Source organism: Bos indicus x Bos taurus, chromosome 12 (genome assembly GCF_003369695.1).
Source record: "Bos indicus x Bos taurus breed Angus x Brahman F1 hybrid chromosome 12, Bos_hybrid_MaternalHap_v2.0, whole genome shotgun sequence".
NCBI lineage: Eukaryota > Metazoa > Chordata > Mammalia > Artiodactyla > Bovidae > Bos > Bos indicus x Bos taurus.
Window position 1 is genome coordinate 53394333 of NC_040087.1, and position 72089 is coordinate 53466421.

General features: G+C 42.1%; 2 protein-coding genes across 2 annotated transcripts; both read right to left on the reverse strand.

Moving 5' to 3' along the window:
* Nucleotides 1-1517: 1517 nt before the first annotated feature.
* POU4F1 (POU class 4 homeobox 1) lies at nt 1518-6006 on the reverse strand. Its single transcript, XM_027557759.1, has 2 exons — nt 5603-6006; nt 1518-4911 (listed from the first exon to the last, which is right to left on the reverse strand). The coding sequence occupies exons 1-2, from the start codon at nt 5723-5725 to the stop codon at nt 3769-3771; spliced, it is 1266 nt and encodes a 421-aa protein (XP_027413560.1). The 5' UTR covers nt 5726-6006; the 3' UTR covers nt 1518-3768.
* A 9521-nt stretch (nt 6007-15527) lies between these two features.
* On the reverse strand, nt 15528-60474 carry RNF219 (ring finger protein 219). The gene is made up of 6 exons (XM_027557760.1): nt 60334-60474; nt 44463-44598; nt 42277-42368; nt 39624-39872; nt 36005-36093; nt 15528-18282 (listed from the first exon to the last, which is right to left on the reverse strand). The coding sequence occupies exons 1-6, from the start codon at nt 60403-60405 to the stop codon at nt 16767-16769; spliced, it is 2154 nt and encodes a 717-aa protein (XP_027413561.1). The 5' UTR covers nt 60406-60474; the 3' UTR covers nt 15528-16766.
* Nucleotides 60475-72089: the final 11615 nt, after the last annotated feature.

The following is a 72089-nucleotide window of genomic DNA, read 5'->3' on the forward strand; positions in this document are numbered from 1 at the left end:
TTCCTGAGAGGCTGAAATGCAAACACAGCACAATTTTCCCACTCTCTCCAACTTATTTTGAGATTATTTAAAAGAACCACCCACTATTTCCACTCAACGACTGGTGCAGGAATTCGCTTGAAGTTCTCTTCAGAACCAGAAAACTTTGAAAGGTTAACTACCACTGAGTAGCAAGCCATAGCACTCTCTCCAGGAGGACATTTGTTTGCTTGTTTGTTTCTTAATGGATTGACAGTTAAAGGTATCTTAGAATAGTCTTATTATTCCTTGGGACAGTACACAGATTCACTTAATAGAGAGCAAGACATTTCTTGTTTTGCACAGTTTCCTACTATGTAAAATAGGAAACTCTGCAAAGCCTGTATTTTCATGATCTGTTTTATTAACATAATATTGTCTTCTCTTTATTTGGTAAAGATTTTACTTAATACAGAACAATCTCAGGTTCTTATTACATACATTGATCATCATTATATAATACAAATATATCTGTCTGCAACATTTCTGTTTGGGGCAGACTGATTAAAAAAACAGCCTTTGTAAATCTGTTTATTTGTTCATTCCTGGTTTTCCAACAATGAGATCTGGTTATATTTTTCTATAAAATAACATTAAAAAAAACAAATGCATTTTATTTAAAACTGATGACATTTCAAGTTAATAACAACAGAAACAAATCAATTTTGATGGAAGAGATCTATTTTTAAAAATACCTCTGCTTTTTTAAAAAAACATTAACAACTGTTTAAAATCACAGCTTTTAAAATGTACTCTTCTTTTTTTTGAACATCAAGCATTTTGTTTCACAGATTTGCCAGTGAAATTAAAAAGATTTGGCTAAAGTGGGATGACTTCAGAAGATATAAGCGTAGCTATTAAGACACTTGATACATTTGGCATCTGATCTAGTCCCAGGTCACCAATAGGGAATCTCTAATCCCTCTGGAGCAGTAGGTGGCACACTAAAGTTCCAAATGAACAGAGGCATTTGACACCATGGCTGGACAGATCAGTGGATGGTTTTTATTTATGTTAACCTCCAAAGAAAAGTTATTTAGTTACAACATCTTCTTAGAAACTTTTTTTTTTTTTAGGCTAGAACAATACATATAAACCTCCAAATGCCTCTGCCCCTGAATCCTGATTCAAATATTTTGAAGGTGCCTGGCTATTTATTACCTTCCACCACTCTGAAGTGAGGGCTGTGCTTGAAGAGATTCTGCAGTTAGAAGAGGGAAAAAAAAAAAAAAAAAAACTTTGATAAACACAGACAACTAATATAGAATTCATTTTATTCAAGAGCACCACTTTCACATGAGTTATCTGAAAGTGAATTCTGATTCAGCAGAAAAATACATCATTCTCATCCTTTCCCCTCTTTTCGCACCCGCCCCCCCAACTTAAACATCCTCCCCTTCCCTGTATTTTTGGTTGAGTTGAGTCTTATTTGTTGACCGGCTCTACTGGGACTTGGCCCAGTATAAACACAAAAATGCACCCAAATCATAAAACTGTTCTTCTTTCAGTTATGTTTTATTTGTAAGTGTACTGGGACATATCTCTCTGTTGTATTTTGGTGCACAAAAGTGGTTCTGATAAGGGAGGAGGGAAAGATAATAGAGCAAAGACATAACCAAGGAAAAAGCTCAGCAGACATCCATGGACAGGTAGATCAATCCGTGAGACATTTCAGGATTAACACTGGCAGTTTGTAACCACTGTGTGAGTGTGTGCGTTCAAGAAAATATTTACAGTAATCTTCCTTTTTTCCTTTTCCTCTAAATACAAGAATATGACAAGAATGTTGTGTTTTCGGTGAAAACAGGCAGTCGACTGTGAAATCACACTATCCACAAAACGGTCTATCAGAAAGCTAGCCCAGTTTAGTGCTCAGTTTCAAATGCATAGAATGTTTGCGCTGCAAACAATGATATACAACGTAATTAAATAAATAATGCCTAACCAGAGTGAGATCTAGTTGTGTTTCTTCCTGCACCTTTCAGATCATGCATGGTTTCAGTCTTGTTTCTTATCTGTTCTCAGTTTTTTAGTTCTTATTAAAGGATGGTAATAAACCATCTCCACCCAGTCAAGATCAAGGGTGTCTTGTGCACCAAGCAGGCATTTTACCTAACCACCTTCAATTGTTTTCTCTCTTTTTAATCCATCAGCAATTCATAAAGTACCTTGATTATTACTATGAAATACTATACATGATTTTCTATTTGGGAGACTGATAGTGCAAATTAAAGTTCTTGCTACCCAACATTTATCCCCAGCAATAAATTACTTTTGGATAGTAATAATAATGAAACAGTTGTTCTGCTTCCCCCCTCCCAACATGCAGACCCTTTTGAAAGAAATGGAGGGCTTTAAACCTGTCTTTCTCTCATCTGGGATTTAGCTGATTTTCTCACAGCCAAGTCCTGCTCCAAGTGAAAGCAGAAACTTCTCACTATTTCAATGATTTCATGTTCTCCAAAAGAGAAGGGGACCTAGAAGAGTAAGATGGGTCTTGATCTGTGGAGAAAACGGGTCAGAGTATCTCTCCTACTGTCTGCTACCCCATCAATCTATTTGAATCAATAGAGAGAAAAAAACAAACAGCAGTTTAAAATAAGCCACTTAGAAAAATAAATGAAAGGGCAAGCACGTTCTATGAGTGGAGGGAAAAGCTTATTTTGAAATGGTCTGTTTTCTAGATCTTAGCAATAAGAGCACATATGGAAAGAGAAAAACCTGGCTTCAATTGTTTTATTTTCCTAAATAAATATTTATTTCAGAGCCTCTAAAATCCTGCTTCTTAGTCAGCTCTCTCCCTAAAGACCCTCACCGACCAATCAGGCCACAGGAGTATATAGGCTGGGTCACTGGAAAACTTGGACTTCACCTAAACAAGCAGCCACTACCCCCACCCACCTCCTTCCTTTCAGCTGGCCTCCCACTTCCTTTCTGGCAATGGACAGCAGTCATCGGAGGAGTCTTATTGAAAAAGAAAAAATAAATCAAAGAGGGTTTGGATGGGGTGTAAGATTTAGAGAGAACATTAAACACAGAGACAGAACAACTAGCTTTGCTACCCAGAATTTCACCTTCGGGTTCGTTTGGTTTTTTTTGGTCTTTGACTCAGTTCATGTGCGTAAGGTTGGGGCGGTGGTGGTGCTCTTTTTTTCTCTTCCTTAGGGTTGGGGGGGGGGGGGGGATGGAATGAAGCTGCAGAATACGGCTCTCTGGAGTTACATTTCTAAAGTATTTTTTTCTTTGCTTTTGTTGTTTTGTTTTAGTTTGTCTTTATTTGTCTAGTTTTTGGTGGTTGGTAGGTTTTTTGTACATTGTTCCTTGGTCCCCAGGAGATTCTGGTAAGTGTCTCTGGTCAAAAACAGTCCATTTCCCTACCCTTCCCGTCTCCCCCCACCCTCACCCCAAGAACCATCCTGCTCCTCAAAACCCCTTCTCCAGTCTCCTCTTTCCTTCCCCCCACTCCTCCTCCCCCAAGTGCTCCCCCTTCACCTCCACCCTACTCTCCCGCATACACACTGGGCACCCAGTCCTTTAGGCTGGGGAGGGTAAGGACGGGGAGAGCAGAGGGGAGGTGGAGAAGGAGCGCTCGAGGAGGGACTCCTCAAATGCAAGCAGGATAACGGCCGCTCTAAATCCGGGGGAGGCGGGGGGGGGGGGGGGTGATGGTGGTAAGCAGGCTCGGGGAAGGCCCCCCTCCCGGCGAAATGCCCCCAGCTCTGCCCCGCCCGGTCCCTCCCATCTCCCCCCTCAGTAAGTGGCGGAGAATTTCATCCGCTTCTGCTTCTGTCTCTGGTTGCAAAACCACACCCGCACCACGTTCTTTTTGAGGTCCAGTTTCTCGGCGATGGCGGCGATCTTCTCGGACGAGGGCCGGGGCTGCACGGCGAAGTAGGCCTCAAGGGAGCGCTTCTCGGGCGCGGCGATGGAAGTCCGCTTGCGCTTCTTCTCGCCGCCGTTGAAGAGCTCGGGCTTGTTCATTTTCTCGCGCTGCGCGCCCTCGGCCTCCTCCAGCCACGCCTGCAGGATGGGCTTGAGCGCGATCATGTTGTTGTGCGAGAGCGTGAGAGACTCGAACCTGCAGATGGTGCTCTGGCTGAGTGAGCCCACGCCGGGGATCTTGAGGTTGGCCAACGCCGAGCCCACGTCGGCCTGCGTCACGCCCAGCTTGATACGCCGCTGCTTGAAGCGCTCGGCGAACGCCTCGAGCTCGCGCGGGTCCGTGTCCGAGTCGCAGATGGACGCCAGGCCCGCCGCGCCCACCACGGCAGCCGCCGCCGACGCCGCCGCCACCTGCCCGGCCGCTGCAGCCGCCGCCGCCGCCGCCGCGCCGTGGTGGGCCGCCGCCGCCACCAGCCCCGGGTGCGGCAGCCCCGACGGCATGTTCATGGCGGCCGCCGCCGCCGGGTGCGACAGGTGGCCCAGGCCGTGCATGTGCGGGTGCGGGTGCGCCGAGCCGCCCAGCAGCCCGCCGCCCGGGCCCCCGCCGCCGCCCCCCGGGCCGCCGCCGCCGCCGCCCCCGGGGCCGCCACCGCCGCCTCCAGGGCCACCGCCGCCGCCGCCCCCCGGGCCGCCGCCCCCCGGGCCGTCGTGGGCGCCGCCGCCCGCCGCGCTGGCGCCGCCCGCGCCGGCCATGAGCGCGAGCGAGGGCGAGGAGATGTGATCCAGCAGGTCGCCGGGCTCGAGCGCCTGGTGGTGGTGGTGGTGGTGGTGGTGGTGCGCGAGCGGCACGGTGGACGTGGACGTACAGGGCACGCTGTTCATCGTGTGGTACGTGGCGTCCGGCTTGAACGGGTGGCTCTTGCCTTGGGACACGGCGATGTCCACAGCCGCCAGCGCCTCGGCCCGCGCCAGCAGCGTTTCGTCTAGGCTGGCGAAGAGGTTGCTCTGCAGCTGCAGGCGACACAAACCAAACCAAAAAAAACAAAACAAAACACACACACACACACAAAACAAACCAAAAAAAAAAAAGCAAAAACACGAAACAAAACCACACAAGCCAGAAAGCACAGCGAGCCAAAGGCAACACACAAAGCAACCAAAATAATAACAACGGGAGTGGGGATAGTGGAGACCGGGAAAGACAGAATAGGGACACATTGGGGACGAGATAGGGGGTCAGATGAGAAGGGACAGGAGTGTGAGGAGAGGGGGGCAGATGCAGAGGAGAGAGGGACATGGGGACACATTCCGGGGACGGGCGTGAAAGACGAAAAAGGAGGGGGAAAGAAGAAGAAATGAAGATGTAACTCGCAGCCGGGGACCCGTGTCACGCACCCGAACACGAACAGAGACCGCCTTTCCAAGGCATGAAATCAACAGAGAAAGTGGAGGGAAGTCGAGAGACCTGGCCCCAGCGCTCCCCACTCCGATCGCCGGCGCCCGACACGGAGGCGGAGGCGACGGGAACCCGACATTAAGCGCCACGGTACAAAGCCTGCCTCGCAGCGGGATTCTTCTAAAAATCCCCGCCCGCGCATCCCCGCACTGGGATCTGTGCACACATCAGCACCCGACATGCAGCGTCTCGGAGACGGGAAGGGGGCGGGCGCGCGGGCCGGGTCCGCGGGCTTGGGGCGCTTACCGGCGGCGTGGGCAGGCAGGCCCGCCGGATGGCCTCGGAGCTGGAGTGCAGCGACGGGTACTTGTGCTCAGGGAGCGTGGGGTGCATGGCAAAGTGAGGCTGCTTGCTGTTCATGGACATCATCTTGATGGCTTAGCATGTAAATCCACAAACACTCCGAAAGTCCGCGGGAAAGTGCGCACGCCGGCTCCCCCGGCCTCCCTTCGGAGGCTGCAGCCGCGGCGACTGGCGGCGCGGAGGCGGCGCAAGCGCCGGGGGCCGCTGATGCTTCTGCCGCCGCCGCTCTCGCCCTGCGCTCCTTTTGACCGCGCAGATCGCTGCGCGCCGGCCTCGCGATCCCACTTCTCCGCGAGCTCTAGCCCCGTGCGCCGACGGGATGCACTCCTCTTACACCTGAGCCCCAATTCTCGCGGCCGGTCCGGGGAGCTCTCGCGAGAGCTCGCGGGCCAGCCGCGCTGACAGGCATCAGCTGTCTCCGTCTGTCTGACGCGCGCTCTCCCTCTCGGCGGCGCCGTGCGTCTGCGCGCGCGCGCGCGCTCGCCGGGCCGCGACCGGCGCGTGGGAGCCTCTCTTATAGTGACCACCAGCTAGGACAGCGCAGGTGATGCACCTGTAGCTACCCGGACATGCGCACTGCACGCCTCACCTTTCCCATCGCGGGTCTGGAGAAGATCAAAAGGGCCAGCTATTGTCTGAGGGTAGGCACCTTTCAAGGCGGAGAAAGACGAGATGCTCGCTGGCCCCTAGGTGGTTTCCCTCCCTCCTCCACGCCCGGACCCAGATTGCTAGCCCTGAATATATGCGCATCACTCGGGAACACCTCCTCTCGGGGACGTCTAACAAGCTGTTATATAATGTATACAACTGAGCATTTGTATGTTAAATTATGCCCGCGCGTTCCTCTGTATACAGTATAAATAACACAGAAATGCAGAAGGTGCTGTCTTTTGCTGCAAGAACCTGTTTCTTTTCATGGTTTATAAATAGGTTCCTGGAGAATAATCGCGGTGACAGACATTTGTTTGAAGCAGTCAGCTGGTATTGATTTCCATATAATTTAATTTCCTCCGCACACTTCGTTGTTGTTGCGAATATAACTGTATCAGGCACCGACAGTGACAGCCACTTAGGAGCCACAAGGAGCGTGTGCTTTCTACCAGGCAACGGCTGTTGAAATGAAATTGTGCATTTCTCTTATTGTTTGTCTGCTGTAACCGTGTACAAACCCACATTTCAAACGAGCTCCGGGTGATCTGAGGCTTCTTGTAATCAAAAGGAAAAATAGTTTACAGGGTGTAGTTGGGATCCTTACCTCGCTTCAGCGTACACACACACACACTCACACACACACTTCATGTTGGAAACTCCAGGAAAAGGAAATTGCTTCAGAGAAAAGGGGATAAGGTATTGAAGAGAACTTTATTTTCCCTTACATCGTGTTGGATTGTTTGCCTCTTTCTCTATGCATCTATCTATAAATAGATGTATATACAAACACATTTTTTTTTCTTCAATAGGAGACAGAATCAAGCCAGTTTATAGAAAAGCATGACTAAAAAATTAATTCAAATAACTTTAAAAGAACCGGACTCAAGCTCTGTTCCAACCTTTAATTATTTTTATTTTATTATTGTGAAATCAAAATGTAAGAGGAATAAATCAATTAGCCAACCTGCTATATGGCCCTTATGTGGCAGACAGATCAAGGGGCTCCCGGGGAACCCAGTTCAGGTGCCCGAGTCCCCAGGGACTCAGCGCTTGCCCTGGGTGATAATAACAGCCCAGATGTTATCGCATCTGCGGCGAGAGAGCTGGATAGTGGCAAGGGGCTGCTTGTGGGAGGCAGAGATCGGATAGATAATCTTTCCAGTCTGTCTCACACCAAGGAGATCTGTATTTCCACCAAAGATTAGATTCATTTCTATAAGCCTAATTTGCATTCGCGTGGATCTCTTTGGATAAACGCGAGCGTGTTTAGCGGACCCATTCACTACTCACTACCCAAGAACAGCCCACAGGCGTCACCAGGGCTTTTTTCCTCTCTTTCTTTTCTTTTCCCTCTACCTTTCCCTCTCCCCAACCCCCTTGCAGCTCGAGAGGGGAGTAAGAAGGATGCTCTCTTGCTAGTGTGAGAAAGAACCTTGTTTTCATCCATTACGCGGTCCCCTGGGACTGCTAAATGCAACTTTATCTCTACGGGGAATGGACGGCGAGCAGGACATCGCTGGAGGGAGCGAGTGAGTCTACGGTAGTCGTCGCACCGGGTGTCCAGGTGCTTAACTTAATCCTTCCTGACACCTACGGCGGCGGTTCCCTGAGCTATCCTTCGGGGGTGGGGGCGGGAAGGTGGGGTGGAGGAAGGGCCTCGCAGAAGAGGAGCGCCTAGATCCTGTCTCCCCACCCCCCAACCCCCGCACCGCCCCCCCCCGCCCCCCGCCCAGGGAAACAGTGGCTTTTAGGGACCCCGAAGAGTGCAGGGGAAACAGAAATTCAAATAGCACTGGTTTGGGGCTACGTGACATGGATCCTGCGTTGGTGGAGGGGAGGGGCAGTGGTGGCACCTGAGTCCCCGAAGCCCATCTCAGTTTACCTTCCAACTCTTGAGAGGGTACCAACTAACCCACTAGTAAGTCCCTGGCCTGAGGGCAAGAGTTCACCATCTTGTTGAGACTCTGTTCCTAGTTCACTTGAGTGAACTGGCCCAGTTGGGGGTGGGGGGCAGATCTTTGCCCAGAGTATCTCACTTTTCTCCAGGGTTGGGTACAATTACCAACTCACTACCCACCCCTCCCAGTAACGGATTGGAAGCCCATTTAGAGCACATCTGTGTGTACCCTGGCACTTAGGAAAATACCCCATAGAACAATACATGTCTGTAAGAAGGAAGAGAAGGCAGATGGGAAGGGCCAGGAGCAAAAGGGAGTTCAGCAAGCCAGGGTCATGGGGGTGGGGGGCGGTGAGGAGGGGGGCCAAAGGGAAGATCACTGAAGGGGTCTCCTCTCTACCTAAAAAGGAATGCAGATTCGAACAGAAGGGCCTGTTGTCCTCAGGTAGAGCTGGATATCTTGATTCCAGACAGCTGTTTCTCTGAAATCATTTATTTCATCCCTCCCTCATTTACTTTCTACCCTACCTTCCTTCCTCAAATACTTGCTGAGTACCCATCTTGGCCAGGGCAAGACATTGGAGATTAAATGAAGTACAATATTCAGGTATCTGCCCTCTAGGCAGCCTATGAGAGTGGGGTAGCCACAGGTGAATGGAGTGTTTTTTGTGGTCCAGGGCAAGACCAAGGTGCAAAGACAGGGAGCTGGTGGGGGATGATGCTTGGGAGAATTAACCTGCCACTTCCCTGCCGGGCCTCAGTTCCAGGCTAGAGAGTGGGAGATGGTGGTGGATCTGCAGGCAGTTCCTTGGATCTTATCAAGCTTTTCCCTACTTTCCCCAGGGCAGTGAAAAGAAAGGGTGGCCAACTGGGGCTCAGTCCATCCACGTCACTGCTTTGTTTTCCAGGTTTGGCGAGTGCAGTAACTGGATGGCCCGTGCCTGAACTAGTGATATCCACATGGGGTCAGAGCCCTGGCATAGAATTCTGGGCAGGGTTTTTTTTTTTTTCCTGTTTAATGACCAGCACAGATTCCCTCCTCCCCCATCTCATAGCTTTGCATTTTATCAAGAGGGAGGTAATGAATGCACAGCTATTGATTTCCAAGGAATTTCTGCCCCCAGGGACAGGGAGTCTATCATCTGGATCAGAGACACATTTCTTTCCCTCATTAATTAATTTTCTCCTCCTTCTTTGGCAGGCCCCACTTCACGTTTCCTTTGGCAGCGCCTCTTTCTCCAGCTCAGGGAGCAGACGTTGGTAGGTGGGAGTGAAGACCGGCGGGAGAGAAGCAGCGCAACGGGCCGGGGGGTGAATGCCCCCCGCCTTTGACCACCCCCTCCCCACACACTCCACAGCTGCCACCCGCGAGGCAGCCTTTCTCTCTCCAGAGGAGCGCGGGGACAATCTGCCCCTACCTCCCCCCACCTCCCCCCCCGCCCCCCGCCCCGGGGTTAAACCCGATTTATTAATCCACGTCCAGGGACGGGGATGGGGGTGGGGGCGGTCCTGAGGGATGTCCACTGGAGTGGAGATTGTGTGTGTACAAGGGGAGGAGGTCGGACCCCACGTTCTTGCCCAAACCCGGGGAGCTGGGCCAACCTGCAAGCCCGGGCGCCCCCAGAGGGAGCTCTGCTCCTCGCAGATCAGGGGCGCCCCGTTTCCGCTGGGCTCCTGCCCAGAAACTCGGCCCATTCACCGCGCAGCCAGCGCCCTGCGCGGGGGGAAGTCGCCAGAACCCGGAGTTGGCCGGCTTCCGAGGCCTCACTGGCTTGTCTTCAGCGATGAGGCTGAACTGGTCAGCAGGGAAGTGGCAGGCCTAGAACTGGGGGGTCGGGATCGGTCCTTGGAGGAGGGAATGCACTTGGGCCTCAGACCCCCTCCCCCTCCGACACCGTCTGTTCGAAGGGTGGGACAGAGGAGGGACTCTTGCCGGACTTTTGCTTCCCCTCCGGGCGGCGGTGCGAGCGCCAAGCCTGGGCTGCTCTGACCCAGGGCCTCTCTACCCCTCGCGCATCCCGGCCCAGCCTTCTGGCCCGCCCGGCCCGCTCTGCCAGCCAGGCGGTCCTGGGTGGTTGCCCAGTCCTGTGCCACCCCCGAGGCCCAGCCCAGCTCAAGGCGCAAGTCCATAGCCAGGCTCTCGTTGCGAGAGCATGTAGATTTCCCGAAGGCCTCTTCCTTCCTTTTCTACCTCCTCTCCCACCTGCACCCAGGCCGCTTGTCTCGCTCGGTCCCAAAAGGCCGTGGGTGAGTTATTGAGGCCGGTGATGATCAACTCCTGTAAAGCTCCGGGCTAGGACCCGCGGCGGAGGTTCTCGAGGAAGCCGATGGATAACCCACTGCTTTCATTCCTCTGGCCGTTTAATTCAAAGGCAACGTCCGTTGGGAACATTGCGACCACCCCACTCTCTTGATACACTTGCGACCTGGGTGATGAGGCAGTAAAGTTCACTGCTGGTCATTATTACTCTTAGCCGTTACATTTGTAGATATCCATGTATATATACCTCCACCCTAACCCCTCGGTGGACTTAAACCCACCTACCTTGTGAAAGCCCTAAGGATGATGCATGACCGCGTCTCCGTCCTGACAGGGGCCGGCCTTCCCCTCCCGCTAGTTGCCAGAACCAGTTTCGCTCTCCGAGTGACAAGGGTGGGACCACTAAGCTTGGTCACAGGGCCCCTGGGGTTTAGGTCCCAAGGGAAGCAGACCTCCCCCGCCCCGGCCCCTTCCGAAAAGGGAGATCGCGCTGGTCAGAGAAGGGGCTTCGAGGTCTCCTGGTTAAGAACAGCAACGAACCCATCAGCTCTACAGTAGACACCCGCTTCCCTGACCCCACGCGACGAGATGGAAGTTGTGTCGCCTTCCTGTCCCCGGAGAGCCGCCGGCGCAGCGCTCCTACCCGAACGCGCGCTCGCGCGAGCTAAACAAAACCGGAGGACCCCAGCCCCCGGCGAGTGCAGTTCCGGGGACGGAGAGACGAGCGCCCATCGCACTCCGCAGGCTCGGCTCTGATTGCAGGAGCGGGATTCCCAGGAGGGTCCCAACGCCGCGGAGCAGAGCGCTAAGCCGAGTGCGCACGCCGAGGTGCGGAGCTGGGTCCTGCCGCCCGGCTCCAACTCTCGCCCGCGCCGTCGTCAGCCGCCCCTCCTCCCGGCTGCCTGCACAAATCAAAGCCCCTTGCGAGGGACTGGGAAATAGTTGCCTTGTCATGTAACACATTGCCCTGATTTATTATAAAATTTTAACGAAATCATGCATATTTTAACAGTCTTTAATCACTGCATGAAAATTTAATTCATGGACTGTAGCGCGTTTAAATAAATGAAGTGTTAATTCATTAGGATTAATTAATTTGTTAAAGGATTGTGTGCAAGGTTAAGGTGGAAAGAAAACTCTTTGTTGGTTTCGCGTCTTAATCGCCAGGTTTCGCGAGTAGTAATAAAATGAAAGGAATCCTCAGCGCGTGTCCCTTCTTTGGGTGGATCCTGAACGGGAGCCTCTGAGAGCGCCCTCAAGAGCGCGGGAAACTCGAGCTGGAGGGGCGCGGGCAGGTCTGTAGTCCCGAGAACCTGGGGGAGGTGGGGGAGCGTCACTGGCTTCGAGAATCCGGGAAGGAGGGGTTCGCCGGAACCAGAGGAAAGAAAGCGGGATCGCAGCCCAGACAGACGGGCCAGACCTCACCTCCCCACCCCCAGCACAAAGATGACCCGGTGAGTGAAGCGAGGTCGCGCCTTGCGGCCCTCGGAGCGCCAAGCCTCGGCTTAATGGACAGATGATGGCCCAGCCCTGCCACCTCCTGAGCCTTCCAGTGCCCAGGGAGTCACAGTCTCGCCGGCAGGCCGCCGGTTCTGGCGGCGAGGGCGAGCCTGGAGTCCCAGGGGACGCGCAGAGGAGGCGGACCAAAGCCAAACTTGACAGCGCAGGCTGAAGCAATCGGGAAGCCTTTGTCCATCAGGAGCCCTATTAGGGTTTCTTCAGCACCTCTTTTGAGACGTCTGAGAAATAGGCGCCCACTTGCAGGATAGTGGATACACACGCAGAAGTAGATGTTCTCTTCTGCATCAAACTCTCATCCATCCTTAAAAGACCCAATACAAACAGCACTTCGGAAGCCACCAGGTTTCCTCTCTGCTCCAGGCTATCCCCGGCGCAGACACTTTTGTACTCACCAATGTTATATAAGAATTAGAGTGAGCCAGACCTAGGTTCTCTTTGGTATATTCCTATGTGAAATCCTTTCCTTGGGGTATTGGATCTTTACATCCTCAAATTATGTGTCACACTAGGCGCACACTTCTACACATTTGGGTAATCCAACTAACATTAGAGAGGATCTACTTCCTGTTACGGAGAAGGCAATGGCAACCCACTCCAGTACTCTTGCCTGGAAAATCCCATGGATGGAGGGGCCTGGTAGGCTGCAGTCCATGGGGTCGCTAGGAGTCGGATATGACTGAGCGACTTCACTTTCACTTTTCACTTTCGTGCATTGGAGAAGGAAATGGCAACCCACTCCAGTGTTCTTGCCTGGAGAATCCCAGGGACGGGGAGCCTGGTGAGCTGCCGTCTGTGGGGTCCCACAGAGTCGGATACAACTCAAGCGACTTAGCAGCAGCAGCAGCAACTCCCTGTTAAGACAAAGCAGACCTAGGAATGTACTTAGTTTCAAGAAGTGGAGCTTCAAAGGCATTCTAGACTGCCTCTGTCATAGCAGACTGATCAACCAAGCCTAAGCTTCAGATGGGTTCTTAAAAGAAAACTGCAACTTAATAGATGCTTCCTCTCTGAGTGGGGTTCCGAGAATTAGGCAATAAATGTTCACTATGCACTCTGACATCATTGCTTAAAAGGTTTTCTCTCTGCCAAGTATTATTAAAAGGATCGGGTTACATCATGATAGGCAAAGACTGTGGTAGGACTCCCTAGAATAGGAACAGAGACCTTCTTATGAGGCCTCAGGAAACCCTTCTAATCTAAAAGGCCAAACTCCATGAAATAAAACTGTTCTCTACTTACGTCATTCACAGGTACAAAAATGAGGGGGGAAAATTCTAGTGCATGAATTACACTTTGAATAATTGAATACCATTCAAGTATATAGAAAAAAGTTCCTGAAACAGCTTAAGAATCAAGACCAAATTTCTTCCCTTGTTCAGCGGTACCATTAGAGGTTTCAAACCAGTGTAAATATGAGTTTATAAGAACACACAGCAGATTTGATATTAAGGGGCTATATATCTTAATGTCTGCCATTTTAGGTCTCAGTTGATCCATTAAAACAGGAAAAAGACATATAATTTTGGATGGGATGGAGATTTTAAAAATTAAAAGATAAACACTAAAGGTCATGTCAAAAAAATACCTAGCATCTTGCCACATTTGCTTAGCCATAGCATTTTAAAGAGATGAGCAGTCAAAAGGTACTGTTTTTATAAGGACATGAAGTGATGTGTCTTTTCCCTTTACCACTTGCACATCTTTTTCAAACATAGCCTTAGTGCTATTTTGAAATTCATCTAAATGTCAGAGTTAATGTGAATCTTTATAAACTTAAAAGTGGCACACACACAATCCCCATCACTGAGCTTCCATTTAGGAGCAGCCTTAGATCCAGGGCACAGGCAGGAATTAAATGCTACTTGAAAAGAAACATGCTAATACTTCCAAAATACTACTTTAAAAAGAATCCTTGGAAATTTCAAATCCACTCATCCTTTGGCCTGCAAATGTGAGCTCCCGTGCATCTGATGCTTGAGGGATGAAGACTATAAGCTCTGGAGTCTGAGGCCCAGCTCCAGGACAGGGTTCTAAGCCCATTCTAGCTGTGTGATCACTAATTCTCAATTCACTTATTGGTAAACTGGAGAAAATTCTTGGCTCACAGAGTTTGAAAAGATTACAGAAGACAGAGGCTAGCAGAGTACTTGGTATCAGTAAAAGGTAGGTTTTGTTTGTTTTGAGTGTGTATATACAATAGGTATATTTTAAAATGGGACTGGGCCTCCCTGGCGGCTCAGTGGTACAGAATCCGTCTGTCAACGCAGGAGGCTCGGGTTCAATCTGTGGGTCAGGAAGTTCCCTTGGAGAAGAAATGGCAACCCACTCCCGTATTCTTGCCTGAAAAATCCCATGGACAGAGGAGCCTGGTGGGCTACAGTCCATGGGGTTGTAAAAGAGTTGGACGTGACTGAGTGACTAAACAACAAAATGAGACTACCATATCTGTCATGACATTTGAAATTATGGTAAAGAGGTTAGGAGTACAAAAGTGTCATTAAAATCAAATCCTTCCAATTATTTCCTTTAATTGAGTAATGTCAGGTTATTTTAATATGATACTTGAGATAGTGTTTTGGAGAGGATGAAGCAGTGTTTCTGAAGCAGCTGGGAAACACTCCAGCCCAAGAGAGACACCCTCACCCCCATTAGGCATTAGTCAATTAGGCTACACACTCTGCATTTCCATGACACAGTGTCAGTTTGTATTAAAAACTAACACACTCATGGTGAAAAATAAAAAAATTACAGACAGAATTAGACTGAGGTTTACCCCCAAGTTTACTCTATTCAGAAAGATTTTAGATTTCTACATTTAATATAATTTCAAATGCATATCCACATTGTCAAAGATATTTAAATGGCAGTATCTATGAAAGTTTATCCATTAACGTGAAGATTATCAGAAAGACAAAGTCATGCACAAATACTTATTAGAAAAAATATGATAGAACAAAAATTATACTTTACAGTAAGCCTTTTGTGTGTGGGGGGAGGGGCGGTTCTTATTACTTCTAAAAGCAAAGGTCATGATTTTCCAACTCATAAAAATGATTTTTTTATACTTCTATGGTTTCATTGAATCCTGAGTCAATTATAACAAAGGTCAGCAAATTTCTCTGTAAAAGGCCAAATAGTAAATATTTTAGGCTTTGTGGGCCATAAGGTCTCTGCTGCAACTATTCAGCTCTGCTCTACCAGTGCTAAAGCAGTCCTATCAGATAAAATGTAAAACGTGTAGCTGTGTTCTAACAAGACTTTGTCTAGAAATATTGAGATTTAAACCTCATATCATTTTCCTGTGTTATGAAATATTCTTTGGATTTTTTTTATTTCCAAAGTTCTTTTATTAAAAAAAAAAACATTAAAAATGTATAAAACATTTTTGGTTCACAGGCCTTTCACAAAAACAGGCACAGGCCAGAACTGGGACCACTGGCCACAGTTTGCCAACCCCTGTATAATAAGAGCAATACAATAAAAAATGCTAAGTTGTACTGGTCTTTGTAGGCTAATTCAACATGGGACAACATCAAGGATTACAGTGTTTATGACATCCTTTATTCAGTTCACATAGAAAAGCATGCAGTATTAATGTAAAACAGTACAGTATTAATGTAAAATGTTCAGTGCACATTAGATAAACAAGTCATTAACATACAAACCATTTTTAAAGGCCTATCCGGGCATACCAAACATGTTTAGAATATACCTTTTAAGAACCTAAATTAAAAATTGTGCTTAGCTCACCTATTCTCACACTCCTCTCAACACTCTTCATGAAAAACCATCTTTTTTCTGTCCTACATAAAAGATAATCTTTTAGCCAACTGCAACTTCTTTTTCTTAAGTAAGTAAAACAGTGCAAGCAAGACTGCTACCATGCATACAGAGTTTCCATAAAGAACAGTAACATGCAAACAAGAACTTTACCACGCCAAAGAAAGCTCCCCTGGGACATAAGTGGATCAAGAACTTGGCAATGAGTGCTTTTGCACCTGTGTATCTGAAATAATGAAAAGCTACCATGTTTAATCTTCTCCAAACCCAACTGTTCCCTAACTTCTTGCTAAAGTAGGCAAATTTCTGACTTTCAACACACACAAAAAGATAAAAGAATGAAAGCTACCAGACATAAAACAAAATGCATTCTCTCTTACTAGCAACACATTTTCACAAAAACTGGACAAAACACATTGTTAAAAATGCAAACATTTATGTAAAACCTAAAAAAAAAAAAAAGCCAGTGAGTACTGGACTAAGGTTTGAGTGCTGTTTCTCCATCGTGGCCTTGAACAGGGGTGCCATCTCCTTCTCCGTGAATAAAAGTTAGACTATCACTAAACATAAATAAAAAGGGGCAGGAAAAATAATTTCCACCCTAGGAAGCTTTAAAGAAAACTGTCTTATGAACAGTATTTAGACTGCACCAAAGCTTTTATTTAAGAAATCCAAATTCTGAAGATAACTGAGGCTTACTAATAGGTCATTGTATCCGAATAGATGAATCAAGATTCAAGAAAACAAAATATACCCAAACCAGACACAAAAGGAACCCTCTCCCTAACTTTTCTGGTCAAAAAGATCCCTAAATGAAAATGAAAGACTAAACTCTTCAAAATGAACAAAAGTATCCAGGGTACAGGCTAATCCACCATTCTGACTTGACACCTGACTAAAGATTATCAATTCAAAATTGTACAGAGCTTTTATGAGGGGGAAAAAAAGTAACTTTAAAACCTTATATTCCTCTCAGGACAAAAACATAAATGACATTGTCAACTTTTAGTTGCTTTTGATGGGCTGGCATTGGAAAGGCTGCTCTGGATTTTTCTTTTTGCTGATTGATTCACATTTTTATTCCTTTTTTCAGGCACAAAAGAAGTAGACCAAGGAGATTGAAGGTGGGTATGAAGACCAGGCATCTCTGAGGACATCTTAAACAAAGATGACCCAAACCTCTGATCTTCAAATAGCCGGTTTGTACTGCTTAACAAAACACCCTGGGAAAACTCAGTTTGAAACAAACAACTTGGTGGTTTGATTTCATTGGTTCCTGGGTTCGAACTGGAATGGAGTGAAAAATCTTCATTCATTTCTTGGTCAGATGGAGAGAGGAGAAAAAAAGAATTGGGTTTCCATTCATTTCCATTTTCCAACTGATCAGTAGTTAGAGAACCTTTAGAAAGGTTTGGTTTAGTTCTTTCTTCCAACTTATCTGTTTCCTCAAGGAATTCACTGCACTGAGATGACTTTGATAACCCATCCAAGTCCAGCGACTTAAAACCGTTATTACAGGGGCTCTTGCTGTTGTCTGACTCTGACATCATTGAATCCAGCTCCGAGATTTTGTCAAGGTAAGCTGCATCCATTGATGCTTCGCTGGATGTTCTTGTCCGATTCATTTCAAAAGAGCGGAGGGAATTCAACCTCTTGGATAAACACGAACCTGGTTTCTCACTCAATTTTGAAGAAATTTCTCCAACACAATTTGCTATTGTGTTCTCCTCTGAGTTTTCAAAGTCCAAGCTGGGGGCATAGCTTGTGGAACAACAATCCCAAAACCCTGTCTTCGGGGAAGTAAAACACTCTGATTTCTTTTCACTCTCACTTCTATCATCTTCTGAAGAATCTTTATTACACACATTTGGAGAATCACAGAACTCATCAAACATCAATTTTCTGAGATGGTTTGACTGCTTTTTAGAACCTCCTGCTTTGACTACAGAGCTCTCTCTATTATCTGGCGTATTGAGCTGAAGACAGCTAAGGGACAAAGGAGCACAGGAAGCTGGTAGATCGTAGAGTTCTTCATCTTTGTAGGGCATGCAGTCACTTGGCTTATTTCCCCATTCTCTTTCCAGATAGGTATCCATACTTGTATCTGTCACAGTGAGCATTGTTTCCACTCGCTTCTGATACAGGTCTTGGTTCTTAGAACAATTTGGTTCTGTTTTGCTGGTGCCTTCCTGCCTGACAGAACTGCTAGAAGGTTTTGCCAGGTGAGAACTCGAAGTGGCTGAGCCAAGCTGCTTTCTGGCACCATCACCTTGGTTCTTGGATGCCATATCCTCCTCGGTGCCTTTGCTCCCCTTGCCGTCTGTAGAAAGTGCTCTCTGACAAATGGCATTCATCGCTTCCTTCTCGTCACTTGAATTCTTCAGCTGTGTAATTTGAGACTCCAGTTCCTCTATATATTTATCGCTTCGTTCCAGCGCTTTCTTGAGACGATTGGTTTCACGTTCATACTGCTCTACTTTGGACTGCAGAGCAGCTACTGTAAACCTTCCAAACCTGCAAGGAATGGAAGGATAGTTAACTTTACAGTTTAAGCTTTCTTCTTTCTAAAGTTTAAGAATGCAAACTGTCCCCACCCATCCTAATTTCATGTAACAGTGACATTTCAGACTGCTCAATGAAGAGGATAAGAGCAAGGACAGATATAGTATCTTCAAAAGAGGGTTCCCCCATTGATGTAATTACAAGCATATGATAATAACAGGAAAGACCTAATAGGATACTTCTGTGGTCAAATCACGCTAGTGCTGACAGTGAGGCGGAAACTTGCTGATGATTTCCCTCCCCAAGTGCTGGCACTGTCAATTCAGCTCATATATGCATGAAGAGTTATACCCTAAAACAATGGCAAAGATTTATGATAACATTTGAACAGTGGTCCACATCTTGAAATATTTACATTCAATCATTTTCCTATCGTACAGCAGTGTTTTACAATACATTTCTTATACAATGTCACCTTGTCAAACATAAAATACCAATTTGAAATTCAGAAATCTTAGCAGTTCCAGCAGGGAGTGGTTTTAAATACTTATTTGGACCCTTTCAATTACATCTACCCTTGATCTGAAGTTTTCACTTGGCCTTTCTGAATACTGGGCTTTAACTCATTTCAGCTCTACTTATTTTTGGCATTTTACAACCGTGTGGGACATCAATCTCATTTCTTCTAACTTTGAGATACAAAGTCAGTGCTTGAGGTTCCAATGTAATACACAATAAACATTTTCAGATTTTCTGAAAAGTATAAGAAAAAGAACACAACAATAATTCACTCCTCTCACTTGGGATTATCTTGTGTTCACTATTTCCTTAAGAATGAGTACTGGGTTTGGCTCAGAAAGCAGTTTTTGAGTACCAAATGTATGGCTGGTGGTATATTTGGAGCTGATGATAAAATCATTGGTAGGACTGTCCAGCTCCAAGGGACATAAAATATCTACCATAAATTCTATCTGATCTGGCCACCAACCAAGGAAAATCCCATCTTTCAGGAAACTGCTTCATAGGAGTCAATAAACATAGGTTTTATATTCTAATCCCATGAAAAATAACTTCTCTCCACAAAAGCGTTTTAAAAGGCTTTTTATTAATCATTTTTTCCAACGACTTAAATAGAGATACATCTTAAAGAATTCAGGGATTGTCTGTTTGGAGCAAGGTACTTGAGAAGGTGATTTTTAAAACTTGTTTTAATCTATGGGTTTATATTTTTCTTTCTTTTTTCCCTAATTACAAAAATAATTAAAATTAATACAATGTACTAAGTATTAAAAAAAAAAAAAAGGAGAGGGAGTCAACAGTAACTGAGCGACTTCACTTTCACTTTTCACTTTCCTGCATTGGAGAAGGAAATGGCAACCCACTCCAGTGTTCTTGCCTGGAGAATCCCAGGGACAGGGGAGCCTGGTGGGCTGCCGTGTATGGGGTCGCACAGAGTCGGACACGACTGAAGTGACTTAGCAGCAGCAGCAGCAGTACCTCTTTGAGTCAACCACTGTATGTTCTATGACTCCCACTCAGCACCCATCAACTCCTCCTAAACTAAAGCCCAATTCATTCCCCAATTCTCCCCTAACATGATTCCTGCTCTTATACTAAGGGATAAGAATAAGGGCAAAGGTAAATATAGACTCATAAAATCTCAGGATTAGAAAGGGCCTTAAAAGACAGGTTGCTGAATATTCATCTATTCCCTGCAATTAACTGAACTCCTAAAAAAGAGCATATTCCCTTCAACTTCTAAAAATCAAGCAGGCACCATAACAAAAATAAAAGCAACTACAATAAGTAGCCTCCTTGTTTTAAAGACAAAGTTTACGATTACGAGTATTTGGTTAAATCAATGATGGGTGGTTTTCCTTCTTAGCCAAAGAAAAATAATTTTGGTTTGTAAAGGTGGTATTTGACAGAGAGGCAGTTTCTGTAAGAGAATTTTAAAAGGTGAATAAAGATCTTTAAGTTCATTCAGCAAAAATATTTGTGGGGTTTGGGGACTTGCCTGGCTGTCTAGTGGTTAATTAAGACTATACTTTCAATGCAGGAGGTATGGGTTCAATCCCTGGTCAGGGTCCAAATACCCTGCACAGCTTAGTCAAAGAGCTAAAAAAACAAAACAAAACTGTGAGTTCCTGACTGTAACTACTCTGGCATAATCAAACCCACATATTTTTTAACAGATAAACTGTGCAGCATGTTTAGTTAATGCAAACAGCAAAAGTGACAGTCTTAAATTTGCTTACCGAGATAAAACTTTTTTCTTATGCAACTTTAATAATAAAACTATCCTCAGATGAAATATCAATAACCTCAGACATGCAGATGACACCACACTTACAGCAGAAAGCGAAGAACTAAAGAGCCTCTTGATGAAAGTGAAACAGGAGAGTAAAAAAGTTGGCTTAAAACTCAACATTCAGAAAACTAAGATCATGGCATCCAGTCCCATCACTTCATGGCAAATAGACAGGGAAACAATGGAAACAGTGACGGACTTTATTTTTTGGGGCTCCAAAATCACTGCAGCCATGAAACTAAAAGACGCTTGCTCCCTGAAAGGAAAGTTATGCCCAACCTAGAAAGCATGTTAAGAAGCAGAGACATAACTTTGCCAACAAAGGACCATGTAGTCAAAGGTATGGTTTTTCCAACAGTCATGTATGGATCTGAGAGTTGGACTATAAAGAAAGCTGAGCGCTGAAGAATTGATGCTTTTGAACCATGGTGTTAGAGAAGACTCTTGAAAGTCCCTTGGACAGTAAGGAGATCCAACCAGTTCATCCTAAAGGAAATTAGTGCTGAATATTCATTGGAAGGACTGAAGCTGAAACTCCAATACTTTGGCCACCTGATGCAAAGAACTGAGTCATTTGAAAAGACCTTGATGCTGGGAAAGAATGAAGGTGGGAGGAGAAGGGGGCAAAAGAGGATGAGATGGTTGGATGGCATCACTGACTCAATGGACATGAGTTTGAGTAAGCTCCGAGAGTTGGTGATGGACAGGGAAGCCTGGTGTGCTGCAGTCCATGGGGTCACATTGGACACAACTGAGCAACTGCACTGATCCTCAGATGAGGAAAAAAAATCAAATCAAAATTATTTGATTTTAAATCATTATTTGATTTAAAATCAAATAATTTTACTAGATAGTAAATCAGCTATTCCCATAGGATGTCCTTGGGGACTCAGTAGTGACAAATAAGGAATGTTTCCCAAAATATTAGCAGCTTCTTATTCTAACTTCAGGAGTTGGTGAGGGACAGGGAGGCCTGGCGTGCTGCGATTCATGGGGTCGCAAAGAGTCAGACACGACTGAGTGACTGATCTGATCTGATCTGATTCTAGGTTTTAGCCTGAAATTCAGATATAATGTCATTTTATGATGCTATATTTGATGATGCCCCTCATTTGTTATTATTATGTTTTTTTAAAAAGTTAGTTAACAAATGTTCTGAGTTGAAGTCAAAATGATAGCCTAAGTGTATTTTTTGTATTACTTTGGAGAGAAAGCCAAAGTGCATGAGAACTAACAACAGAGGCCAGCAACAAAGCACATCTGAGAGGGACAAGCAACCAGGAGTCACTGATGGAGCTGCTGTTTTCTAAAAGGTCACTGCCCTCAATTCTCCAAAGTTCTACTTCAATACTTCATAATACTTTGAATAGTCAGACCTTTTTTCCATGTTAATAAAGACCCTGGGCTGGTGGGCAAACCAAAAGATATATATAGTGAAAGTCAATGAACTGATCAACTAAATTAATTGATCCATGTAGTTTATCTGTTTTCTGTCTCTCTTTCTCATTAGAATATAAGCCCCAGGAAAGCAGGAATCATGGTTAGCTCCCTAGAACACTCCTTGGTCACAGTAGTTTCTCATTAAATATTTCTTGAATAAATGTTATTTTCTTACTTTAAGATACATCAATGCTTTACATCAAGACAGAGCCAACACCATAGGTCCTTGGGCCTCTTTTACATGTATTGTGAGTCACTGTATTAGTAAACTAAATGTTCCATATATCTGACTGTTTATTCCCTTTTTTTTCTACTGACACCAAGGAAAGCAAGAGAATGAAATACCAGTAGGGTTCTTATTATACAGGCTTGCTGTTCTATACTCCATTTAAAATAACTTTCCACTTTCACCTTAGGAAAAGAATGAAAACACATGAGACTTCTGACATATTTTTAGCTTACCCTGCTGCTGCTGCTGCTGCTAAGTTGCTTCAGTCGTGTCCGACTCTGTGCGACCCCATACACAGCAGCCCACCAGGCTCCCCTGTCCCTGGGATTCTCCAGGCAAGAACACTGGAGTGGGGTGCCATCGCCTTCTCCTTAGCTTACCCTAGATACTGATATTAAATTTGGCAAAAGACAGTTTACTTGCTCATAGAGAATAACAATTAGAGATGCATAACTGATGCTATACTTCCATGGAAGAAAACAATGAGGATAAGAGCTTATTTAACTTGGGTTTTAATACTTCCTTATTCTCTAATTCCAGATATTTCCAGAGTACATAACATTAAATGAATCAATGCCAAGGCAAGCTAGAGGGATTTCTAAAAGGGATTTCTAAAATCATTTACCATACTTCCTTTTCCTGAGCAAATTTCAAAATAGAGTATTTTTATAAACATTCCATTAGAGACCAAAGGCTTTGATTTTCAAAGCAGCGGTGATGGCCAAAGGCTTCATTACGTCAGAGAAAACAGAAAGCAGTTTGGGAGCTGTATCTGATATCAGAAGTATGTTTTGCTAGAATCTAAGTAGTTTAAGGGATTTTCCCTCTTGCAGCGTTAACTGATGTACACATTCTGGCTGAGGGCTCTCCTCTCCAAAAAACAACAGAGGTACAAGAGTGTTCCTGTCCCTACTAGAAGTAAGAGAAACGAAAGTCCTACTGGTTTGACCTCCGCGGTATTATAACTAGAATAAGGGCATCTCTAATAATGAAAAAGTCCCAAGACCAAATTTTCTCATAGCTCATCACAAAGGAGGAAAAGAATGTGTTTGAAGGGGTGAGAAGAAGTAAATATGGTAAAAGAATAAATGCCAGAACCAGGTGTGAAATGAATGAACCTCTAGAGCTCTGTGGCCATTAACGAGCTGTGAAACTTGAGTGAGTGACTTTGCCTCTCTAGTTCTCCATGGTAGTCTGAACAAAACGGATTAATGCAGCAAGCCCAGTAGGTTGCCAAGACCACCAAATTTCAGAAACATCTTCTTGAGGAACAAGAGGGGCTCTGGGGAAGTGAGCCCCTCTGCCTCAGGTACCTTTGATTTTATATCTTTTCCTAACTTGGCACCTGAGCTAAGAGTGAAACAAAGTAAAAGCAATCTTTGGATCTGGGCCAGCGTTTGTGATCCAGCCAATCTGTGACCAATCGGGTCATTTCTCTCCAAGTTTGAAAGTGACTGTGCACGTGTTACCCACTTCACACACAGACAATAAAACATAGAGCTGTGCTGTGACATGACATTTTTACAGAAATGGAAACTCAAAACACAAAACTGGCCAACAAAGATGAGATGTAGCAAACAAATCGTAAAGTGATTAATGCTAGTAGTCAGTCAGTCAGTCAATTGAGCTGCTCAGCTGTGTCTGACTCTTTGCGACCCCATGGACTTCAGCACACCAGGCTTCCCTGTCCATCACCAACTCCTGGAACTTGCTCAAACTCATGTCCATTGAGTTGGTGATGCTAGTAGTAAAGTTAGAATCAAACGGAAATATAGAGAAGAATAGCTGACCGTAGGAATGCTGAAACTGTTGCTATTGAAGAAAACCTAGGTAAGCCAGAGGAACTGGGAAAGGCGAACTTACTGACGCAAACTTAGGAATATGACCATTTGTTGAAGTGTCAGAAAAATTACTGCCTTTATTATCATAAGCTATATGATAAGAAGGCAAGCACAATTCAAATTATTGTCCATAAGTTTTCAATAAAGAAATGACATTCCAATTCTCAATGCTTCTATATATAATTCATTGTACTATATAAATATTAAGTACTAAATAGATATCAGTTTTACTATTTTTTCATCTTTATATACATTTATAGAGATTCAATGTTTTGATAAAAGTATTAAAGTTTATAGAACAATGTGATTTTTCTCACTGATTATTAAGATTGCTTTGCATGGTTTTAGGTTCAGTGGTCATTTTTATGGTTCTATACAACATGGAAAGTGAGGATTACCTGTACTAAAGTAATGCTTGGTATGTGGGAAAACCAAGTAAACTTAAGTGAGTCTCAGCAATTGGTTTTTAGAGAACTATTACACATACCTAAGAAAAAATGACCCAGTCATAGAGCAAATTTTATTGTAGTGCTGCCTGGCTACATAGCTGCAGTTGCATACCTTCTCATCCCCTGACTTGCAGAGATATCAGGCAAGTATCTTCTTCACTTTAAACATGGAGGAAAGGTAGAGCTTCAGGAGAACAAAACTTTCTATTGTTCCCTTCCCTCAGTATATTCTCATAAAGCATGATGTGTGAGCTGGAGATTCCTTAAGTCTGCAAATGCCTCTCTTTGATTCAGTTCAGTTCAGTCGCTCAATCGTGTGACTCTTTGTGACCCCAAGGACTGCAGCATACCAGACTTCCCTGTCCATCACCAACTCCTGGAGCTTACTCAAACTCATGTCCGTCCATAGAGTTGGTAATGGCATCCAACTATCTCATCCTCTGTCGTCCCCTTCTCCTCCTGCCTTCAATCTTTCCCAGCATCTGGGTGTTTTACAATGAGACAGTTCTTCACATCAGGTGGCCAAAATATTGGAGTTTCTCTTTGATTAGATGTAACTTAAGTGAGTAGTGTGTAATAGGAGCTCCTTGGGACCTGAGTTTGGCTAGAAGCAGGAAGGAAAGGAGAGGTCCCAGCATGTGCTTTGCCATGCGCATGTGTGGAGAGGATGGGGAGGGGTGTATTCCAGGGAAGGCGCACAGGGAGGGCCAGCACTGAGGCAGCTCCAGACTGTATCTGCTGGTGGGGGCCTTTCTCTCACCCGCTCCCAAAGACCTGTCTGTGTGTGACCCACATCTATTCTCATCCTTCTGGGTGTAACGGCAGGACTGGGGAGAGTGTTCTGTCTTTAAACTACAAGAGAAGCTTTGGGAAGTGCCCTAGACATTTTCAGCCACTGCTGAACCCAATGACTTGCCAGGGTTTCCTCAAGAGAGTTTTCTCTGTTTAAAATGAAAGACTCAGTTATGAAAATGCTACATTCCTTGAGACTTTGGTAATCATAAAAGTTACTATCTATGGACAATCCTGTCACAATAGTTGAGTCCACAAAAATTTATTAAGCCACATGAAGCCTACTAAGAGAGAACTGGGAAAAAACCTTCCCTCCTGAGGACTCCAAACAATGTTTCTATTCCCTGGCCCAACATCCAAATAAATAAATACAAGTGAACTCTGGGGATGGACATTACCAAAAGTGTAACAGGTAAATCTACAGTAGTGTAAGTGACGATTAATGACAATGATGGTGACAGTAACAGCAGCAGTCACAATTTACTAAAGTTTACTTGTGTCAAGTACATTGCTATATACTTGATATATATTGTCATGTCACCTTTATGAAGCAAGATCTATGTTTCTTATTTTAAGGATGAAAAAACGAGACACTTAAAGCACTCGTCTCTTGTCCCAGGTAATATAGAAAGGAAGCAGCAGGAAGCCAAGTCTTTCGAAGTCCAAATACCATGTATGAAACCAAGAGATGCCTGAACGTGAGATCCCTGCTTAAGTAATATCAGCACCTCTTTATACTATGAGGTAGTAAAAATGCTAGCATGTCTACTGAGTGCCAAGTCTAGCTCTGTTGTAATATTTATTAATACATACATTTGCTAATAGAAATATGGAGAGGAAATAACAAGATGTAGGAAGACATTCAGATCTGAATGCACAAAGCCAATAAACATTTATCAAACATCTATCATGTTCTAGACATAAGTTCAAGAGAATTTTCAAGCTGCCAAAGATCCTTTATTAAAATGGCCTTCCAGGAAACTGTAGCACAGATCAACCTGGCAAATGCCAACCCAAAAAGGGTGACTATTTTAACCAGAGATATATAAACTAAATCTGAACTAGAATCATAAACTGGAAGCTCCATCTTTAATTGTTCTATGTATAAAAAACATACATGATCTTCTTGTCTACCTCATGCACAATCAGCAGGCATTTTCAACTACAAAGAAACAAAGCTACCGATGAAATGAGCAAAATTTTAAATGCAAAAATTTTAGGACCTAAACATCACATAGTACTTACTTACACAGGGGTATAATAGGAATAAAAAACATAAGCTATGCTATACTGCATCTTAGTTTTATCCCCAAACAGAATGTGCTCCAATATTTGCAAGAATTAAAAAAAAAAAAAAGCCACAGTTCCTCCCTAAAGACAGAGGTCAGCCCTTGCAGCCATTCCTTTTTCCTCCACCTCTCAAAAAATAAAGGCAGTGTCTGGATTTGCAAGTTTACAAACACAGAACCGAATTTAAAATAATAGCTCATATTACTAACACGACTTTAAAGAAAGCTTTTTTGTGTATGTTTATTAAACTAATCATGCATCCGCCACTTCAATTCTACCTAGAAATTCTTAATAGAGAACACGCAAGTGTTGGGCAGTATATGCAAATTGAAAAGGAATAAGTTCCTTTTGTGGTAAGTCTCTAAAAAGGGCCATCCCACATCTGTATTTGCTGCCTGTGAAGATGGACTACTCTTTTTACTGTGAAATAAATTCCATTCTATTTGATAAATGTATTTCAGTTCCATACAGGAATGCCCTAATTTTCCATCCTCTAAGAGCAGCCTTGAAGTTGACATGACATAAATGGCGATCCTAATCTTTCATGGAAGGAGAGAATCTTGAGACATGCTATTTCATATCTTTTTACAGTCCTCAGAGGAATAAAGGATTTCATACCTTTCCCCAAAGTATACTAACCTTAACAACAATAAAATCTCAATAGTATAAAAGAATACAACTGTGGTTGGGGGAAAAAAGCATACTTAAAAATCTCTGGACTAATACGATCTATACATTTGTCACTACAGTTAAATCAATCTTTCTCTCTCAGCATGAGGAATAATATGAAACAAAATAAAACAAAAAACTGTGATCCAGCCACTCTGTAATTATTACTCAGATGACAGTTACTGAAGACTAATATATGCTGAGGGGCGATGAGGAAGAAAACAAAAGGACATTATCCTTGTTCTCAAGCAGTTCGTAATCGTTCTGACAACCTTACCGCTTAGTCATTAGCATGCACTGCAGGCTCCTAAAGTATCTTATCAATACAATAAAGACATGGTGACAGAAAACTGCAGTAACTGTCCACCCCCAATTAGCTGAATATCCAGAGAAGGGCCCCTCAGGCGGCTGAGGGGCCTGAGCACACCCAGCTGTCACAGTCTGGCCCCAGGGTATCATCAGGCTCCCCTGACAGTCTACAAGTTCCCCTTCCGGGAAAACCAAAGGGCACAGCAGAATCAGTCAGCGGATCAGGCTGGGGTCAAATACCAGGAATCATTGTGTTTGTCAGAGCAGAATCATGAGAAACAAAAAAGGCCAGAAAAGGTCAGGAAGAGAGAACAGCCGAGGCTAGCAAGAGCAGAGGTGTTGCTGAGGAAGCTGAAAGCCAGGCCTGGTACTGGTGGTAGGTCTTGAGACACAGTTGAGGAGTTTAGACCTGTGAACTAGGAAGGGGCACAGCTCACAGTCAGCATGGAGACGGGTAAGGGCAGGAAAACCTGTTCAACTGAGGAGACTCAGACTCAAAATACAAGCCCTGACACTGTCTCCTCTTTTCCTCTTTCAAACTCTCAATCTCTAGGATGATTTTGGAAGACTTCAGGGAATCTCTCTGCTCTCCTCATTTGGAGAATGCCAGGAAAACTTTCTCTGCCTTCTTAAACCCTATATACCTTAAGCTTCAAGAAAGCTCAAGTCTTAATTCCTGGTCAGTTCCCTCCAAACAGCAGTGTAAAGCATTAGAGTGTGAGAATGCTATGTCCTTTTGCTATGTCCCAGAGGGAAAATACACACACACACACACTTTATATAGATACACACTGAGTTCATCACACACACAAAAAGAGTCTTGGGAATTCCCTGGCAGTCCAGTGGTTAGAACTCTGTACTTCCATTGCAGGGGCATGGGTTCCATCCCTGGCCAGGGAATTAACATCCTGCAAGCCATGTGACATGGTCAAAAAAAAAGTCTTAATTCCAAGGAGTTGGAAGATTAACTGAGCATGACAGTCATGTAACTGATAATCCTTAAAACAATACAATAAAAGAACAATAGGAAATCTTAAGAGAGTCTCATAGACAAAATGACAACTGGGCTCAGTCTCAAAGGATGGGTAGGGATTCACCAAGCTGAATAAAAAATGAAAGGCTAATGGAGAGGACCAGGGGCAAAGGAAAAGACATGAGCAAAGGTACATGTCACCACATGCAAATCCAGGCCCAGTGAGAAATTCATCAGGGCCACAGCAGCGTACATGAAGAGGAAGGTTTGAGAGGAGCTAAGAAGGCTAAGCTAAAGTCCTATTAGTAAAGAGGCTCATGTACTATACTAAGAAATCCAGCCTTCAATTTGTGAAAAATAGAAAATCACTCAAGGTTATTAACAAGAGTGAGATGATCAAATTTATATTCTAGAATTCAGGCAACATACAGCAAATGCTCCAGAGCTGTGACAGGACAAGAGCAATGAGGCAGAGGGCTATTAAAATTGGCTAAGCATGAAATCACGTGGATCGAAACTAGTGGGAACAAGAAGAGGCATTACACAGGAATTTAATAGATAGGATAGAATATACTGGACAATAAGGAATGGGATGAGAAGAAGCGGTGGAAAATGCAGGAAAGGAAGACTGAGGTTTTTATCTTGGGCAACCAGATAAGTAGTAAAGCCATTAACGAGGACAGAAACAAAGCGAGAGGATAAACAGTCTCTAGCGTGGGATGGATAATGGATCCAGTTATTTAGATGCAAACCTCCACCAGTTCTCTGTGCTACGTGGTGTGCCAAGGACATACAATTATTTCATCTTCAAAGTGGTACATTAGGCACATTTTACATTAAAAAGTAATGGCTCCAACAGGTCAAGTAATTTATCGAACGTTATTTATCTGTTTATTTAATTACTCAACAAGTATGTATCAGGTGCCTTTCAGGTGCTGGGGTTTTGCAAGTGAAGGAGATGGGCAGTAAGGCTAGAATCAGCTCATATAGGCTTCATTCAGATTTCATGTCACCTGAAGAGTTATTAGAGAACAAGCCTTCTGTACTTCAAGTTAGTTGATTTGAAATATTTAAGAATTGCTAACAATGTATTTTGGAGAAGGCAATGGCACCCCACTCCAGTACTCTTGCCTGGAAAATCCCATGGATGGAGGAACCTGGTAGGCTGCAGTTCATGGGGTCACTAAGAGTCGAACACAACTGAGCGACTTCACTTTCACTTTTCACTTTCATGCATTGGAGAAGGAAATGGCAACCCACTCCAGTGTTCTTGCCTGGAGAATCCCAGGGACGGGGAAGCCTGGTGGGCTGCCGTCTATGGGGTCGTACAGAGTCGTACAGAGTCGGACTACTGAAGCTACTTAGCAGCAACAATGTATTTGCAAACATTAGTGCAGAGTAAATTAAATTTCCTGTTGAATATTTTCAAGCATTCACCTCATAAAGCCACCGTTAAATGTTAAAGAAAGGGAAGGAACGAAGGGAGGGAAGAAGGGAGGGGAAGCTAGGAAGGAAGCGGCCCTCTGCTTCTGCACCTTCTACTTCCTGACTCAGTCTTAACTGCAGTGATAAAATCATGGCATGGTGAAGCAATACAGCATAAGATTATTAGCAGACTCTGGAGCCAGACTCTCCAGAACTGAACTCTGGCTTTGTCTACCTTCTAGCATTGTGATTTGGGGGAAGATATTTAAACTTTCTGTACTTCAGTGTTTATCTTGTGAAATGGAGCTAGTAGTGGTACCTATCTAGTAGGTGGGTGAGGTTAAATGAGTTAAAGCTTGAGATGTACTTACAATAGAGCCCATAGTTAATGCACAACCAATGTTACAGTATTACCTGTCTTCTTAGCCCTTATTACTGTCTGAAATTACTTGTTTGTTTAGTTGCTTGACCTCTTGTTCTGTCTTCTCCATTCTAAACTCCACAAAGAAAGGTCATGGGGACAACTTCAGAGGACTGCTTTAGATGGAATGATCAGGAAAAGCCTCTCTGAATCTGATAATGGGAGACAGCCATATAAAGATGTGGACATTCTAAGAGAGGGAAAAAATTCTAGCATGTTTTAGAAACAGAAGGCAGCCAGTATGGCTAGAGCAGGATAAGCTGTGGGGATGAGATGGAATAGGCAAGCATCGTGACTAGCTGGCAAAGTGTCCGGATTGTATTTTAGGAAAACACTGGACAGTTTCAGATAAGAGATTTAATAGCGTGATTTACACTTCATAAAAAACCATTTTGAGTATAGCAAAAATTGAATTGGGTAGGGGAAGGAGAGAGTAGAAGAAGGGAAACTTCAATCCAGGTAGTCTGTCTCCAGAATTAGGCATTTATTTCACTCTTGTGCTTTGCAGTGAATTTAAGGTACAGGATCTTGAGTGAAAGTATAAAATAGACAGATGGAAACATGAACCTACAGTTTCGGAGAAAAGGCAAGGCCAATGATTTAGATTTTATTTTGTAATCGTTGACATATTAAGAAAATGATTATTAAAGCCATGGGAGCTGATGAGACGGCTCAAAGAACACACAAACACAGCAAGAGGGGAAGAACGTACAGCTTATGATTTATGAAGTCTATTCTGTCCTCCTAAGAACACTTCTTTTTGCGTCCTAATAGAATACTGATCACCACCCAGGAGTATCTGGAGCATTCATCTTCCTCCAGAAGTTGCTGCTACCTGCTACCTGCTAAGTGGCTTCAGTCGTGTCCGACTCTGTGCGACCCCATAAACAGCAGCCCACCAGGCTCCTCTGTCCCCGGGATTCTCCAGGCAAGAACACTGGAGTGGGTTGCCATTTCCTTCTCCAATGCATGAAAGTGGAAAGTGAAAGGGAAGTTGCTGAGGCATGGGTAAAAACTGGTCCATAATGATAAGTCTTAGGGTTGCTGGGCAGTAAAAATGATGCTTGCAGGGAAACACTATCAAACCCACAGGTCTCACTAAAGACACAATAACATTACCAAATACATAATTATAGAATGGAAAGCCATTATTAATCCAATTATAACCAAGTTTGATTTAAATGACCTATGCAATTCTATGTATACAAAATTTTGTATATGTACATATATATTTCATACCCTACACTATTAACATAAGTTAGAAGCTAAGGGCATGGGCCAGCTGCTGTTTAAGCCTCAAAATAGGTGGCAACATGGCACAAACTCTGCCCAGTGAGACTAGAGCAAAAAGAATGGCACAACTGAACAGAGCAACCTCGGAGACAGGGCGTAATACTTTCAAATGCTTTACAAGTCATTAATAAGCTTCATAATATTTGAAGCTAAAAAATCACTAGGAACTCCTAACTCTATCAAGGACAAATATATCCAGACTTCAGGGCACAGTTTAGGAATATGAGAAACGCAGTTCTACCTTCCTTCAGCTTCTTATTTTTGTTTCTTACTATGTGGAGGTGTGACACTCTTGGGATCCCCCATTAAATGGGAGATGGAGAAGAGGAAGAGGAAAAATGACTAAATTTCTTCATTAAATCTTTGGCAAAATAGAAGGGGAATTCTCTCAGGAGCTACATTTTTATTCATTTACTCAAAAGATACATACTAGGAGCAGAACTCTATAAAATGCACGGCTATAATAGTGAATAAAACTATAGCCCTCACTCAGAAAAATATGAAATAAGTAATAGTTGTTGTTCAGTCACTAAATCATGTCTGACTCTTTGCAACCCCATGGACTGCAGCACTCCAGTTTCCCCGTCCTTTACTATCTCCTTGAGTTTGCTCAGATTCATGTCTATTAAGTTGGTGATGCTATCTAACCATCTCATTCTCTGTCACCCGCTTCTCCTCCTGCCCTCAAATCTTTCCCAGCATCAGGGTCTTTTCTAATGAGTCAGCTCTTCACATCAGATAGCCAAAGTATTGGAGCTTCAGCTTCAGTCCCTCAAATGAATATTCAGGGTTGAATTCACTGGAATAGTTACACACAACTTTAATATTCATCGAAGTAATTACACAAAACACTAATTATTAGTAATTGTGATTATGTGCTAACAAGGGAAAGTACAAGATAGTAAGGGGAACCTAACCAACTTTAAGGGTCAGAAACAGAATGTGCATGGTTCAAAGCATCTAGGATACTGTCAACAAGTAAACTTTCAGTATTTCTGGGCTGGCTGGGAGAATGGCTTTTCTTCACATACCAGTCTTGCAAACTAAAAGACATTATCACCCCCTCTTGAGTTCCAAATATCAAATCTGATTCTCTTAGAAGTCCATGTTAGAGAAAACTGAAAGGGCAGGCAGATGGTTTTCTTCAGGTTAAAACAAATTAGAAGGGAGAGACTAATTCAGGAAGTGGCTACATCAAGTCAAAGAAAAAGTTGCATTTTTCTGGACCACCAGTTTAGCTATCAGGACAATGAAGTTTTGACAAAGAACAGAATGGATATTATTGAAATCCAGAAGAGTATGCTTAGTGAGATAGCTGCCACACTGCACAAAAGGGTTTCTAAGCTAAAGTTGAAAAAGGAAAAATATCCAGGTACACATTGAGATTAAATACAATGGAGGGTAAAAGACTAGAAACACAATAGCAGAGGAGATAAATGATAATCCAGATTTCATTTTAAAGATTATACCACTGTTTTTAAAAATCATAAAATACATTACTTTTATACAATACTATTTACTTGAAATCAGTGTAAATGTCTAAGTCCCCTTTGTTCACACTAGACTGTAGTCTAGTTTTGGGGCAACAGCATGATATTTGCTTGAGTGCTAAAAGGGGGGCTTCTCAGGTGGCGTAGTGATAAAGAACCCGCCTGCCAATGCGGGAGACATGGAGGTGCGGGTTCAATCCCTGGGTCAGGAAGATCCCCTATAGGAGGAAATGGCAATCTGCTCCAGTATTCTTGCCTGAGAATCTCCATAAACAGAGGAGCCTGGTGGGCTACAGTTCATGGGGTCAGAGAGAGTTGGACACAACTAAGCAACAGAGCACCCCGCAAGTCCTTAAAAGAAATACCTTCTGCCATGGACGGAACTGTATTCCCATTCTCCCCCACCCCCCCACCAAATTCATTTGTTGAAGCCCTAACCCTCAGCATGACTATATTTAGAGACAGGGTCTTTAGGAGGTAATTAAAGTTAAATGAGACCATAAAGAGGAGGCCTTAATCTAACAGAACTGCTGCCTCACAAGAAGAGAGACCAGAGTACACACTCTCTCTCTGACATGCAAAGACATAGTGAGAAGGCGGCTGTCTGCAAGTCAAAAAGAGAGCCCTTGCCAGAAACCCAAACTGCTGAACCTTGACCTGGGATTTCTAGTTTCCAGAACTATAAGCAAACAAATTTGCAATGTTTAAGCCACCCTGTCTATGTATTTGTTATGGCAGCCCAAGCTAACAAATACACCTTCCTAATTTTTTTCCCTTTCTAGTATCTAAATTTTAAAGCTCTCTCTTCTGCCTGATTCATAGAGTATGTCTGAACAACCTGAAAGATACATTAGACACTCAGGCCACGTATATAAAAAGTACACCTTGACAACTAACCGAGTAGAGGAGAAAAGTAATTGGTCAAGGCACTTCCTAATCAAGGAAATGAAATGGAATGGATGGCTTCTGTTTGCTTGCATTTACTTTTGAACTCTCGAAATTTCGTACTGTTTTCAATACAAACAGGAGTGCTCCTCAAGTGAACCAGATTTGGGTATTTTCAGCTGTGGTCAGCTTCTCTCTGCCTCCCACTAGGGCTTGGTGATGCAGAGGTAAACAAGGCTATAAATCAAATGCCATACTTTTAATACCTCAACGCATTGCACATTGATCTGGAACAGGGGTCAGTTCAAATCGTTTTTTAAGTGAACCTGTTCCCTTTCCCCTGAAGGGAAGCAATGGAAGCTAAAGACAGTGAATCACAAAGTTATATGAGATTCAGAAGTGTGACTGCTTGTGAAAACAGACAGAGGTGAGGTTTCTTTAGGTGAGATTCTTCAGTTGCTTATCAGGTAGGAATCAAGGATATTTAAAAACACACATCCTGGTGGCTAGTGCTAAATCTGAAATCTGGTGGGCAACTTTTCAAGAAATAAAAGCTACGAACAAAATGGCTTTAGTTCCATTCAGCCTGCTGTGGGAAATGGCTAATGGATAAACATTATTATGACTGGCAAGGCGAGCTGCCAATAAATAAGAAGAGCAGAGATTCAAACCACCATATATTAACGGCAACACTTCCTAAGCTTATTTCACTAATTCATCAAAGTAGGACATTATCTGAAGTGAAAAGAAAAATGAGGTTGGAGAGCACAGGGGAAGGAACTATTTAAAAGTAAAAGCTATGCTTCTTTCTCTATTGGTTAGTGATCTCTGCTTTGAGTAATTATGGTTTACTTCTACCATTTCCTGATACCACAGTTGGTTTTACTGAAGGCAATATTTTCTCCTTTTCAAATGACAAGCAGAGAACTACTTCTGGTAGGATAAATTTCCAATGTTTGTTTATGCCTTTCTTGTCTTTTTCCATTAGGAGAAAATGGCTGGACAGGAAGAAAGTGTGGAGTTCTGATATGCCACTCCTCAGAGGGATGGGGGGTCACATTTTCTTTTCACTTGTCATTTTTTTTTCCCCCTAGAACAATAACAACCTCAAGAGCTCTCTCTCATCTTTTCTTAATCTTCAAATCTTAATTCTCAACTGTTTCTTAGCATTTTAAACTAACTGTTCAAAATTTTGCAATCTTGTATCTTTTGGAATGGAGTGAAAATAACCCCATCATAAAAGAATTCATTTAATTGTACAGTTCAAATCAGTACAAAATTCAACAAATGAAGCCTTAAATTCTATTTCAGATAGGCTTTTTAGGGTAATGGGTAGTGTAACAGCTTTCAGTGTAATGTAACAGAGCACAGCTCTGGGGCTGGACTACCTGGGTTCGAATCCTATTTCCACCACTTACTAGCTGTGAAGATTTAGAAAAATTAATTTGATCTCTATTCCTCCATTTTATCATCTGTAAATGGAGAATAGTAGTTCTATGTCACAGGTTGTTGTACATGGTAAAGACAAAGCAATGGATGAATTTTAACTATCATTAAGATTATTTCAAAAAATATCCAAAAGGCATCATGTTAGTCTCCCTACTCTTTGTTAGGATCATTAAACAGTTATATGTAAAACCAAGTGGAGGCTCACCAGTCTTAGGTCACATAAAACAAACCTCTTGATAATTAGGTAAGGAAAAAGGATAAGAAGGAAATCCTTTCTTCCGACATTAGCATTAACTGAGACTAAGATTTTACCAATAACCTAAGTATACACTTGACATTTACAGGTAAGACACTCTACTTAATCTTCCATGTTTCAACAAAGAATCCAATGAAAAACATAATGTAACAGCAGCTTATTCTAAAACATTGACATAACCTGAAACATTGCACTATGAGCAAAATACATACTTCTGAGGTGATCTGTTATCAACTTCAGCTTTCAGTCGCAAATTCTCCCTCACCAGGCCACCATTTTCCAATTTCAATTTTTTATTTGCCTTAAAAAAAAAGTGTTGAAAATAATTAAGCATATGTTAAAAACAAATGTGTAAAAATTATGACATGAGCCATCTGTATTTTTTAGAGCAACAGTATGAGAAAACTGAATACTAGAGCATGTCTTCAGAAACTTAAAACCACCATTGGGAATGACTTGGGAAACTAAACATGATCACACATTTTAATCCAAATTCCCCAAGCACTTTGCAAATCTTCTATCCAGGGAAATAAACAGAGCTATGTTAGTTAGCTTAGAGTCGTTAAGGGACTAAACTAATGGCAAATTTTTTTTTTCCTTTTTCATATAACTGAATACTCTAAGCATGGTAACAATATACCACATGCAATTATTCACAAAACTAATGGTTAAGTATCTTGCATTATGAGATTGATTTTAAAAGTTTTTAGTGATAACATATCTAATATCATTAAACTACTTGCCTGCTTTCTTCAAAATGGTTTTCCCAAATGCTCTGGCTCACAACTTCTTGGATCAATATTTTCTAATAAGTATGGATTCTCTTTTGATTTTTTTTTAATCGCAAGTATGATTTCCTTCTTTGAGTTGCATGATACCTAAAAACTGCCTGACAAAATATTTATTGCTAGAAAATCTAGAGGGTCAATATTGATCCTGGGTAGCCCCAAAGTAGAGTGTCTGTTGTAGAATCTTCTTAGAAGTGACTTCTTTTAAATCTGCTAGTCACCGTGCTTCTGAATTCCAACAAAAAATAAGACTCCCTAGGCTAGGAACCAATCTCACTAACCTAGCAAGAGAAATTCATTGTCTGACTATTAACATTCAAAGTGTCAGAACAATTGTCAACAAAAAGGTTTAAACTAAGAAAATCTGAAAACAGATTTTAAAAATTGGACCAATAATTTCTAGAATTCTTGACTGTATTACTTGTCCATCCACACACAAATGCCCCAAAAGGGTGACAAGAGAAGCAGGACGGAGGACACTCTTTTCAACACTCAACCTCACTCTCTCAGATGTATCCAGGTTTCTTTTGGAGCCTGAGTACCTGCTTATCTTCATGGATGCAAACCAACCAGGACTGTGGAGAGTTAATTCTTTAAGTGACTGATAAACACCATTACTGCCCCTCTGAAGACACAGGAAAGGTAATATACTTCCTCATACACACACATGCGCGTGTGCACAGGCACACACACACACACACACACACACACAACGAATTAAGCCCTCAAGCATAGCACTGTAAGAGGAGGCACTTAGTGAATGCTTTTTGATGATGAATGACAAGCTTAAATTAGAACCTCATTTGATTTCTTTTCCCCATCCCCCTTGACAAGGTCTCTCACCAGTCCTGAGGCTTTCTAAGATGCTCTTTATGGGCTGGCTAACCCTCAATTATCAGAGATATTTTCAAGTTCAGGAGAACTGGATGGGTCAAGTTACAAAGGGGAGAGTCCTGCCTATTTGTTGCACCTAAAAGAGTAGTAAAGACTTCAGCTAACTATTATACTTTGCAATCTCAACACTGGCTTCATAATGGTTCAAAACTTACTTGTCTTGGAAACATGAGGAAAAAAGTCCATTTCACTCAAACTAGGTAGTCCTTTATTCTGAATCTTCAGCATTCCTATATTTGTTTTATAATATGCTGTTATTTCGTATTTTGCATGCAAGTTTTGCCTCTGAAGTCCATTTTTTTTAGTTTATGTTCCAGTTTATTGCCTGCTGCTGCTAAGTCGCTTCAGTCGTGTCCGACTCTGTGCGACCCCATAGACGGCAGTCCACCAGGCTCCCCCGTCCCTGGGATTCTCCAGGCAAGAACACTGGAGTGGGTTGCCATTTCCTTCTCCAATGCATGAAAGTGAAAAGTGAAAGTGAAGTCACTCAGTCGTGTCCGACTCTTAGCGACCCCATGGACTGCAGCCTACCAGGCTCCTCCATCCATGGGATTTTCCAGGCAAGAGTACTGGAGTCGGGTGCCATTGCCTTCTCCAAGTTTATTGCCTAGTTCTACCTAATTCCTTCACTAGGTATTCAAAATGGGCTTTTCAAGTATCCCAAATAATTGTGAGGTCTCAAGGTAACTTTGGGTATTGAATTTAACATATGATCTTTAAAAGAACAAAGAAAAACTGTATTTTATGTACTTTCCTTTTACATACATCCCTTATACCACTCTCTTTTTTTTCTTATACCACTCTTATAAACTCAGAGTTTTCATACATATCTTCATGCTCTAAGAAGCATTTATTGCCAAATATTTTAATGAAATTCAATAATATAAAAGAAACCATACAGAACTTGCTGATAGTTCAAGAAGGACAGTTAATGAGGACATGGCTGATTGATAAACACTAACTTCTCAGCTACCTTTACTTTCCATGTCCTCTTCTCTTCTCAAACTAACACGGTAATGGTGGCCACTATAAACCAAAGGAACAACACACTTCCCCTAGACTTATAGCAAACTCAGTGCAGTTACATCCATAGTTTCTTTTTCTCTTAAAGCACTATGTTCCCAACTTTGTCTCATCTTGGCCTTCCTGAGCCCAAATGGCATTTATTTTATACGTGGGTATGCAATTTGACTTAGTATTCACACTAAGTTGCAGATAATTCTCTGCTACTTAATCTTATTGAGGATCAGAGAGCTGGTATGTGGCAGCACATCTCTAAAATATGTAGAGCATTAATGATTTCAGGAGGTGGAATTCAGTAGTTCAGCACAGTAACAGTATTTTAAGAGAATGCAGATAGGTTGAATAGGGGGCTATGAACCTGGATACCACAAACCCATCTCTGTTCAGCACAACAGGCCTCCACTGTGGATAAACCTGAAGCCAAGACAAAAGGCTAGTCCCTCTGGCCAGCACAGCTCCACATCACTTCATTACCTCTAATGCTGATGCCATGGATTTCATCTCCTTTCCTAGACTGGCAAATCCTAGAGGTCTGCCCTTTTCACCTATGCTTTCTCTATCTTCTTGCATGGATGAAGAATAACTGAAAGAATTAAATTGTCTCTCAATATTCTTTTGCGTGGAGTAGTCTAAAGCCATCACTCACAGTTCTCTTGGAATTAGTAAGTCTTTAACTATTTACAATATTAAAACTTCAGAGAAAGGGAGTGCTAGAAAAAAGATGGTCCAAACCTTCCATTTTATAGGTAGAGAAATGGACAGGTCTGTCTTTATGCATACATGGCAGTTACTGACATAAGCTTTTTAAAAAAAGGAAGCCAAATCACAAAGAGGGAGAAATAAGAAACATATCCTTTAAACTGATGTCGTTCTTTCACAAGAAGATGTAAACTCATACAGAGGCACTACAAAGTCTCCAATTACAGTCACAAATAGAAGCACCTGATATTTCTTGGCAGCTAATAAGATTTAAGGAGAAAAAGTTTTCTTATTGTTTATAAATGCTCACCCAGGGATTTGTCCTTTCTCCCCAAATCATCTAAAGGATGACTCAAAATAGTATGGCTATTTATTCTTTTGAAGGTACTTAAAATACTACAGAATTTTAAACACAACCACAACTTACCTCTTTGAGCTTATCCACATCATCTTTCACTTTTTCATAGATTTCATTAGCTGTTCTAAGTCTTTTCTTCCACTCTGCTACAGTTTCTGGGTCAATTTTACTTGGATTATCTGCAACTGGAAGTTTATCTTCATTCTGGTTGCCCTGCATCAAGGTTAAAGGATCCAGAATAGTCTTGATCTGTGATTCCAAGCTGAGGTTTTTACTCTTAAGCTCGTCTACCTCTTTCTGCAGACAATCTATTTCATCCTGAAAAAGCATTGCACAGCCATCAGGTAGACATAGACACTAAATACATACACATGCTAGAGTGAAGTCAACGTGTTTTTAAAATTTACATAAAAAATCCTGTAGATACATAGATTCTTAATGCATCAGAATAACTTTGTAGACAGAAAGTCACATATAGCTGAAATTCTCAAAATGTATTTTGACTGATAAAAATTGGCACCTCTATTGCTTTTAATTCAATGATCATTCGTGATTTAAAAAAACAAAAATGTCAAATCTTTAATCCCATTTAAAATATTCAGTTAATTTACAATTTCAATAAAATGAAAAGTCACATGAATTCAACAAGGAAGTAGATTCCTCAGAAGAAAATTCTGAGGCATGTTTAATTCCTTTACTAAGGGGCATTTGGAGACTGCAATGGCAACCCACTCCAGTACTCTTGCCTGGAAAATCCCATGGACTGAAGAGCCTACTGGGCGCAGTCCATGGGGTCTCGAAGAGTCGGACACGACTGAGCGACTTCACTTTCACTTTTCACTTTCATGCATTGGAGAAGGAAATGGCAACCCACTCCAGTGTTCTTGCCTGAAGAATCCCAGGGACGGTGGAGTCTGGTGGGCTGCCGTTTATAGGGTCGCACAGAGTCGGACATGACTGAAGCGACTTAGCAGCAGTAGCAGCAAGGTGCATTTAAAAATACAGTTTTCATCGAGGTAATCTGTAGTTTTGGCTGACATCTCTCTTTTGCTTCATATAGAAGTAAAATATATGCCATGTCCTTTCACCTTCCACGTCAGAATAATACCTGTAATTTTGAACTCTTCTACATTCTAGCTCTTTAACTACCACTGTGACTATTTCAAATATTAGTTTTCCCCATGTAGAACCACCTTGAATCCAGAAATGAAACATTTGGGGCTAGAACTCTCTTCTGTGATACCATTTATTCATCTATAATGAATATTTCACAATAAACTAAAATTGTTAGGAATTCTGTTCTCAGAAAATAACTTCAACATGCCAGCAATCTCCTAAAGCATTAATTTGATTAGTATCTAAGTGTGATAAATATTCATTACATAAATAAGAATACATTTTAGTTTTAACACAGATAGAACTATTTACTATTTTAAATTATAATATGTTTTGAGTTAAATGCATTATAAAATGAGAAAAGAGCTTTACTCGTTTGAATAAATTAATGAATAAATAAATATAAACAAGAAAACACATATGAATGAACATTTATTCAGTCATTTATCTATGCCCTATTTTATTTCAAAAAATTTTGAAGCAGCTGAACTGGTTTCCATTTATGTAGTGTAATTTAAAGATATTTTGTGTCAAAGGAAGAGAGCAATATTATCCCCCATTTAGTCAATATAAAATGACAGTTGGACTTAATGTTTATTCAAAAGTATATATATCCATTAGCATGAAGCTAATTTAGAAAAAATTCCATCACCATGTCAAATCACCTACATGTCAAATCACATGCAGAAAACAACTGCATGATCTCACATATATGTGGAATCTAAAGAGTCAAACACACAGAAGCAGAGTTAAACAGTGGTTACCAAGAATGGAAGGTGGGGGAAATGGGGAGGTGGGAGAAACAGGAAGATGGTTAAAGGGGTACAGAGTTGCAGCTAGAGATAGTCTAGAGACCTCCTGTATAGCATGATGACTATAGGTAATAATACTGTACTATCTACTGGACACTGCCGAGTAGACTTCAGGTGCCCTCACCACACACACACACAGAAAAAGTAACTATGTGAGGAGATGGCTATGCTAATTAGTTTGACTGAAGTCATCACTTCACCATGTATATCAAAACATGTTTTACACCTTAAATATACATAATTTTTTAAAAACATGTTTTAAAAATTCAACAAACATTTAAAAAATGTTTTTTAAAACATGCAAAAAAAACAAAAAAAAAAGAATGAAAGCAATAGCATATCTCAAACCAAAATCTCTTTGTCGGTAGCTGACATAAGTATATTTTCTTTACCAGAACTTATCAGACTTATAATTAGCAGTGAATTTACAGGTAGACACAAAGACAGAATGAAGGTTACAGTACTTGTTTGCATTCATAACGCCTCATGGGGTTGGAAGACTGACTTCTACATGAGAGTTTCCTTTATCTCCCAACTTCTTGAGGGAGCAACTTAAAAAATGATGTTTCTGTTGAGCACAAATTTAAAATTAAAAGCAAGAAAAAGAGGAAATGTTTCCATCTGTTTCCCTATTTGAAACAGGAAAGGAAAAAAGAATTTATCAAATAAGATATTTTTAAACTGGCATTTAACGTAAGATTTCACTGGATACCTACTCTAAGAAGTCCAGACTGATAGCTCAGTTTTACCTAGAATTTAATGCTGTCATCATTTAACATTTACTTAGTATTTACCTCATATTCTTTGTGGAGTAATTCAAGTCTGGTTTTCCGAAGATGCTTCCTGACTGTATGGCTTAGCATAGGTTCACTTTCACTTGTTCCTCCTATAGGACAAAAAAAAAAAATCTAACCTTTCTATGTAGACTCTAGCTTAATTTCTATCCTTTTTCTTACATCCTCTTTGTGCTGCCATCCTTTTCTGTACTTCAATTCTGAGAAAAAATAAGTAAGTAACACCATCAGAAATACTTTCAGTAAAATATCATGTTATGTTTACTTACCTGTGTATCTTATTAAACTCAATGAAGGCAAAGGCTATATTTATTAACTCATTTGAACTACTGCAAATTTTGAATACCAGACAACTGTTAATAATAAAATCAGTGATTACATCTAACCAATAAGCTGTATAATTAAAATATTATTTGTTGTATAAATCAGTATTATATAATTATCAAATATATTATCTTATATGTCACATATATGATATACATATTATAATATATATTATTATAGCTAATGTATTCAAATATATATAGTTACTAGTAACACAACTGAAAAGATGAATGTGTCTTTTCACTGATTCTAACAACCCAGTTACAATGGATTATAAATCACAGCATTAATTGTATGCCCACAGTAACTCACATATACACACTCAAAATGTATTCTTTCTGAGAGCTCTTCACTTATCCTGTGGTTACTTTCTTTGTACTTCTTAGCATCATGATAACAAAGGCATTTACAAACGTTCTTTTTCACAGGACTCCATCCAAATGCAAGGATGGATAAACCATTTTACTTCAGAGAATTTATGAAATATCACTTAGATACAAATGAATGAAGAAAGAAGGGATGTGAAAAGCAGCTGGGAAAAAAACATTTAAATTATTTTAATCAACAAAGCTCATAGTCTGCAAGGAAAGACCTGACTCCTAGTAAAGATCAGTGCAGATAAAAAAGCAGAGGCTGAGAGACTGACACTCCAGTTTGCAGCACAGCACAGAAATATTCCTCTATAAGACTTCACCCAGGTACCCAAGAGAGAAACCTTGGAGCCACCTCTGATTCCCTTTCAGATTGCTTAGTTTCAAAGTTCCAATGGTTCTTCTTTTGTTCTAGCATATATATCTTCCTTTCTATTATAAAAACTTTATATAAGTCCATTTTCCCTAATTTTGGACTATTACAAAGACAAAAGGTTTTTTTCCCAATGATTCATGCTATCATCAATTCACTTTCAATTCTTCCTAAAGCAGAAACAAATAAAAATCATTTTAGCAATCTAAAAGAAATAACACTATAAAAGCTCTTTAAATGTTTCATTTTCCAAGAATCTTCCAGTTCAAGTTTTATCCCTACCACTTTCCCCACCCCACTTTACCTACATGACTATAGCACTGAATGTTCTTTTTCATACCCTTAATCCAGACTCACATTCTCCCTCACCTGGGCAAGAGTCTGACCTACTCATGTCCTGATTCTCCCCTGAAGCCCAAACTATGTATCATTACCTGAGTAATATTCCTAGTACACACTTTGGCTTATGCCATTCCCCTGCTCAAAACCATCATGCCCACTTACCCTTCTCACCCATACAGCAACTCCCTGATTCAGTCTGTCACTCGAGATGCTCTGCGCTGAAGTCTTAATTTACCTTTTCAGTCTTATTTCAACAGTCAGACCCAACTAGACTTTCCTGTTTCCCAACTGCAGTGAATGCTGCTCCCTCTACAAGAAATGGCCTCTCTCACCTTTACCAACTGAAAATTTATCTATCCTTAAATCTTAGAGGCCACTGCTTCATGAATCCCTTCTCCACGTTCCTAGCTGAGCTAGCTTGTTTGAACTCTGTGGGCCTTTTTGTTTGTCTGCTTTTTAAACTGTTGGCTGCAGTTAAGAACTGGTGCACCCATATAAATAAATAAATAAATAAATAAAAAAAAACAAAAAAAACACTTCATCCATATGGACAGCCTCTACCAGAATCAAAGTTCCAGAAGGCTCTGTGATTTCTCACAGTGCTTCACGCTCCTCAGTTGCTCCACTTATATAGATTATGCCAAATGACCAATCCACCCAGTATGATACTGGCAAAATAACACCACCAAAAGTTGTCCATTTCAGTTTTCCTCCAGACAGACACTATTTAAACACTTTTAAATCAGTTTCTATGTGTTTTTACAATAGACTCTTACCAATAATTTCTTTGCAAGGATTTTCAGGAGTGATGGGGACTCTGCAGGCTGGACATTGGCTATTATTCTTCAACCACAAGTCGATACAAACCGAACAAAACACATGGTTGTTGATGCATATGACAGGCTGGCGTACCTTTGAAAAAGGAAACACTACTTTTAGTACAGGGCAACAGTCATAACCAGAATCTCAACAGGTTTAGCTTAGAGCAAACAAATCGCTGCTCTAGAGTACAGCAGCAGGTGCTTTAAGAAGCCATATCTAGTATTCATAAAAACTGCTTCTGCTACCACACTGTTTCTTACACACGTGTGACAGTTACTAGCTTACATATCTGGTCATAGAGATGGAAACTTTTGATACATTAAGAAATGGTTTTATTTTGTTCCAAATCACACTTACTGCCAAAGAGAAAATGCATTTTGTTCCACTAAGGCTGGGGCAATTTTTCTTCAACTGTTCTAGTCAAGGATTATAAAATGTCAGGTCTAGAAGGTTCTTTGAAGATTATTTAGTCCAGTCATCCATATAATGCTTGAAATCCTTCCCTCAATTCATTCCACTATATTACAGAGCAATAGCAATCAACAATTTAGCACTGACGTCTTACAAGAATGCCCTCAAAACCAGAGGCACGAAAGTTAAAACAACCCTAAAAGACAGGACATACACTCAAGTGGTTTATAATCTAAATAGCAAACAATGCTGACAGAAATACTGCCGTACATCAAATAAATCAATCTTTGACTCAATGCAATCAAGTACAAATACTTTACATTTATATTGTCTTATATTTTACAATGAGTTTCCCATGCATATCCTCTCTCTCTAATCCTGAAAGATAAACAGTAAATATACTTTACAAATAAGGAAACCAAGGTGAAGAGATCAGGTGGCTTGCTCGGGGTTAACAATGTATGTGTTTTGTTTTGGCTGTGTGTAGCTGTTGTATCAGAGAGAAAATAGAAGAAGCTGATTTAGTTTTCTACCTGACTTTATACATTAGTTTACATATTTCTTATAAATTTGAATTTATCTCCTCTTTTAGAATGGAAACTCTGGAAGAGCAATAACTTCCTTCATATCATTCACTTCTGAATCTCTGGTACCTAGGGACAGCCTAGTACACAGTAGGTACTCAATAAAGGTTTGTTGAATAAAGTAATTGCTATTAAGACACTATTTAAAATTCCACATATTGAGGAACTTGCCAGAGGGAATAATGACTGAATATTCTTCAAACAGCATAAATGTAACAAGATAAAACAAAAATAGAAAAGGACACAGAAGGCTTTCACTTTATTTATGTGGTATTTTTACCATGGGACTCAAAATACTTTATAGCCATTTTCAGTATTTTGTTCTAATAATAAAAACACTACCACTGTAGAGTCCTTCTGCATTAGGGACAAGAAGATCAAGGAAAAGTGGAATGAGTAGAGGGGGAATGAAAGGCAGAACCACCACAAACCACTTTTCACAAACATCGATGTTGCTCTATATCTGCCTCAGAAGGATACTGAGTATCTTGCTCACTAATTTGAAAGGGGTCCCAACTCTCAAAGAAATCACAAATGTACAACAATCCATGCCAGGCAGGCAGTCATTTTAAGTCTCCCTGCAAAGAGCTCTCTGGGTTTAGTTTGGCTTTCCAAACATTCAGATGCTCCCTTGATTATGAACACTAACAGAAGAAAACTAAACAGAGAAGAAAACTCTGCACAGATTTAGACTTCCTCTTGGAGAAATACCAATTCTAATTCATTGAGTTCAACTGATTTGATAGGGCTAATTAAAACACAGACAGACAGACTTTCAAACACAGTAAGACCATGAAGCACAGCACTCCTTCCCAAGCGCTCCTACCAACAACAAGGAATGAGGGCTCATCTGGGAGGTACTCCTGGTCAGAGTCTCAAGAGGCAGACAAACCTGAACTCTCTTTGAAGGTTAGTTTTTTCTAAAAATTCATCTGTTTCTGAAGTCCAGACCATAATACATTCACGGGTGTTTTAATCTTATCCCTAAGTCAGAAAATGTTTTCAGAACAAAAAATTCTCAATGAAAGTACCAGGAAGATACTACTCTGCCTATCCGGTAGCTTCCCCAAACACAGGCACACAGACACACACTCACAAGCACATACTCCATGTTCCTAGAAGGCTCCTGGCAGGATGTGTACCCCCAAATTAAGATGGCTGGTTAACAGTTATCTCCTTGGACTTTTAGGGCAGTGAGTTTATTTCTGGTTTTAGTCATTAATTCATCTGAAAATGAATCAAAGTCAATGCTCAAAACATAAAACCGTGCATATTAAGGGGATTCAAAACACTCTTCCGCTCCGTATAGGCTTCCCTCATTAGAAGCACACATCTAATTGGCATTTTCTAAGTAAATGCTCTCATAACAGCTGGGGCTGGACCCCGGCTAACAAAGATTAAATATCCAAACTAAAAACTTCCCTGGTAGCTCAGCTGGTAAAGAATCCACCTGTAATGCAGGAGACCCTGGTTTGATTCCTAGGTCGGGAAGATCTGTTGGAGAAGGGATAGGCTACCCACTCCAGTATTCTTAGGCTCCCCTGGTGGCTCAGCTGGTAAAGAATCCGCCTGCAGTGTGGGAGACTTGGGTTCAGTCCCTGGATTGGGAAGATCCCCTGGAGAAGGAAACAGCTACCCACTCCAGTATTCTGGCCTGGAAAATCCACGGACAGAGGAGCCTAGAAGGCTACAGTCCATGGGTTGCAAAGAGTCAAGACACCACTGAGCAACTTTCACTGCAAAAAAGAAGGCCTCACACGTGGTGGAAATCAAGAATTCTGCTTTGGTCTATTAAGTTTGTGACACCAACCCGGCTTTTAAATGGACAAGGCAAGGTCTGAGGATCATTGGCATAAAAGATGGCATTTAAAGTCACAGGACTGGAGAAGATCCCCTGCATGGGCAGAACAGTATACATTCCAGCACACAGAGGAAGAGGAGGAGCAACTGGCAAAGGGAAATGAGGAGGAGGGACTGTGCTGGAGGACAGGAGAACATGGTGTTACACAGGAAGTTTTTCAAGAGTGGTCACTCATGTCAAATGTTGAAGAGAGACTGAATTTGATGTGGACAGAGAAGTGACTACAAGATTTAACTGCATGGAAGTCACTGTGGTCTGTAATTGACAAGCACTGTTTCCAGTGAATACTGGCACTGAGATGGAAACTTGATTCGAGAGTGCAAGACAAGGAAAAGTGAAGAAATGAAGACAGAGACTACAGGCAGGTCATCTTTCATGTTTTGCTGTAAAGGAGAGAGCACAACATGTGGCCACGGAAAGGAATGATAATGCGAATGGTATGGTAAAAAAGCAGATATTAGTTAATGATAGAGGAAGACAGGGAGGGATCAGAGCCATAGACAGCAACGTTGCTAAGCAGTCAAGAGGGGAATGAGATCCAAAGCACAAGCAAGCAGATTGTGGCTCATATGGAGTGAGGAGCTATCTTCCAATTTAACAAAAGGGAAGAAAACCAAGGCTATAAGAACAAACACAGAGGATGGAAGATCTGTTGATAGAAAGATGGGAGAACTCATGTTCCAACTACTTTTATTTTGTCTATCAAATAGGAGGTGAGATTACCAGCTGTAAGTCGGAAGCAGGGAGGAATATCAACTGGAGAAAATAGATTAAAGCAATTATTTTGAAAGATGAGAAAGTACATTTACTAGGGTCATGTATGGAGCAGGATGGTCAAACACCGTTGAGTCTGTGAGTGGCAACGATGACATGAAAAGGCTGAAGTAACACTGGAGGAGTCGGTGTGATGAGAAGAGGAGCGGAAAGTGAGACGCTCACAATCAGATTACAGGAGGTGGCATAGCTGCTTTCCCTCAAGTTTTGTCCTGGGATACCTTATCTGACAAAGTTCTATTTTCTCTCAATCTCATGTATTACATAGTGTTAACATCTTTTCTACAGTAATAGTTCCTGAGAAGCCTCTGTAACTGGATCTCAGTAAGTGGCAGAGCTTAGGCTTCAAAAGAAACCTGGGGCAGACTCCAGCTCTACTACCTATTGAGCTGTTTGACTTTGGATTAGCCCGTTAGTTAAAACAATGGCATCAGTTTCCGGTTCTGAGATATATGGTTTAACCTAGTACACTTTTCATTCAGCTGTTGTTTAAGATTTAATAATATAAAGATGTAAGCACTGAGACTTCCACTTAGCAATTCCTCAAGAGAAAAGAAAGAAAAGGAAAAGAAAAGAAAAAAGGGTGGGGGCAGGGAGACAAGGACTATATTCACATGCCCAGGAGCCAACTGCATGTTGGGATCTTAAAGCTGCCCCAACCATAGTATGCCCAAAGATAAGCCCAGCCTCCACACATTCACCCCGCTCCTGTACTCTCTCTTGTCTAAGTTAATGGCATCTCTACCTCATCCCTTGGTCTAGAATACTCAGAGTTCTCTGACTCACCCTTTTTTCTCACCTTCACCATCCAATCTGGCACCAAATTCTGTTATCATGTATCAGTTTAAAAAGCCAGGGATTTTAAGATATATCCATATCTTCTGTATCACCAGGAAAAAAGGATGAAAAATTTAAGACACTGGAGTGGGTAGCCTTTCCCTTCTCCAGGGGATCTTCCCAAAACAGGGATCAAACCCAGGTCTCCCACATCACAAACAGATTCTTTACCAGCTGAGCCACACAGGAAGCCCTGTAAGATGCCATGGCTTATAAAATACAACAAGACTCCAGAGATGGTATAATGTGGGGGAAAAAAGTATATCCCCAAATAGTCGCAATGTGGCAAACCTACCACTAAATGTTCTTTTACTTACCATCTATCCCTTCTTTTTCTATCTTCAACTCAGTGAGTTCAGGTTCCCCTTCTCTTACCCCAGCTACTGCAATGACCTCTTCCAAGCATCCTTGCTGTCACATGTTCACTCCTGTCCACCTTTCACACTGATGCCAGAGCCACCCAGCTACAATACGGAGCACTGCTCTCCTGCAAAACAACTTTTTCCCCCTACTCACAGTTTTGAGTACCGCATCCAAAGAATAATGCAATCTGCTTCTTAAATGGCCATTTCCTTTAATCCATTTCAATACTGGACAAAACCAATACTTCAACCACATAGATATACACCTGATGTTCATCAAAAAGAATATGAAGAACACAGACTTATTATTTACTGGGCTCTCATTTTTTAGCTTGATATGTTCTGCTGGCCTGCAACTTACCCAATCAAAATAAAATCCTTCCCATCTTTTGAGATGAAAATCAAAGTTTACCTCTTCTGTAAGACCTTCAGTAATCTTTTTTTTAGAATTAATTGGATCTTTATTGAATTCTCATAAGCGCATTTCTTATGCAATGATTTAATGTTCACTGGACTTGGAAAATTATCTATATCCTGCTTTCCCTATTTGATTTTAGGCTCCCAGGGGGCAGGGGCACTGTCCTGCTCATCTTAGTCTCCACCACCAACAACTTATACAATGCACACTCTAGTATTAACATAAGTGAATTTTGATGTATTAAAATGAAAGGCTGAGATAATGCTCCTAAAAACATCCAAGAAGCAAAAGGTCAACGGCCACTGCCAAATTTTGAAAAAGTGTAAGTTTAACCTTTTCATTTAATTTGCCAAAATGATACCGAAGAACAACCGCAGGCAGACTACTTGGCTGTCAGCTGAAAGCCGCTGGCAGTGTCACCCAAAGGAGACTCGTCGGCACTGTTAATACCTGGTATTATGGCCACCGTTGTGCTGGATTTTGAAACAGCTCACTACTTCATTTCTTTGGACCATGTACTTATCAGATGAAAATTTCTAGACAATGGTTTAAATTTACTTAGGAGAACAGGAACTGATAAATGAGAAGGAACTCCTAGAACAAATTACTTGTTATTTATTTGACCATAAACTACAGAAACAAAATACAAAGAATGTAGCCCTCCCTCAACTCCTGTCCACCCATCTCCTCTACTCAGATCCTGCTATATGTAACAGCAAAACACACACACAAATAATTTCCTTTAATAAGATCTTCTCAAGATATGAAATAGTCATAATTTGCCTATATTATTAGACTTTTTATTCTATTTACTCTCAAATGAGATCTGTGGCATTAACATAGTAAGCACCCTTATGAAAAAAACATGCAAGACAACAATGGCAAAGATAAGTGGCATGTACAATTCCAAACTCATCTGGAGTAAGCATGCTGAAGTGACATCCCAGGGTAATGCCCAGTGAAGCTGGTGAGAAGGAGGAAGAAGAGAAAGAGAAGATGAAGGAATGTGTGAAAAGAAGGCTCTTCTCTCACTGGAATGGGCCTGAGGAGGCAGTCCTAGGTACAAGAAATATTAGCCCAATAATATATAATTCTACTACATAGTGTCTTTTATCTGAAGATGTTTCAGTTTTGAGAGACTTTACCACCAAAAATCCCTTTCTTAAAAAGCAAATATCTGGAAGGAGTCAGACCTAAAGGTGCTGTCCATTACTATCTATCCTGTGCTTAGTCACTCAGTTGTGTCTGGCTCTTTGTGCCTCCGTGGACTGTGGTCCACAAGGCTCCCTGTCCATGGGATTCTTCAGCTAAGAACACTGGAGTGGGTTGCCATGCCCTCCTCCAGGTCATATTCCCGACCGGCAGACTGAACCCAGGCCTTCTGCACTGCAGGCAGATTCTTCACTGTCTGAGCCACCGGGGAAGTCCAAAATCTATCCTAGACTTCCCTAACAGGAGTTACACAAGGGTTTAGGGCAGGGTTTGTCAATTTTGGCACTACTGACATTTTGGAACAAAAATTTTTGTGTTGTAGAAGGCTGTCCTATATATTATGGAAAGTTTAGCTAGAAGCACCCTGAGGCTCTGTCTACTAGATGTGAGTAGCACTGCTCTGAAGACAATCAGAAATATCTCTCAGTTCACTTCAGTTCAGTCGCTCAGTTGTGTCCAACTCTTTGCGACCCCATGAATCACAGCACGCCAGGCCTCCCTGTCCATCACCAACTCCCGGAGTTCACCCAAACTCCTGTGCATCGAGTCAGTGATGCCATCCAGCCATCTCATCCTCAGTCGCCCCCTTCTCCTCCTGCCCTCAATCCCTCCCATCATCAGGGTCTTTTCCAATGAGTCAACTCTTTGCATGAGGTGGCCAAAGTATTGGAGTTTCAGCCTCAGCATCAGTCCTTCCAAAGAACACCCAGGACTGGTCTCCTTTAGGATGGACTGGTTGGATCTCCTTGCAGTCCAAGGGACTCTCAAGAGTCTCTTCCAACACCACAGTTCAAAAGCATCAATTCTTTGGTGCTCAGCTTTCTTCACAGTCCAACTCTCACATCCATACATGACCACAGGAAAAACCATAGCCTTGACTAGACGGACCTTTGTTGGCAAAGTAATATCTCTGCTTTTCAATATGCTATCTAGGTTGGTCATAACTCTCCTTCCAAGGAGTAAGTGTCTTTTAATTTCATGGCTGCAATCACCATCTGCAGTGATTTTGGAGCCCAGAAGAATAAAGTCTGACACTGTTTCCACTGTTTCCCCATCTATTTCTCATGAAGTGATGGGACCGGATGCCATGATCTTCGTTTTCTGAATGTTGAGCTTTAAGCCAACATTTTTTACTCTCCTCTTTCACTTTTATCAAGAGGCTTTTTAGTTCCTCTTCACTTTCTGCCATAAGGGTGGTGTCATCTGCATATCTGAGGTTATTGATACTTCTCCAGGCAATCTTGATTCCAGCTTGTGTTTCTTCCACCCCAGCGTTTCTCATGATGTACTCTGCTATGTAAGTTAAATAAGCACGGTGACAATATACAGCCTTGACGTACTCCTTTTTCTATTTGGAACCAGTCTGTTGTTCCATGTCCAGTTCTAACTGTTGCTTCCTGACCTGCATACAGGTTTCTCAAGAGGCAGGTCAGGTGGTCTGAGATTCCCATCTCTTTCAGAATTTTCCACAGTTTATTGTGATCCACACAACAAAATGCACTTCCATCCTATTGAGAACTGCTGGTCTGGGAAATGTACACGAATTTCCCTAACAATCTAATGGGGTTGATAGTATCAAATTAATTTGCAGCCAGTGGAAACTGAGACTCAAGGAAATAAATATGTGTTCTAAGTGGCAGAGCCAGCATTCGACCACCATTAAACATGCAAATTGAGTGCTCTTTCAATTAAGAAACAGATCTTTCTTCCTGAGAGCAAGTTTAGTAAACAATAATCAGGGAGTAAGAAATAGAGGAAATACACCTGAAAGAATCAAGACACTGGGATCAGCAGGGATTGCAGAAAAGAGATACTATATTAATGGAGGTGATGCAAGGGAAAAGGCTGTAGATAAACTTTACCAACTGGTCTGGCAAATACATTTAAAATCAATTTCTCTGCTCTTCAGTCACCTTTACTGGAGACTAGAGCTAACCTTTCTTTTCCCTTCTCTTGCACCAATATCAAAACTTCACGGGTTTCACTAGAGGAGGCCTACTACAGAAAGACTGAAGAACAAAGCTGAGGGATAAATGACTGTAGGAAGAGCCTACCTTCTCAACCTTACAAATTTGGCAATTTTTAAAAACAAAATTCCTGGATTGCTCTTGCTATGTTGCAAGAAATCTTTGGCTCTGGGCCAGAATTCAGGACTAGAACTTTAAAACTGTGTGATCCTGAGAACTAAGCTACTTAATGCCTATTGGTCTGGGTCTCCAATTCTGTCTGGGTTAGAAAGAAAGCTAATACACCTCCCCTCGCCCACCTTTATCCCTACCTAGAAGGCTTTCAGGATAAACTGGAATCTTATTTGTGAAGTAAATTATATGCCAGCTATTATATGCCAAACTTGAAAATTACCAGAATATATCAACACTTTTTTGAATTAATTTTTATTATACTCTATGTGAAAACACACTATTGTTATACTTTTCTGAAAGTGTCTGCATTCTTGAAGCTTATTTTAATCTAGATAAGGGAGAAAAAGCAACACTTTTACTCCACATGGCTTTTTTTCAAAGCAAATTCTTGTGATGATTATGTACAAGGCTGGTTCTTAAATCCACTCTTGGGAGCTGAGGGGCAATCAAGACTCAAACATGGATTCAATGTACTGAGGAGGATGGCTCTCTGGCCAATCGACAGCCCTTGATGAGCACTGATTAATGAATTTAGTCAACCGAGAGTTAGGATGCTAGGTTGCTAAGGTGTTACCTCTGGCCCTAGAGGTAACACCTAGCCCTACCTCTTTTCAACCTTTTAAATCAATGATGTGTGTAGAAAGCAAAGCAAGAAGTCCTCCCTGAAAGAAGGGTTCTTTCCCATAGTATTCCCAGTGGAAAACAGTCTATCCTACGACTGGACACATTGTAAGAAAGCTAATTTCATTTCTGATTATTTCAGCCAGAAAGTTTCCATTTATATTAAGTATAAATCTTAATATTGTAGAGCTACACAAAGTTTGATTCCCTTCCAAATGGAAATACTTTTAATTATTTAATGAGTTGCTATCATGTCTGTTCACTCCAACACTATTCTGTTCCATCTATATTCCAATCTCAATTTCAAATCCTTTCCAAATGATTTCAAATACTTCAGTTTATGTATATTTATCTTAAAGGGTGGTACCCGAATTTGGATTCATTCTCAAGTGAGAAATAATTGGATATGCTATATCATTGTTAAACGGTATTAGAAGTCTAGTCGCTTGCCACTTCTCTTGAGAATCTCCTTTGTCCTTTGATTAAAACCAACTGCATTCCACATTTGGCTGTCACTCATGGCAAAACGCAGAGTTGGTCAATAAAACTATTACGTGCAACAGTTTCTTTTCACAGCTTGAATCCTAATTGAAGAGATAAAAGCCTGGATTACCTAGAGATAAACTGGTCTGTAGAATTCTGGCAGCAGTACCAAAATGTCACTTAAATATCCTGGGCTGGGTCATTTCAGCTTGCTGGCCTACTAGCCCAAGGCACGGGAAAAAATTACAGCGGAATAGGCCAGAAAGTGTTATATATGAACTGTCTCACAGGGTGTGCACTTCACCTCTCCAGGTGACACAGAGCTCTTACAATAGTGGCAACGCTGCTAAACACTGAACAGAGATAATCCACCTTTAAGACTGACGTACAGTTGGGGGTGGCAAATGCAAAATGTTTAAACTTTTCAATTTTAAGTACATTTGTATTGAAAAGACAAAGCATTAACCACATACATATTTGGGCTATCTCGACTACTGCTCCCCACCATTCTTCACCTTCACCCCCATTCCAAGCAGCAACTATCTCTTCAAATTCAAAGTCTCTCCCACCCCTAATTTCCTTAAGTAATATGCATCTTTTTTTTTTTTTTAACAGTAACTCTTCGGGATAATGGCCCCTGATTCTGTTGAAAAATAAAAAATGAAGACCTGTTAACTCTGTAAGGGACAAATGGCGAGAGCAGCAAAAGATGAGGCCTAGCCAGGAAGGGCTTGAAGGCAGACTCCAGAGGTGGCCAGAAATGTGTGCGTCAGGGAGATGAAAGACTGTCTCCAGCACCCCATAAATACTGGTGTGGAGGGGAGGCCGAGTAGCACAGGCAGATCAGATTTGCTTTAACTACACAAAAGGCAAAAGAGTATGGAACCAACAAAAAATCACTGGATGTACTGTGGCAACTTCCAGAACAAACAGGTCCTACTCTTCTGGAAATGTAAATCTTCATCAATTGAGTGTACTGGCCTCAGGAAGCAACTGGGAGGAGCAGTGACTGAAAAAGTTGGTTTCCTCATTTTTGAGGGTTTGTCTGCCTCAGTGCCTGTAACAAAGGTTAACATTTCTTAAATGATAAGTGTCAAGATTCACACTATGTCTGTATGTGCTTAGTCACTCAATCATGTTCGACTCTCTGCGACCCCATGGACTGCAGCCTGCCAGGCTCCTCTGTCCATAGAGATTCTCCAGGCAAGAATATTGGTTGTTATGCCCTTCTTCAGGGGATCTTTCCAACTCAGGGACTGAACCCAGGTCTTCTGCATTGCAGGTGGATTCTTTACTGTCTGAGCCACCAGGGAAGCCCTAATACTATTATCATTCCCACTGTACAGATAAGGAAACTGCTCTTAGGGACATTAAGTAACTTGTATAAGTTAAGTAACTTGTATAGAATTAGTTAAGTGGAAGACCTGGATTAGAACTTAGTCTGAATACAGTACTCGGGGCTGTCAACCAATTGTGCCTTTTTGTCTCCACAGTAGACATGAGAAAATGTCTATTTACAAATCATTAACCTTTTGCAATATTGCATAGGAATCTGGAATGTCAGGTCCATGAATCAAGGCAAATTGGAAGTGGTCAAACAAGAGATGGCAAGAGTGAATGTCGACATTCTAGGAATCAGCGAACTGAAATGGACTGGAATGGGTGAATTTAACTCAGATGACCATAATATCTACTACTGTGGGCAGGAATCCCTCAGAAGAAATGGAGTAGCCATCATGATCAACAAAAGAGTCTGAAATGCAGTACTTGGATGCAATCTCAAAAACGACAGAATGATCTCTGTTCGTTTCCAAGGCAAACCATTCAATATCACAGTAATCCAAGTCTATGCCCCAACCAGTAACGCTGAAGAAGCTGAGGTTGAACGGTTCTATGAAGATCTACAAGATTGTTTAGAACTAACACCCAAAAAAGATGTCCTTTTCATTATAAGGGACTGGAATGCAAAAGTAGGAAGTCAAGAAACACCTGGAGTAACAGGCAAATTTGGCCTTGGAATACGGAATGAAGCAGGGCGAAGACTAATAGAGTTTTGCCAAGAAAATGCACTGGTCATAACAAACACCCTCTTCCAACAACACAAGAGAAGACTCTATACATGGACATCACCAGATGGTCAACACCAAAATCAGACTGATTACATTCTTTGCAGCCAAAGATGGAGAAGCTCTATACAGTCAGCAAAAACAAGACCAGGAGCTGACTGTGGCTCAGACCATGAACTCCTTATTGCCAAATTCAGACTTAAATTGAAGAAAGTAGGGAAAACCACTAGACCATTCAGGTATGACCCAAATCAAATCCCTTATGATTATACAGTGGAAGTGAGATTTAAGGGCCTAGATCTGATAGACAGAGTGCCTGATGAACTATGGAATGAGGTTCATGACATTGTTCAGGAGACAGGGATCAAGACCATCCCCATGGAAAAGAAATGCAAAAAAGCAAAATGGCTGTCTGGGGAGGCCTTACAAATAGCTGTGAAAACAAGAGAAGCAAAAAGCAAAGGAGAAAAGGAAAGATATAAACATCTGAATGCAGAGTTCCAAAGAATAGCAAGAAGAGATAAGAAAGCCTTCTTCAGCGATCAATGCAAAGAAATAGAGGAAAACAACAGAATGGGAAGACTAGAGATCTCTTCAAGAAAATCAGAGATACCAAAGGAACATTTCATGCAAAGTTGGGCTCGATAAAGGACAGAAATGGTATGGACCTAAAAGCAGCAGATGATATTAAGAAGAGATGGCAAGAATACACAGAAGAACTATACAAAAAAGATCTTCACGACCAAGATAATCACAATGGTGTGATCACTGACCTAGAGCCAGACATCCTGGAATGTGAAGTCAAGTGGGCCTTAGAAAGTATTACTACGAACAAAGCTAGTGAAGGTGACAGAATTCCAGTTGAGCTATTCCAAATCCTGAAAGATGATGCTGTGAAAGTGCTGCACTCAATATGCCAGCAAATTTGGAAAACTCAGCAGTGGCCACAGGACTGGAAAAGGTCAGTTTTCATTCCAATTCCAAAGAAAGGCAATGCCAAAGAATGCTCAAACTATCGCACAATTGCACTCATCTCACACGCTAGTAAAGTAATGCTCAAAATTCTTCAAGCCAGGCTTCAGCAATATGTGAACCATGAACTTCCTGATGTTCAAGCTGGTTTTAGAAAAGGCAGAGGAACCAGAGATCAAATTGCCAACATCTGCTGGATCATGGAAAAAGCAAGAGAGTTCCAGAAAAACATCGATTTCTGCTTTATTGACTATGGCAAAGCCTTTGACTGTGTGGATCACAATAAACTGTGGAAAATTCTGAAAGAGATGGGAATCCCAGACCACCTGACCTGCCTCTTGAGAAACCTGTATGCAGGTCAGGAAGCAACAGTTAGAACTGGACATGGAACAACAGACTGGTTCCAAATAGGAAAAGGAGCACGTCAAGGCTGTATATTGTCACCCTGTTTATTTAACTTACATAGCAGAGTACATCATGAGAAACGCTGGGGTGGAAGAAACACAAGCTGGAATCAAGATTGCCGGGAGAAATATCAATAACCTCAGATATGCAGATGACACCACCCTTATGGCAGAAAGTGAAGAGGAACTAAAAAGCCTCTTGATGAAAGTGAAAGAGGAGAGTGAAAAAGTTGGCTTACAGCTCAACATTCAGAAAACAAAGATCATGGCATCCGGTCCCACCACTTCATGAGAAATAGATGGGGAAACAGTGGAAACAGTGTCAGACTTTATTTTTCTGGGCTCCAAAATCACTGCAGGTGGTGACTGCAGCCATGAAATTAAAAGACGCTTACTCCTTGGAAGGAAAGTTATGACCAACCTAGATAGCATTTTCAAAAGCAGAGACATTACTTTGCCAACAAAGGTTCATCTAGTCAAGGCTATGGTTTTTCCTGTGGTCATGTATGGATGTGAGAGTTGGACTGTGAGGAAGGCTGAGTGCCGAAGAATTGATGCTTTTGAACTGTGGTGTTGGAGAAGACTCTTGCGAGTCCCTTGGACTGCAAGGAGATCCAACCAGTCCATCCTGAAGGAGATTAGCCCTGGGATTTCTTTGGAAGGAATGATGTTAAAGCTGAGACTCCAGTACTTTGGCTACCTCATGGGAAGAGTTGACTCAATGGAAAAGACTCTGATGCTGGGAGGGATTGGGGGCAAGAGGAGAAGGGGACGACAGAGGATGGGATGGCTGGATGGCATCACTGACTCGACGGACATGAGTCTGAGTGAACTCCGGGAGTTGGTGATGGACAGGGAGGCCTGGCGTGCTGTGATTCATGGGGTCGCAAAGAGTCTGACACACTGAGCGACCGATCTGATCTGATCTGATCTAAACCTTTTGTTATTAGATGTAATTCTAGAATACAGCTAACCAGTATAGGAGGGAAAAATTCACCAGAAGTGTCTGCTGTTATGAATGAGTTCATCTGAGATTTTGGATGTAACTTATTGAAGACACAAATGCAAACAACAGAGGTTCAAATGCTGGAGATTCTACGCCTTAGTTTCCTTATCTGAAAAATGGGGAAACCAGCCCTACCTATCTCACAGCACTGATAAGAGTGGTAAATGAAATAATAAAATGCATACAAAAGCATTTTGTAATCTGCAAATCACTATATTCTATTAGTTATCATTTTTGTTAAAACACAGAAAGCATAGGTATGGAAAATCAACCGGGCAGAAGACATCTTCAACACAGCCCATTAACTAATGGAAACTAGATATAATGTGCACAACTACAACCAAGTGAAAATTATTTTCCAAGGATATTTTATCAGCCTTTTAACAGGCCACTGTTGGGAGTAAATTCACTCAGAAGTTAACTTGTGGAACTTCAAGTCAAGAGCCAAATGTAGACTGCAGCAAACAGAATCATCTTCTCCTCCTCCCAGCTACAAAGGTAGGCAGTACTAGCAAGTACCAAGCTCAAATAACCACCTTCCAAAGGCCATTCTTAAGCTCTCCCATCAGAATTGATCAAGCCATCTCTATATCCTCTCACAGTATCTTTGCTATTTCCTTGGCATTTCATTCTGATGTATATCAAGAGCTATCAGTTTCTCCCAAGCCTGACTTCCTACTACTTTCTGAACTCAGAAAATTCACATAGACTTAGAGGATTAGACGATCATACTGACTGGCACTCAAATGCTTTCCCCATGAAGTCTGCATTTCTTAACGCTATGCTTGTGGTTGCAGTTTCAGTGTAGGGCATAAACACATCACATTTATCCATTCCCCACAAACGTAAAACAATTCACCGTGGGGGGTGGGGTAAGTTTCTTCTGGACCTGCATAGTAAAACAATATATTCTTTTAAAAACCGAACGGGAGGCACAAATGGAAATGAAAGAGGAGACAAACGCATGAGAACCTTCAAAACTCCGTTTCTAATTCAGAACTCTTACAACTTTCTCCACCTGGTTTCATAAACACGGTAGACACCTCTTCCATCACAAGAGAGAGGGTATTCTACCTCGTGGCTGATCCGTTCTTGGAATTAAAGACCACATCTCCCATTCTAAAAGTCATTCAGGGGTACGTACTATTTACTTTTTCAAATTTTGAACCCAGAGCAAAGGCCACTCTCAAGGCCGAGTGAAGTTAAGAAAATTATCTTGAAAATGGAAAAGCCTCCCCAGCCAGCACCGAAGGCCCAAGAACAAAACACTCTAATTCGTGCAGGGGACGATGGAACCGTCGCGAGGCTCCCAGAAAACGTGATTTCAGCCGCAATGGGGTGGCACCGGGGGGGGCGTGAATTGCAGGGATTCATTTCTGACCAGGCCTCCTTCGACGCCGGGAGTCACCCGGCTGAGGCCACCTTACTTCCCCACCCCACGCCGCTGTCATCCTCTTCCGAAAGGCGCACAGATGACTCCGTGAGTCCCGACTCGTCCCCTCTGTCCCCCGGGGACGCGGCCTCCCTGGCCAGAGGAGAACACAGGGTCGGCGTCCTCACCTAGCCCGGCGCCTCGCGCCGCGTCCCCGCCGCACACCCAGCCAGCCCTGGGCTCCGGAGGGCCCCTGCACACCCAACCCCGTTTAGGAGCCGTGTCAGGCATCACCCATTACCTTCCCCAAGCAGATGTGACACGTGATGGGCAGAGTGAGCGACAATGTAACGTTCTGCACGGTCTGAGCCATGGCAGCGTTCAGAATCCCGCCAACACGGAAGTCCCGCCGACCGCGGCTTCTCCCAGCGACTGAGGCCGCGCGAGGCCGGCTACGGCGGCCGGGCAGGGCCACGACGCGCCGGCCGCGGAAACGAAAACGCGCTTTCCCGACGCGCGGCGGCTGGCGTCTGGTCCCTTCCTCCTTTCCTTCCTTTTTAGTTCGAAAACAAACTTTCCTCGGTTAGGGAGCTGCAAGGATTCCTGAGAACGGGAAGGAAGCCGGGTTACTACGGGCGTCGAGGATCTTGAAAGTTTAAATGAAAGTTTGGTAGCGAGAGGAGAGGAAGGATGCGGAAAGGCGATTTGAAATCCCAGGATCTTTCCCGGAAGATGGGCATTTGGGGGAGAGTTTTCCACCTAAAGATTAAACCTGACAGTCTGCAAAGGCGGCGCAGTCAAAAACGGAAGAGGAAAGACATTGTCTCTACGTTTAAATTTTTCCAAGCAACTTTGTGCGTTCAGCTCTCTTTACATTCTTAAATGATGTAATATCACCTTAAAACGACACGCGGTGGTTTCAGAAACGTTGGGTGCATTAATCGCTGCTCTCCGTGAAGACATGCTTTCACTGTTGGTTCTCCTGTAGTTTCTATCTGAAAGAGACTTAACGATCAGACCCGTGGACTGTGATTTACACCCACATGTGAGAAGCTTCTAATAGTGTGAACCATCCACACTCGCCTACAGCAGTCGCACAAGCGTTTAATTCTTCATTTCAGGCGCCTGGCTGGGAATGAAATGTACCCCTAGGCTGTTAAGCTCTGAGGAAGAATGTGAGGCTATAAGTTAGCAGTTCCTACCAATGGAAAAAAAAACAAAAAAACAAAAAACAGTGAATCAAGTATAAATAACAGATTTGGAGTTTAACTTCAATTTAAGTAAGGAAGAGCCAGTGTGATCAATTTATGTAAACAAATGCAATCTGTGAATAAGATTTAGAAACAAAACTGTAACTATTTTTAGTACTCTTCTTGCAGGGGAGAGCAGTATAATTACAAGAAGCAATCTCATGGTTAAAGGGATTCTGCACCTGGACTGCAAGGTAGAAATCCCAGCCTGAACAAATTCCTGGCTCTACTGGCTTTTATTTGTTTAACTGTCGTTTAACCCCTCTGCTTCTTAGCTTCCTCATTGGTAAAGCGTGTGTGTGTGTGTGTGTGTGGTGAATGAGGTCAGTGTGTGTTTACTATCAACTCTATAAAAAGAACAGATAATGAGATTGGCACAGCCAGCAATTCACTTGAAGCAGCCAGTTCCAGTTCAAAATCGACTAATAAGTGACAATGAGAATTCTTCCACACAGCTCAGTAACTTAATTTCCTAAGAATTGGAGACCATCCCTGAGCTTGGAATTGGAGATCTGGGCAAAATAGTCACATTGTTTGTCTGTTTAACAGCCACTTTTCCAGAAAGCCTGGGCTAAAAGTCATCTGGTTTGGCTATTTTCTGGCTATTTGAAGTCATATTCAATGGGGTCTAGGCTTCACATGTTTTGCTAAAGCATCTTTTGTATTCCTGGCTATAGGTTAAGGCTTAAGAATGAGAAAGATCCAGGTCATTACCTACTGTCATTCAAGGTTTGCCTTTTCCCATCTTACTGTGTTCTTCCTTGTTCTTGTCTCCTTGTTTAAACCTATCATGGTGTTTTTGTACCTGTCATCCCCACAATCTTGAATGGGATAAAGGGCTGAGAATATTCTGTCTCTCCCACAGATCCCTGGAGACTATGCAATAGGAAGATATGTTGAAGATAATCTGGAAAAAAAAAAAAAAGACTTTTCCAAAGCTACTAGGGAAAGTTCATTTATTAATTATCCTGATGATTGGTGTTAATACTGTCACAAAAAATATATTTAGAAAATAAAAACCTGCATTTTAAGTAGAATGATTAAAGTGAAAGTGTTTGTCACTCAGTCTTGTCCAACTCTTTGCAAACACATGAACTGTAGCACACAAGACTTCTCTGTCAATGGAATTCTTCAGGCAAGAATACTGGAGTGGGTAGCCATTCCCTTCTCCATGGAATCTTCCTAATCCAGGGACTGAACTTGGGTCTCCCACATTGCAGGCAGATTCTTTACCATGTGAGCCAGGGAAGCCCCAGAATATTTAAACCTAGACCATTTCCAACAGCCCTCCCCAGGTTAGCTATCATCATCATAGCTTCTGAATGCTCTTCTAGTGCTCTGACCATGTAGCTGTTTCTGTGCTAAGCTAACTTTGTTACATTTTATTATAGTTGTTTATGTGCTTGCCCCCACAACAGTTTCCTGAAGTCTGGGATTGTATTCAATTTATCTCATATCTAGTACTGAGTGACTAGTCCACAAACCATAATATTTTCATTAGCCACAAACTAACTTTATGAGCAGAGTTGGACACGGCTGAGCAACTGAACTGAACTGAACTGAACTGAACTTTATGAGAGACCCGGCTACCTTAAGCATTGTGTTTACCTGTTATTCACTTCAAAATGGAAAACTGTTTTACATTGTGCTAATTATAACCATAATAAGAATCATCTTGAAAATGATGCCATTTGCACATATATAAAATAATAAGCAAAAGTTCCCCTAGCCTTACGCTTCACCTCTAGATCCTGTGTGGTAATCACTATTAACATTCTGTAGTATATCTTTACATTTTCATTCATGTATTACTGTGTGCATAAGCACAGATAGGCTCATACCATAACATACCTGCTCTGCTCACTAATGCTTCGTAGATAAGTAACACACACACACACATTTCTGAGTAATACTGTTAGCAATATAGGCTAATTAGGACTTTGTCTAGGTCCAGATTGATTCTAGGTCAATTCCCAGGCTTTGCTTTAAATAATGCAAATGCTTTAAGGCCAGGAACTCATTCTTCCCTCTGCCCCATGAAAGGCATTTCTCTTTTTTGACAAATCATATTCTAAACAGACATTGTATGGCCCAAATCATTAAATAGTATTGCTATTATGTTAATAGGCAAGAATACATGGCTCATTAACTTTCTGCTCAATTTCTTTCTCAACTTCTTCATAGCCCCATGAAGCATCCTGTGACCTGAGCAGTTTGATCAGATACAGCACCTGGAATGGGCTAAAGCCCCTCTGCTGCTGCTGCTGCTGCTAAGTCGCTTCAGTCTTGTCCAACTCTGTGTGACCCCATAGACGGCGGCCCACCAGGCTCCCCCGTCCCTGGGATTCTCCAGGCAAGAACACTGGAGTGGGTTGCCATTTCCTTCTCCAATGCATGAAAGGGAAAAGTGAAAGTGAAGTCGCTCAGTCGTGTCTGACCCTCAGCGACCCCATGGACTGCAGCCCACCAGGCTCCTCTGTCCATGAGATTTTCCAGGCAAGAGTACTAGAGTGGGGTGCCATTGCCTTCTCCAAAGCCCCTCAGATCCTTAGAATTATAAATTTTTAGAACTTGGAAGGATCTTTAGGGGTTTATATTCAGGCCTTTCCTTTTTGCAAATGGGGAAATCAAGACTAGATAAAATAAATCACCAGGTAACGGTAGAAGAAAAACTAAGTCCTAGATTGCACTTAAACTCTTTGAGATTGTTGGCTAAATGCCTTAGTGTAAGTGCAAGATGTATTATTATTAATAAAGTAGTTCAGTAATAAAAAGTCAGTCATAATAGAATTTCTTTGCTAAGAAAACCATCAAATAGCCATGGAACACCTTTTACCCCTTGTTTAAATCAGATTCATTTTTATGATAAATTATTTAAAAGAAAGTTTAAAAAAATATAAAATCTTAAGTGCTATTAAAAATTGATTAGGAATGCATTATTTTTCATTGACCCAGTTCAGATTGTTTTTTAATTTTTTTTGGTCAAAGCTAATAAATTTGAGTAGATGTTTCAGACAGACGTTTTGTAATCATTTGGTCATCAGTCAATTAATCACAACTCCATAAATATTGATTTCAGATTACGTTTATTTTTCATTCCTGAAGAAGAGTTTTTTTTCCCCTTGGTTTTAAATTTATACACCCCCACTTGGATTGTGGTTAACACTGAGAAAACTCATAAAAGTTGGATTAAAAATTAATCAGAGGCGCTGGCCCAATTGTGTGGATGTCAAGCATGGTGCCATCTTCTCACAGACTGGAAATTCTGAGCTAAAATGTCTCAGGATGGTGTCATGAAAGATGCTTGTTACTACAACAGACAGAGGAACTTAGGCTTTCCTTCCACAGTGGTTTTTTGTTGTTGTCTTCTTGCCATTTTTCTTTTTAGAATAGATGTTGGAAGTTAGCATTCATTCATTTAATGTATTTTTACTTAAAACATTTCAGAAGATGAACTCAAAGTTCATCTCATGGAGCTTACATTCTAGTAGGAAAGTTGCAGTTATACTGCATTGGCTTAGAACCAAATCCTGGCCTCTTGAGTAGCATTTGAGGTTTTAATAGTGAATTTTCTCATCAAATTTGTATGTAATCACAATATAAATGATCACAGAATAAATAAACAAATGTAATTAGTTGTTATTCCACCAACATTTAAATATTTTTTATGTGCCAGGCACTGATGTAAGAGTGGATAGACAGCTGTAAATCAGACAGTGTCTCTGCCTGTATTTATTCATTCAACAAATTATTGATTATCAGTGACGTGCCAGCCCCTGTACTATTAATGAGTCACTTTATAAATGGGAGGACTGAGTCCAAGTCTTCTATTCCACTGTAAAAATGTCTATTTCGACAGTGATTTCTCTTTTGGGTGTTCTTATGGTTGGTTAGCCCCTGGCATTATGATGTAACAAGTTATAACTTTTAATATTTTTAAATGTTGCAAATTGGGTGGTTGTTTTAAATCAGGTAATTTTTAAAAGAATATTTTAGTTCCATTCTGAAGGAGATGAGCCCTGGGATTTCTTTGGAAGGAATGATGCTAAAGCTGAAACTCCAGTACTTTGGCCACCTCATGCGAGAGTTGACTCATTGGAAAGGACTCTGATGCTGGGAGGGATTGGGGGCAGGAGGAGAAGGGGACGACAGAGGATGAGATGGCTGGATGGCATCACTGACTGGATGGACATGAGTCTGAGTGAACTCCGGGAGTTGGTGATAGACAGGGAGGCCTGGCGTGCTTCGACTCATGGGGTCACAAAGAGTCGGACATGACTGAGTGACTGAACTGAACTGAAGGCTAAGAGGTACTTCACAAATGTTTGTTGAATAATGAAGAATAAATGTAAGAAATATTACCTCCAGGAATATTATAGCAGGAATCACAAGACAGAGAGGTTGTAGGACTTGTCAGAGTAGCAGAATAGGAACCCCAGCTCTAAGATTCTGGTTGGTTTGTCTTTAAGGTGCCCCACAGGGACTCCCCTGGCAGCCCAATGGTTAAGATTCCGTGCTTCTGTTACCAAAAGAATATGGAGTCCAACTGCTTGCCACTCAAAAGCCAATAAACAGTCCAAATAGGTGGAAAGGAAAGTTTATTTTATTTCAGATGCTGGGAGCTGGTGTTGGGGGGTGATGAACACCTGTCCAAAGGCTGACTTCCCCCACTGACAGTTAGAGGGGAAGAGCTTTTATAGATGGAAGGAGGGGGCTACATGCAGAAACAGTATAGTTACCTCTGACAGCTTCAGATTGATCATCAGTGGTCTGACCAGCAGCATCTTGTTTTAGGTACAGTTAATCTTCATTTCCAGGGTCGGTTTATTTCCATTTCTTTGAGGCCAGTTCTCAGAATTGTGGCTGTTTATGTCATGGGTATCAGAGAAGGCAATGGCACCCCATTCCAGTACTCTTGCCTGGAAAATCCCATGGACGGAGGAGCCTGGTGGGCTGCAGTCCATGGGGTCGCTGAGGGTTGGACATGACTGAGTGACTTCACTTTCACTTTTCTCTTTCATGCATTGGAGAAGGAAATGGCAACCCACTCCAGTGTTCTTGCCTGGAGAATCCCAGAGACGGGGGAGCCTGGTAGGCTGCCGTCCATGGGGTCACACAGAGTCAGACATGACTGAAGCAACTTAGCTAGCTAGCTAGCTATGTCATGGGTATAGTTTGATCATCACATAGTTAACTTCTTCCACCTGGCATTTCAGTAGCTATAAGATAGTCCATAGTATATAGCTCAGAATATTATCTATAGCCCTTGAGAAGGAACTTAAAGATCCTTGACTATGCTTAATGACCACATTATCATTATTTGGTCTCCTTTGACTGTTTTCTTTTGTTTCTGCATTTCTCATTCCTCTGATTAAATTTATTCTTTGACTGAAGTTTTCCACAGATAAAAGGCAGGCAAAGGATATGGTGGGGTGGAGGTGGGGGGTGGGGCAAGGACTATAGGGTCCTGCTCTGTTTCACTTGCACTGCAGGGGGCACGGATTCCATCCCTGGTCAGGGAACTAAGATCCCACACCGCCATATGGTATGGCCGAAAAATAAATACTTTTAAAAGAGAAATTTAAAAAAATACTTAAAAAAAAACTATTAAAAAAAGATGCCTGACAGATAACAATCCTGTTCTTCTTGCCCTTAGTTTAGATGTGAGCAGTCTTTCCAAGATGAGAGTCTCCCATAGGAACTCAAAGCTAGGACGCTGTTCATCCTGTTTACTGAAGCCCTACAATTAACTGCATTCCACCTCTGAGTACCTCTCTAACAAATGCACCCTGCACTTGGCCATAGAGCCCTCAGCAGCTGGCTGGTGTCTTGCTGAGTGGCTTTACCTCTTTTAGGTAAACCCTCTTTACACACTCAACATTCCCAGTCATTGGATTTAGCATTTGAATTTATTTAGCAGTTGAATCATTACAAATGTTATTTAAAATATAGCTTCATTTCCCCACATTGCCACCCTCAATTCTTTGATCTATGACTTCTCTTTCTTTTCCCCCTCACTCCATTCATGGAGCTGACCAACTCCATGACCAAGTCTTAAGTCTCACCTCTTTCATGATGCTTCTTCTGTCTGTTTCAGCCTCCTTATAATCCTCTTGCCTTTCACATGCTTGATCACTTGTGATCTATATCCACCAGTTTTTGTACTGCATGCATTTATTCTGCCAACTATTATTTCACACCTATAGTCGATCACTTGGAGGGGGACATGGCAACCCACTCCAGTATTATTGCCTGGAGAATCCCCATGAACAGAAGAGCCTGCCAGGCTACTGTCCATGGGGTTGCAAAGCGTTGGACATGACTGAGTGACTAAGCACACAGCACAGTGGATCAGGCACCACCATGACAGATGCTAAAGCTAAAAAGCTGAAAGACAAGACCAGCCCCATCCTGGTGAAAGTTACTTTCTAAATGCAGGAAGTTGTCAATTATACACTGAGTTAATTCCTACAGGAGATGAGAGGGAGAGCACCCAGCTGAGCCCTGTGCAGAGGCAGATACACCTCTGTGGGGCTCTACATGTTTGGAAAAACCTCTTTATAACTAAACTGGAGGCCCCTAAGCAAGAGGAATCCTGCGTTATCCATATGTGACACAACGCGCAGTGGGTCTCAGCAAATAATGGTTTAGTGACTGGCTGTCTATCCCCTTTTATGCTCTGTTTCTCTATATATTTATATATCACCATTTTTAAAATGTGTATTAATTTATTTGAGGTTGTTCTCAGGATTAGAAAGAACAATTGTATGTGTGTGTTTGTGTGTGTATGTATTCTTACTCAAGAAGGGTGTTTTCAAATCGTCATTCAAATTAAACAGCGAGATCTGTCTGGAAAGGCAAGTCTCTGGGCAGGATAGCTGTGCAGTAAAGTAGTCCAACAGCCTCTTCTGTTACCCAGCATGTAAATTCAATTTAGAGGAAAAGGTGCAGCCACATCACAGAATGGGCTTCCCAGGTGGCTCAGTGGGTGAAGAATCTGCCGACAATGCGGGAGACGCAAATAGCTGTGAATTCGATCCCCTGGAGGAGGAAATGGCAACCCACTTCAGTGTTCTTGCCTGGAGAATCCCATGGACAGAAGGGCTACGGTCCATAGTGTCAGAAAGAGTTGGACATGACTGAAGTGATTGAGCATGCGTGCACATCACAGAATAGGTGATACATGATATTTTCTCACGAACAGCTGGGGGGATCATGGCATAAAAGTGCCTTTCTTTCACTCCTACTTCAACAACTGCTTCCACGGTCTTCATTACCCTCCCTTAGACAGTGCTGTCCTCTACTTTCAGAAGCTTGACATGGCCTCCAGAGGGACAGTAGACTCCTTCCTAGTAGCTAGTTTGATGACCATTCAAAGAAAGCATGAAATTTTATGATCCCTTTAGAACTATCACATACACAAAACAGTTTTGAAATTGTGGTCTTTTTTCGCGCATCTGTTCGGTCAGTACTTACCAGACTCACCTTAATCAAATTCATGGACACTGAAACAAGAAGATTGCAAAGTCATGAAAAATACAGAGGCAAAGCCCTTTCCGATGACTTGTCTCTTTCATGTAGTGATGGTTGTTTCAGGAGAATGAAGAGTCTGGGGGGACCTTGTTCCCAGCTATGGAATCCTGGAGAGAGAGTTACCAGAAAACTCTCCTTTAAAAAAAAAAAGCTTTTTTAATTGGAGGAGAATTGCTTTACAATGTTGTATTGGTTTCTGCTGTATAACAACTTGAATCAGCCATAATTATATATTTATATATCCTCTCCTGAAAACTTTTCTCTGATCTTTGGAATCAGAGGCTCTCTTTACTGGACCGGGTTGGATACACAGATACCGCTGATGAGTCTCTGCGCCTTGGAGTCTTGGCACTGCTGTCCTCCTTTAGTGACTTCTTTGTCCTGTTGATGTGCCATTACTACTGATTAGCTGCAGCCAACCTCTGCTTCCATTCACCTCTGAGGCCCTCTGCCTACTGCAAGTGGATATGTCAGAGGCGCACATTTAACTTTCAGAGGGTGGCCTGGTCTTTGGGACAGATAACTTATCACCCACAGGTATAAGTACCTTTTAGAGGTCAAGCAGCTGGACCACTGAACTTTTTGTCTTTTATTTATTTTTAAGATTCCTCAGTATATTAAAAAATGAAAAAAAAAAAAAACTCCAAAGTAGTTATCATAAATGCTGTCATGTATTTTGAATATTGACATTTAACAGATTAGTTCCTTTAGTATTATTGTTGTTCAATCGCTAAGTTGTGTCCAACTCTTTGTGACCCCATGGACTGCAGCATGCCAGGCTTCCCTGTCCTTCACCATCTCCTGGAGTTTGCTCAAACTCATGTCCAATGAGTCAGTGATGCCATCCAACCATCACATCCTCTGTCTACCCTTCTCTTGCCCTCAGTCTTTCCCAACACCAGGGTCTTTTCCAATGAGTCAGCTCTTCATATCAGGTAGCCAAAATATTGGAGCTTCAGCTTTAGCACCACTCCTTCCAATGAATATTCAAGGTTTATTTCCTTTAGGATTGATCTTTTTGCAGTCCAAAGGACTCTCAAAAGTCTTCTCCAGCACCACAGTTTGAAAGCATTGTTTGTTCATCCTCTGGCATCAATTGTTCATCCTTTAGAATGAAATATACTAAAAAAAAAAAAAATGAAATATATCAAATCCTTCATGGCAAAATAAAATACAGTATAATTACTTTCACATTGACCAAAATAACTAGAAGATTCATCCTATAATCTTAATTCTTGGCACTAAAGGCAGTGTTAACTTGTAAAAGTTTGATTTGTTTTTGTCTTCAATCCATGGGTTGCATCCCCATGAAATCAATCAGTGAGTGAAAAGCAGGGAAACCAAGGTATAAAAATCTCCTTTACCCTCTTTCCTTCAAACCAGGATGAATTGGCTAAAATTTTTTACCTGAAATTTGTGTTTGTCCCATTTCTAGACCACAAGCCCTTGGTAATTTATACTGATTTTCTTCCCTTTTCCCATTCCGTCACCTTCACCACCATCTGTCTTAGTTGCAGCCAGCACACCGAGAAACTTTTAATAGAAGAGAACAGAATATAAACATACAAAGCTTTGCCTGTGGTGATGGTATTATTTTGTGCTGGGTTGTGATGCAAAGTAGATAGTTCTAACTGTGGTTTATACTAAAAATGTTAAGAGACAACTATTATCTTGGTATACAAATTTAGGCTGAATGATGGATGTTTCTTTTTAATATCATCAGTGTGTCTAGGATGAAGTTTTTAGATTCTGAGATAACACTGCAAGTCAAAATTTGAGTCATCTGATAAATGAATCTTCTCATCCTTGGCCTGCTAAGCAAGAAGGTTATTTGCAATCCAAAGGGGCTTTGATGGAAACTTTCTTTCCCTGTTCCCATTCCCTCCTCCTCTTGCTGCTGCTGCTGCTAAGTGGCTTTAGTCATGGCCAACTCTGTGAGACCCCATAGATGGCAGCCCACCAGGCTCCCCTGTCCCTGGGATTCTCCAGGCAAGAACACTGGAGTGGGTTGCCATTTTCTTCTCCAATGCATGAAAGTGAAAAGTGAAAGTGAAAAAAATCACTCAGTCGTGTCCAACTCCTAGTGACCCCATGGACTGCAGCTTCCCAGGCTCCTCCGTCCATGGGATTTTCTAGGCAAGAGTACTCCTCTTACCCCTCCTCCAAATCTCTAAATAAATAAGAAATCATCTCAATTGCATTGCTTTAACTTTGCAGAAACTAAGGAGGAGCAAAAGGAAAAGGTCTGACTTTCACCATCATTTCCTTCACAAACATGTAACTCTGACAGAGCTGCAAAAGGTAACCCAGTGAGAATGGTGGTCCAGCCCAACAGACATTTCTGGAAAGTGTCCAACGTGTTCCTTACAACCATGATAGACAGCCCTCCATTCTTCCTGTTTTATAGCTAGAAAGTCAAGGTTCAGAGAGGTAGCAAAACTACACAGCTGTTAAATGCTGTAAGTAGTTTTTCTGTCTCATGTTTCAGTGGCTGTTCATTTAACGATCATTTGTCAAGGATGTCCAATGTTCCAGATAACACGTCTTATACTTGGAGGATATTAAATTGAATGAGACATGGGATCTACCCTCTAGGAGCTTGAATCACCCTGGGGTTAAAGATACGTTTAAAACTTGATCAAATGTAGTTGGATAAGATAGCCGTAATAGCCAGAATAATGGCCCACTTATTCTGAGTCCAGTGGGAGGTCACACCCCTTTGGGGACCTTGAGGAGAAAGTCTTTTCAGCGTAGGGATCAGGGAAGTTTTTCCATCGCCAGGAAAGGACACTTAGAATATCTAGCAGTCATAGGGAACAGCAAGGCCCCTCAGAACAATGGGAACCATGAGTGCAGAGAAATTCTCAGGAAGAGAGAGCCTTCTTGTTAACAGGATGTGGGGAAGAGGGCAGCACGGTGCAACCTATCAGAACCCAAGGGGGCCTTCCCTGTCCACATCCTCTGCTGTAGCTCCTCTCTGAAGTACCCAGATAAAAGTATCTCTTGCATATTTCATGAGTTTTTCAGATGCTAAAGGACAACCGCCAAATGGAGGGAATCAACTACGTGACAATCAGGAGCACGTAGCCCTCAGACCTTCTGGCACTTCCCATTGTTACTATTACTATGACTTCTGTGACAGCACCCTGTGACCTCATGCATGTTTGCATGGTCAGTCGTATCCCATTCTTTGCAACCCCAGGACTGTAGTCTGCCAGGCTTCTCTGTGCATGGGACTTCCCAGGCAAGAACACTGGGATGGGTTGCCATTTTC

Excerpts from the sequence above, each read along its gene's own strand:
- POU4F1 (XM_027557759.1), bottom strand. The coding sequence starts at position 5,725 with ATGATGTCCATGAACAGCAAGCAGCCTCACTTTGCCATGCACCCCACG. Across the intron at positions 4,912-5,602 it reads CCTGCCTGCCCACGCCGCCG|CTGCAGAGCAACCTCTTCGC; the intron begins GTAAGCGCCCCA and ends TGTCGCCTGCAG.
- RNF219 (XM_027557760.1), bottom strand. The coding sequence starts at position 60,405 with ATGGCTCAGACCGTGCAGAACGTTACATTGTCGCTCACTCTGCCCATC. Across the intron at positions 44,599-60,333 it reads GTCACATCTGCTTGGGGAAG|GTACGCCAGCCTGTCATATG; the intron begins GTAATGGGTGAT and ends CCTTTTTCAAAG. Across the intron at positions 36,094-39,623 it reads ATGTGGATAAGCTCAAAGAG|GCAAATAAAAAATTGAAATT; the intron begins GTAAGTTGTGGT and ends TTTTTTTTTAAG.